The sequence below is a fragment of the Pseudopodoces humilis genome, chromosome 4 (genome assembly GCF_049639895.1).
Source record: "Pseudopodoces humilis isolate 2021_Gansu_Grassland_sample_001 chromosome 4, ASM4963989v1, whole genome shotgun sequence".
NCBI classification, from domain to species: domain Eukaryota; kingdom Metazoa; phylum Chordata; class Aves; order Passeriformes; family Paridae; genus Pseudopodoces; species Pseudopodoces humilis.
Genome location: NC_142203.1, coordinates 1,794,084 through 1,866,172, shown reverse-complemented (window position 1 = coordinate 1,866,172; position 72,089 = coordinate 1,794,084). Strand labels below are relative to the sequence as shown.

The window sequence follows — 72,089 nt, the reverse complement described above, 5'->3', positions numbered from 1 at the left end:
GGCACCAGAGACAAGGGCACACCCTCTGTTGTCTCAGACTCCAACACACTGCAAGCACAGACCTCCAGCTTCCAGCCAGAGATGGATATTTTCTCCCTGCCTCCCCTGGAGTTTTTTGGCAGTGTGCTGTTCTGTGAGAGTTCATTCTGCTGGAGTCCCTCAGAGGAGAGGAACAGAGCTGGAGTGGAGCAGGAAATTCAAGTGCCTGTCACCATTCTGAGGAAAAATCAGCTTCTGACTGCTCATCCAGTGAGAAAACAACACTCCTGGGTCGGTTTTCACCTGCAGCATCCAGACCACTTTCACCTTGCCTTTTTCAAATCAAGCTGCTCTTAATTTCTCACCTTAATTTCTCACCTATAGACCATAAATTTCTCACCTGTAGACCACGAATCTTTCACCTCTAGACCATAAATTTCTCACAGCACATACTCAAGACCAGCTGGTTCTGGTAGGGTATTTTCTCATACACAAAGGTATTGGATACCATATTTAACTAAGTTAGGATTTAAACTAAGGTGTGAATTTGTTAATTTATTATTTTTTTTTTTAAAGAGCATTTAAGGCCCTGCTTTGGATGCTTTATTCAGACTGAATTTGTTTTGTTCTGTGAAAGCACTACTTTAATTTTCTCATGAAATAAGTTCAATTGGCGTCAATACCCTTTAGAGAAAGTAAACCTACTCAGCCACCAAGAAGGGCAGGTCTCACAAAAAAAAAAAAAGATGTGAACACCAATCTAATCTTAGCCAGCCCATACCAATTGCTGGTTTTGCCTTGAAATTGTGGCACCAAGATTACAGCATTTTATTTTATTGCATACTTAGAGATGACAACAGCAATTTGCTCTTCACCTTGAAAAAAAAAACCACTATAGGAGCAAGGGATGTTTGATATAAGATTCTGTGATAAAGCAAGTTCCAAGTCAATACTGTAGGTCCAGAAATAAAAATAAAAAATAAAAAAATAAAATAAAATACAGGTGAAATGTAGGTAGCTAAATTCAAAATCGGATGCCAACTAGGTGGCAAATTCTACCCTCTCTAGCTGCTCAAGCCAGTGCCCTCATTCTGTTGACTTTTCAGTGACTTTCTGTTGCCTAATTTAGGCATTTGAGTTATCCCTCTCTGGGTCACATCACAGAACTTACCACTGAATCTATTCTGGGTGCATTTCACTGGTTGTGCACTCCCTGTTCTCCACCTGGCAGCAGAAACAGCTGCCTCTCACTTTGCTGTGAATCAGCATCAAATTGTGCACAGATAGATGTTCTTTCCTCTGTATTTGATGTTACAACCCTTTCAGGGCGCTGTACAAGGAGTTAAGTGGCTTCAGAAGTAAAAATCTGGGTTTTAGTGCAGAAATAATTAGGTAAATCTGCAGAAAACATGGAAATTTCAGATTATGTGTGCAGAAAACACTGAATTCTTTCACCTTCCTGGATCGGATCTACCTATAAAATTCAGTAATCCTGCTGCACCCAATACCTCATAAACACTTCTTTTTTAAACCACATAATTTTCTGGTTCCCTAAAATGGAAATTAATAAAGAACTTCCTTAGTAACCTAAGATTATTTTTTTTTTCATTTAATTAAGGCTCTTACTTTGTAGTCCCTAACACTGGAAAGCTTCAACCAAGATCAGCAAGCTATTCTGACTAAAAGGGGGCAGAAGAATTTTGGTTTATTGCTATATTAAAGGAATGTGGGGGATTCTTTTCACCAACAGCTTTGGTGGTGCTCTCTTGTCACAAAGGCCCCCTCAGAAAATGAAGACTGGAAAAGAAATTGTTCAACCCCTCTTGGTCCAATAATGTGCAAAAAAATTGGACAAAAAGGTAATATTAGATCTATCTGAAAATTGGTATATGATGCAGGAAAGAAGTAAAGAAAGAGTTTTTTATTGACTGTGACATTATTCCAACGAATACTTAATTGGTGGGGACAGAAATACTGTCAGGTTCAAAAAAAGACATGCACATACATATACATAGCAATTATTTTTAAGAGCACAAACGAAACAAAAATTTTAAAAATGGCTTTCTAGGTATTTTAGGAAGGCATTTAGGTGTTTATTTGTGAAAGCATGGCTGTGATTATTCACTGACACAAAATAGCATAAGAGCAACTTTGTTTGTTTGTTTCTTTGTTTGGCTTTGGTGGTTTTTTTTGTTTGTTTTTTTCCTTTAATCTGAGCAGGTTTTTTCACATTTCATCCCCACCTCAGCCAGTTATTTGCCTGCTCCTTGTGGTGAATGGTTTGTGGCGCAGCTTGAAAGGAGCAGGGACTCTGAAGATAGGAAACCCTTTTTAAACTACTCCAGTCCTCTTTATAGATCAGGGTGAGGGTCCCTGTGGCTGGAGCTCTGCAGGGTTGTATCCTGAACTGCTATTTTAATTTGCATCCTCTACAAATGACAGAAGCCCTCTGTTCATTCTGTGTTTTGGCCAGCGAGGCTTCACCACCTCTTTTTTTTTTTTTTTAATTTTATTTTACCATTTCTGATGTCTCTAACTCTGCTTCCTTTCTTCTGGATTCTCTGCAGAGCAGCAATGTGCCTTTTAAAACAGGTAAATTCTCACGTTGCTAGGGATATACCTTTTGCATTTATTAAAAGAGGATGAGCAAAGCTGGGCTAGGCTGAAAGACTTTTACTTTGTAGGACTTGATTTTCAGCAATGTGGCATGGCTCACAACTGTAAAACTTCAGCATTCCAAGAGCATTTGGTTCTCCTCATATGAATGGTTTCATAGATTATAACTCAGAATTTATGCAGGTGAAGTTAATTTCAGCACTGGTGAATAAGATTTTTTTCTCCCATTTAAATTGTTTTTCTTAAATAAGCATCCTCATTTAAAAAGGAAAAAAAAATTCTCTGAATCTGGTCTCTTCAAGACTCTTTTTCTAGCTGTGCACAGAAGACATATTTCCATATGAAAAGGTAAACCATCATTTTCTTATTATATTGATTTTCCACTTACTGTGACGGCAAAGATTTTCAGTCTTCCTAAAAGGAAAATAAAGAGGGATCAAAGTCAACACGTTTTTTTATAACCTGATGAATATTTTCCACACTGAATCACTCAAGAAATTGAAACCAAGAGTCTACAGTGTTTAAAATCATGGTGCAAAACACACCCTGGTGTACAAATTCTGGGCTCCTAAACATTTAAATTCATTAAGTTCTTGGCAGCCCTGTCTTATGTGTGCATATGTTTAATATATTTGTGCTGACAGAGACTCCACTTCAAAATACTCTACCAGATAGGGATCACGAGATGGTATCAAAAGTGATTCACTGGATCTTGTCACAAGTTAGACAAGGTTTTCATCCCTTTTGACATTTTTTTCCCCAAGAACAAGTAAACAGGAAATGAGAATAACTACATCCAGCTTTCCCAGAGCCACTCTGATGGAAACCCTGCCCAGAGGATGAGCAAAATTATTTGTATTGACCTATATATATATATATATATATACATATATATACATATATATATATATATGTACTCAAATAATGAGTATTAATTCTAGCAAATCCCAAAAAAACACACCTGCAAGTAGAAATACTGCTGTCAGAAGGAGAGCATTCTATTAGCACAGAAACCTCCCTGCAAGAAAACGTGTTAACAGGCTCAAAAGACAAAGTGACTGCTTCCTTTGCTGGGAACCACGTCATCCATCACTTCCAGGCAGCAGCACAATGAATTCCAGCAGCAAATACAGAATTGCCAGGGCGGTTCATGACAACCCGTCAAACTCCTTGGAGAAAATATTCCTGGACATCCAGGACACAAAAACCTTAGGAAAATTCAAGACAACAATCAGAAGTGCCTTTTAGGCTAGGCAACTGGCAAATCCTCTAAACTTTCACCAGGTGTCTCTCATGAAATATTTTTCAAGCTTTAACACCTCTCGTTTGAGGCACGTCCCATAAGGAACCACAGAGCAGTGCTCAAATAAGGAACTGATAGCAGAGCTTCTCATGGTTATTAAAAGATATCCTAGCTGTAATTGAAGCCAGAGAGCTACAATCAAGATGATCCTTATTAAAATAAACCAATGAGATTTGACAGAATGTGAATTTAAGCCTAAATACCAACAATGTCACGCTGTCAGCAAATGAAATGTATTAACTGAAAACTGTTGCATTTGATTTAAGGCCCTAATATGCAAAACGAGAAAAGAGGTCACCCTAGACCTTGGGGGAATCTGTTCCTACAGAAATTTTAATTTTTCTCACAACCCCTGGGAAGCAAAAATAATGAAGTGCCTTGCTCAGAGATGTAAGAGGTGTACTAGTCACACACTGACAGCATTACCATGTTACCTCATCTACCCACACCGAATATTCAGCTGAAAGAGCAGGTAATTGGGACTGGCTAGCCTGCTCCTTTGCTCACAATGGAAATCCTGCTCCAGTGGGCCTGAGCAAGTGTTCATAATTTCCCCAGGATGAGCGGGACACCCAGCCTGTCTCTTGTTTCAGCCAGATGCAGAAGGAATGGGGCTTGTGAGTTGCTAAGTGTAATACAAAAAGCTCCTTACGGAGCATGGAAGCTGTAAAATAAGGTGGGGGTGAGCCAGCACCTCTTTAAAGAAGTCTCTGGATCAGCTCCTGACAGCAACTTGTAATTGCTGAGCCTTCTGGATGCAGTGGGAATGCCAAAAATATTCACCCAGAGAAACCTATTCCTAGTGGCTATCTGGTAGTTCAGTCATAAAAATTGACTTTTTCTGTCAGGGTGGCTTGAAAGGTGGTAGCAGGGTCAGTTTAGCAGCATTTTGTCAAGGATGGTCCAACATGAGTGAGAACTGGCTTGGTTTTTTTTGCTCAATTGAGTAAAAACTTGTTCAGTTTTCCATGTGAAAACCCACTCCTTGGAATCACTTTCCAGTTTGGAGAGCGCTACAATTGCCTAACGTGGCGTGGTTTCTGGTGTTGAGTACCAAAAATCAGCCATGTTCACACAGATTGCAAAATGCCACCTTGACCTGTGTGGGATGCCACAGTCCCCACACACGGAGAAATCACTGATTTTCCAACACTGTCCTGAGACTCAGCAGTCTCATGTGTGCAACTTTAAAAAAAAAAAAGAGAGTGGTGAAAGCAAATCGAGTCATTTACAGGAGGTGGTGGTTTTCTTTCAACTCACCCGAAAAAAATCAGTGTTCAAGAAAAGAGAAGTTGGTAGTTTGATGCTTTAAAAGTACCTTGTCCACTGCTGAACCTGTTCAGTTCAAAGACTGCCTTCGGTATTTTCCTTTTATCACTTCCCAAACCAGATTCCTGCTATCTCATGGGAAAAAAACTCTCTCATTTCTGGGGTGTGCAGAGCACAAACACTCACGGACACCCGTAAGAGCTGCAGGGGGTGAAAATGCAAAGTAATTTGCTAACTTGAGAGCTGGTGGCAGAAACTTTCCTGCTTCTGCTCATGCACTGTTAAATATAAAGTCTTGCTCCTCACCTTCCTTTTTTTCTTCCTTCTTGGCTTCTTGGTCACTTCTGTCCCATCAACTCATCCCCAGGGCCTATCAGGAAAACAGGAATTTAATTAAGGGCAAAGCATCCCGAGGTTACAGGAGCTGAGGAAGCGCTCCCAGCCTGGCACGTGGCAGGGGCACAGCTCCTTGTGAGATCCAGCATTAACAGCAAAAGAATTCCCAGAAAAGCCTGGCTTTTCCAGCTTGCTAATAGGTCAAATCAGATTCCAAGGCAAGGCAGAGATAACACAGATCTGAAGGCAAAAATCAATGAATATTCTGGAGGGGGCTGTGTAAAGATGGCGTGATGAAGTGCTAAGTCAAAAGTGTGTTTATATGAAAATCATCCCCCTGATACAATCAGGCAGGATGGAGACCATGCAAATTCCCTTTACAGAGCCCATCCATCCATCTCCAGGGAAAGTGATGTTAGAAGAGAGATAATCTAAGTTTTTTTCTGTGATTTTATTTCTTTTTGGGAGGGGGCTTTCCTTTCCTTAAGCAGTACTGTGAAAAAGGAAAAGATGATGTAGACAGGAGTAATAAAGAGCTACAAATACCTCACTGAAACCTGACAACTAGTCTGAAGAAAACAGCCTCATAGTGTAAAAAACCCAACTTGTAAAAGAAAGAGAAAGCTCTGTAGACTGAGAATCTATTAATAATCTCAAATGGAAAGCTGACTGTTCAGCTGGCATAAAATAATTTCCTTTATTTTCAGTCAGTTTGGCAAACCAGTGTTTTAATATATTTTCTTTTGATTAAATATTTTTTTAATGGATGTTACTTCATTTGTCACCATATTTGTATTTCTCTTCTCTGTTTTTCATTCTTTTTCAGTAAAAAATTTGCATGAGCGTGTAGGCCTGTTTCCAAAAAAAAACAAGTGAGAAACCATAAATAGAAAGAGTTCTGCTGCCTTTTTTTTATTTTCCCCCTGCAGAATTCAGTAGCTTTATACCAGTGACTCACAGCGTCCACCCTGCTGAATTTTCCAAGCAGAGGAAGTGCATAACTCACATTTTTCATCATATTATTAGTTTTTACCTCACATCTTCCTCAGTGGGATCAAGTGTGCTTCATCTCTGCCTCCTGAATCCTTCCCTTTTCCTAGATTCAGAGTGAGCACCTCCCTGAAAATGAAATTCAGGGTGAGTGGCCACAGGCAGAGTGAAGGAGGAGATGTCTGGGGTGCCTTGGGGACCAGGCAGCAGATCCACTCCTGATTATTATTATTATTATTATTATTATTATTATTATTGTTATTGTTATTGTTGTTGTTGTTGTTGTTTTGTTGTTGTTGTTGTTGTTATTGTTATTGTTATTGTTATCGTTATTATTATTATAAATAATAATAGCGAAATATATATAATATATACTATATATTATATACAATATACAATATAATATATCATATATCATATATCATATATCATATATCATATATCATATATCATATATCATATATCATATATCATATATCATATATCATATATCATATATAATATATAATATATAATATATAATATATAATATATAATATATAATATTTAATATTTAATATTTAATATTTGATATATAATATGTAATATATAATATGTAATATATGTAATATATAACATATAATATATTGTGTATAATAGATTGTATATTATACATTATCTATTATCTATTGTCTATTATCTAGTATATATTATATATATAACATTTATCTATATATTTATATATAATTATTAGATATTATAGAACATATCTATAATAAGAAATAGATAATATTTTTATACATATAAATATATGAAATACATATTATAATAAGAATAATGGTGAAATTTTAAGCACCTGGCAGTAAAAGTGGTGCTGAGAAGTAGAGGAAGTGGACTGTGGGTTCGTCACAGGACAATGATCTTCCCACAGGAGGATGTGCCTGCTGACACCTGATTTTTCTGACAAATCCTAAGCACCTCACTGTGGCACTAAAGAACTCTGAGTTTTAGATCAGGTGTGTAAGTTTATGGTTTTAGCTCATTTTTTGTCCCCCTCCCAAAAAAAAAACAACCTGATGGGCACCAACAACCACGATTTGAAAATCTGTAAGTTTCAGGATGGCAGGACCTTCATGAGCTTTAGAAGCAAGTCCCTCAAGAAGTGAGAAATGCCAAATCAAACAAGTGATAAATCTGTTAAAAACAAACCCCTGAAACTCTTCCTCCCTTGCTCTTTATGTTTATTTGAAAGATTATGCTTTAGGTGCTGTTTTCTCAGTGTCCTTCTCTTCAAAGCCTGAAAAATAGCCAATTTTAAGTGGCACCACTGGGAGTTTCCAAAACGTTTTCTCATTGTAGTCCAACGCAACATGAATGACAATACTCGCTTTTTGCAGAGAACGCCATCTTTACATCCATATTAAAAAGGAAAATTCAAAAATCTTTCATAAAGTGATACTGAATGTTCGTGGGGTTGATTTTTTGGGTTTGTTTTTTTTTTTCTTTGAGTTGTTGCTGTGGTCTGAGGTGCCAGGAATAACAATCAGCAGGCCTGTGAAGTCGTGACAGTGCTCCTAGGTAAAAGCAAGGCCAATATCCGTTCATCTTATCTGAGCTGGGTTTGAGCAAACAGCTTCCACTCTGCACCCTTTCGTGGTCAGGGACTGGGAGTTGGAGGGGGGGGAAATATAAAAAATCTGTTCTGTGCTTGGAAGAAAGGCAATAAACATCCCTGATCACTGTTACAGATGCAGTTACTCGGTGTTCCTCGAAGGTGGTGGATGTGCACGGAGCGGTGCTCGGCATGTGGAGCATCCCTGCAGCTGGAGCTGCTCCACATCCCCAGGAAACCCTCCACAGGGCTGATACAGAAACATCACTATCAAGATAGGCAGATTAGGCCTCCAGAAGTGTCAGAACTTTATGAAATCAGGGTTGAGGGGGGTTTCTTTTAACCTCTGTTGAGTGCTAATCAGGCAAGTTCCTTTGAGACAGCGCGCTGACTCATGCCAAGCTGAGCAGAGCTTCTGGGTTTAACCCAAAACTCCTGCAGAAATGCGTTTCCCTCATCAAACAATGCTTGCAGTTAACATTCTGCCTATTTTGAACCTATGCCTTTGCTCAACAAAATGATAATGACATCTCTCTAGTACTTAATACATGAGAAACACCCATATTGCCCCAAAACAGCATTTCTGTACCCAGCATACGGCTCAGCAATGTTCAGTGGTGGGGGCCTGAAGGATGACTGTGGAAAACCTAGGAAAAAATGAACTTTCCACAGTTATATCCTCTTGGTGTCCAGCAGCTCCATTAGCTGGTCTTCAAACCACCATAAGAATTAATTTTAAGATTTACAAGAAGGCTTTATTTTAAGACTCTGTGATATTTCATCCTCTCAGTCCCCTGAAACCTGACTTTTAACTGGGAAAAAAAAATACAGTGAAAAACCACACAGGTTCACTTTGCTGTTTCTTTTGGTTTACTCTGTCTAATAAACCAAAAAGAGGGCTCCTAAACCAAAAACAGGTTCCCTAAAAGCCTTGCTGACCCAAACCCCACAGCACTGGGTGTAGATGAGCTGGAGTCTCTCAGCCCAAACCCGCTGCAAATAAATCAAGGAAACAACCCCAAGAAGAGTGCTGGGGAAATAAATAAGCATCATAAAGCATGATGGGGGTGAAAAAACCCGGCGAAATGCCCATTTCTGGTCACTTTCATAGCACTGGGGGGAGGGACAGGGCAGGGGCAGCGAGGTGAGAAGAGCTCCGAGGATGGGAATGGGAGGGGAACGCGGTCCCAGGCCCGCTGTCCCCGGAGCTCTGTGCCTAGCTGCGCGCATCCCACCCTCATCCCTCCCTGCATCCTGCCCCTCATCCTGCATCCTGCCTGCATCCCGCATCCTGCTCCTCATCCCGCATCCTGTCCCTCATCCTGCACCCTGCCCCTCATCCTTCATCCTGTCCCTCATCCCGCATCCTGCCCCTCATCCTGCAACCTGCCTGCGTCCCGCATCCTGCCCCACACACCTCCCTGCATCCTGTCCCACATCCAACGTCCTGCCTGCATCCCGCATCTTGCCCCTCATCCTGCATCCTGTCCCTCATCCTGCATCCTGCCTGCATCCTGCGTCTTGCACCTCATCCTGCATCCTGCCCCGCATCCTGTCTGCAACCCTTTCCACATCCTGTCCCGCACACCGCCCTGCATCATGCCCTTCATTCCACGTCCCACATCCCGCATCCCGCTGCCCATCCCGTGTCCTGCATCCCACATCCCATTCCCCATCCCACATCCCATATCCCACATCCCGCTGCCAATCCCGTGTCCCGCATCCCGCCCACCCGGGGTCCCCGCGGCTCTTCCCTCCTGCCGCCCCTCTGGCCCCTCTGCCGGAGGTGAATTTTTCTCTCCGTGCCCCATCAAAGCCCCCTCTGTTATTGAAACACGAGGCCGCTTCCTCCGCGGTGCCCCAAAGAAACCTCCCTTTGTTCGGTGCCGCCCCTGCCGGGGGTGCCAGCACCCCTCAAACCCCCGGGGGCCGTGGGCAGCCCAGACAGAGCCACCTCGGGATGGGGACTCAGCCCCCGGCCGTGTCCGAGCATCCTTGGTGCCTAAATACCTCCCCTGAGGCCACCTGCACCTCCTTGCTTTGCACCACAGAAGGGCATTGCACGCCTTTATTTCTAATTTTTTTTTTTTTTTTTTTTATTTTTTCCCCCCAAAATTCTATTCATAAGCTCACTCTGACACCCTGGCACTTCCTTCTCTCAGGCCCAGGGTGGGATCCTCGGGGTGCCCTGTGAAGCTGGGCTTGGGTGACCCTTGCTGGGCGCCTTGCATCTCAGGATCTGCCGTGATTTCCAGACAGAGCCGTGTTTATTTGCCCGGGGTTTCCTTTATTTTCCTTCTCTTTCCCCTTCCAGCGGGCTGTGCTGTGAAGTCAGCGGTGCTGACCCCGGCTCGGTGGCGCTGGCGAAAGCCATGTCCCCTCAGATGTGCCCCTGCACCAGGATGTGTCAGGCTGCGGCATTTCCTGGCGGGATTGATGGGCTGCAGCCTCTTTTGATGGCGAGGGCTCAGGGTTTGACACCCACCATGATAAAAGCTTAGCGGGGTCCCGGCTGGAAAGTGATGTCGGGGATTTTGCAGTGGGTGTGACACAGCCACATTCCTCCGCCCGGCATTGGAGAAGGAGCGGGTGGGAGGGAGGGGGAAGGGGAAAGGACAAAATTGATCCGCAGGACCAAGCTGGCTGGACCACCTGTGCTTCCTAATCTAGAAAATTTTACAGGTTAAGAGCTCCACGTTTATTTCCTACTGCTGCTGGGAGATTTGGACACCAAGAACCTCATATTTCTCAAGTGAGAAGAATGGAAAGTAACACCTGCTTTACAAAAGTTACATTATTTGAGCCCAAATTTGCCAGCAAGTCGTACATCAACAAGGCTTGGCCTTTTTGCCCCTCCTGTTCCTGTTGTCTGTTGTTTGATTTGGTGTTTTGGTTTTGCTTTTTTAAATTAGGCACATTCAGAGATGCAACACCTTTGCCTCCAGTTGTAAGGTGTGAGATTTGACGTGTGTGCCATGGCATTTAGGGGGTTAAAGCCACACCCTGCCTGGATTTTGGCACAACCCTTGGGGTCGTGTGTCTTATGATCCAAAGTGGACAGCAGCACAGAAATTTGTGGCGCTGGAGGAATACTTTGGCCTGGGGTGGTGGGTGACTTTTTGATCCCAAAGAAGTCTTGGGATCAGCAGCTGCTGGGATTTAGTGATGCCAGTGCCCTGAGCGAGGCGTGTTCTGGTTTTGGGGTGTAATAAGAGAAGGTGGGTTCATTTCCTGGGTTTATAATTCTGCTGGAAGTTGGGGGTAAAAGGAAAAAAACCCCAAAAAAACCAGAAGGGGAACCTGTTAGATCCAGCTGCTTCCACCCCACTGCAACCCCTGCATCACTTTTGGGATGTCCAAAACCCTCAGAGTTAATGGGAGTGTGGTGGGGGGGTAAAAAAAGGAGGGGGGCTGGGAGAGGGCAGAGGCAAGTGGTCAGAATTGTCACGTTTCTCAGGGTGTCACACACCCTAAATCCCTGAATTCAATGGTCTCTTCATGAGGAAACAGTGCCAACTTCTTCCTTTTCTCCTCCTTTCCTTTTTTATTTTTTTTTTTTATGTAGGTTTTTTTAGGGGGGGGGTTGGGTTTTTTGGGGTTTTTTTTGTATTTGGTTTTTTTTTTTTTTTTTTTAATCTCAGGACTTGTGTGGAGTTGTGAGAAGCTTTTTTAGGTGCGGGTCTGGGCGGGATGGACCCGAGGGGCTCGGAGGGGGACCCGGAGGGAGAGGGAGAGGGACGGGGTGGGTGTGTGTGGGTGTGAGAGCCACGGGGTGGGGGGAAACCGCGCGTGTGTGGGTTTATTTTTCCCTCTCATTCCTGGGGTCTGAATGGCAGCACGTTGGGCTGTAATTAAGACATCTTGGAGGCGTACTTAACTCATGACGTGTTGCTTTTCTTTTCCTCTCGGTGAGAAAGTGGCTCTCCCTTGCCTGCATCAGGTCCTCTGCCACCCAGAGCCGCAAAGAGACGCTCGGGACACAGACACACGCACGCTGACTTAAGGTGAGCACCAAAAACTTCTTCCCTGCTCCTCGCTGCCCTCCCTTTCGAGCTGCTGGAGAGTCCCGGGAGCATCTCAACCCGCAGGGAGCTCCGCACAAGGTAAAAGGAAAGGAAAAAAAAAAAAGAAAAATTGAATAGTCAAACTTTTGGGGAAGTTTTTATTTTTTGCCGCTTTGCTGCTGCGAGTGGGATGGGGACATCAGCCTCAGGGCTGCCGGAGCTGGAGGGATTTTTGAGAGTTCTAATTTGGCAGCTGAGGCGGGGGGCGAGGGTGAAAGACGGATTGAAAGTGGTTAACTTCAATGTCTTTGACTTTTAAGCGCTCTGTGTTACCAAAGGAGGGATCATGTTGCAACTGCAGAAAGACAAAAAAGTCGTGTACTCCTGCTCTTGTGGCTTCCTCCTATGGGATTATTCTTCTCACAAAGATTTGCCTTTCTTTCTTTCCTTTGTTTTTTAAAGTGTTTCCCCATCCATTCAGATGCTTTTAGAAGTTTTTAGGGAAAAGTTTTTTAGGGAAAAAGGGCTATTTCAACATTTCAAGGGCTGGGAGCAGAATCTGCACAAAGCACTGCCCATCCAGCTGGACGCAGGGAGATTTTGATAAGATGTGATATGTTACATACTGATGTCATATTTGGCTATTTATTGTCAGGGGGAAGCCTGGATAAGCTTTGGCACAGGTTCCTGTACCGAGGAACCTGGGATGCCTTTTACAAATGTGGCTGCACATGAGCTGGTCCAGGGCTCTGACAACTGCATGGCTTTATTGCCTGTTTTGTTTGGGGTCAAACCCATAGAAAGGTGCCATTAAAAACGTTTCTCCTTGTGTGGTAGGTCTAGATAAGCGAGGGCTGGAAAGCTTTTGTGCCTTTGAATTAAGGAGGTTTATTGCTGTTTGCGTACAATTAGTGAGGGTTTAATTGCTGCTGGGGTGTCTCAGGGCAGAAAGTGCTGCCATGGATGATGGTGCTCTGTGCCATGTAAGTGGTACCACACCTTCAGGGGGCTCTGGGGGCTTGGCAGAGTGCTCCAGAGAGCCCTGTAGGTGATTCACAGCCCCAAATTTGTATTTACACGGTCTGCCAGGGCTGTTTCCGTGCCTAAAAGTGGGAAGGAGGAACCTGGAAAGAGCCCTGTTGTTGTGTCGGGAGCACACGGCATGTGTGATACAAAATGTGATGTGGTGGCTGGAGGCACAGGTGGGGTAGCTATGGGTACAGACCCTCTCAATGAACACAGCTTTTAGGGACAGCTTGTTTCCAGCACTTGGGGGGATACAGATCACACCAAAATCACCTCCTGTGAGGGAGGGACCAGGGACCTGCAGTCCTGGGCCAAGGTGTGGCGTGCAGGAGGCAAAGTCCTGGTGCCAGGCACGGGCAGAGCGAGTTTTCCCGGGGTTTTGGGTCTGCTGAGGCCACAAAAGCACAGCCCTGTAAAGCAAAGTTGTTCTGAGTGCATCACCTGAGACCCCAAACCCTTACACACCTCCCTACCTGCGCTAGTGCCAGGGGGAAAGGGAAGGAGGAAGAATGCAGGGGGACCAAAAAAATAAAATAAAATTAAAAAAACACGCGGTTTGTGATGCTTTTCAACACTGCTGTTAGAGTGAAGTAGAGGGGGAAAGATGTGGAGAGCAGCTTTTTCAAGTTAAACCACACAAAAAAGTAAATGCAATAATGAAGACACTGCCAGCCCTCAGTGGAGTTTAGCCAAAAGGCCAGTCTCCCTTGTAAGATTCCTGAATGTGTGAGCAGATTCCAACGAGAAAGAGGAGGAAAGCCCATCAGGGAGAAAAGTGTTGTCCACAGCCCTGTCCCTGCCAGAGGCTCCCAGCACAATGCACAGCAGAGCATCCTCTCATCACAAACCCACAGGGCTCAGTTTCCTCCCAGTGCCACTCAGCCTGGCTAAAACAACCCAAGATACTAAAAATAAACCCCTGAAAAAACAACCTAACAAAACCCCAGAGAAGTACAAAGGCTTGGGGCAGGGGGAGAAAAGGTTTCAGGAAAGGATGGAGGGTTTCTCCTGCATTACAATTTGTAAAATTGGTGAGAAGAGTGTTTTCTACTGTGGGTCCTCAACATTTATGATTTTTTTATGCTGCTATTTGACTAAAAGGGATTTTTTTTTTTGCCCACTCCTGGTCACAGCCTGGAGCCAAAAGGACTCTTATCAATACTTAATGAAGTTGCTTAACCTCCTTGCACCTTGGTAAAAAATCTGGGAGCAATGTGGGCCACCCTTTAAAAGGTGTTTCGAGATCCCCAAGTGCAGAGAGACTTTGCAATTTCTTACATTTAAATACATTAAAAGTTTTCCAATTCGCTGCAAGGATTAAGGTGCGAAAACTGGAATTAATGTTTTCTGCTTTTCATTTGCTTTTTCACTGGAGCATTGCTTAAACTATTCCTGGAAGTCGAAATATTTTGCATTTCTGTTCCATTGTAAACCTGACAGTGTACTTCGTTGCTTAAACTCTGTGGAAATGAAAAAAAAATTGTGGAGGTGGGGGGAGAAAAAGTTATTTTTGTGTGACAGGCTGCTTCTGTTGCTTGTTAGGAAGTATTAGACATTCTGTCTCCGCTGGTAGGAACTGTAGCACACAGTGCTGCGCTTGAAAAGGCAGCTTGTAACTTGTAGGTAACAAAATGTTCTTTGGGGTAAAAAAAAAAATTAAAAAAAAAATAAATTAGAAAAAGCAAAACATATATATATATATATATATATATATAAAAAAAAAAAAGAAGCCCATAAAAATCTCCGAACATACTTAGGATTTCAATCAATGGTGTTTAAGGAGGATTAGAGGAAGCAGCTGGCTAAACAAATATTAGGTGTAGAGTGGATGCAGCGGTATAAATTAATAATGCGGCTCTTTATCTGCCGTATGAATGAGAGGTTTTGTGGAGATAAGGCGGCCCAAACACGGTCACTGGATGCCACCTAGTGGATATCCCTCCGAAATTTTGGCAGAATTTTCTTGCACTCGCAACATCTGTAACTAATTCCGGTGCAATTTTGCTGTAAGTGGTTAGTTTTTATTCAGGTTTGTCGTTAAAAAGCGAAATCAGTTGTTTGTTCGGGGTCTTTTTAAATTATGTTTTTTATCTCTGCGTTTTGAGTGCCCGTCAGAAATGAGAAAAAGCAAATTTATAATTTGCCACTCTTTGCAGGGAGTTTTTAAAGCAGTCAGTCACAGACAGCCACCACTGAACTCTCAGGCCGATGGGCTGAGCTGTTAGTGTACAAGCGAGGAAATTTGTCTACAAATATTATGTCAGGAGAAGCTGTGTCCAGCAGCAAGGACTTCAAAGCTCCTTCCAAAAGTCTTTTATCACACAGGATGTGCTTTTCTTAACCCCCTTCTTGTTTTGACCTGAATATTGTGTCTATGTCAAGCACAGATGAAGAAAATTTATAATTTCTAATAGCAGATAAAAGGTTGTAAACCTCTTTTTTCTTCTTTTTTTCACCTGCCATTTATCTCCATCTTCCTCAGATGTCAGACACACTCATAGCTTAAACTCCCTTTCTTACTGGGGAAAGGAAAATTGTTTATTTAACAATTATGAGGCTTGTTTATTCAGTGGTAGGTAATCAGGTGCTGTCAGTCCTCGTAGCTCTAAAAATGACCCCGTCCATGACAAAGTTCTGAGCAGGCAAACGTGCATCTGGACCTGCTTTGTGATGGGATTGATGGAAGGTGGCCAGCTTCTACTTCCTAAGCCTGTTTTAGAAATGTCACCATCAACACAGCTTCCCCTGCAGCCACCCCGAGGTGATGGGCACATGGTTCTGAGCCCGCATTTCTAAAATAGGTGCCACAGTGCCCATTGCAGCGAAGAATTGTTAAAGCACGCGGTGAAGTCGAGCTCCTTGTGCTTAACTTCCTCCTGGTTTCAATCCCTGAGCAGGAAATCAAGTGGCAACGCCACACTCAGCAGAGCAGACAGTTCCTGTGTGCTTCTCCTTCTGTCAGCTTTGAAAACACCTTTATTTTGTTGTTGTTGTTGTTGTTGTTTTTCTTTAGATTAGGACGCCAGGATGGGTGTCTCGAAGGTGATCAGTAGCTCAGGAAAAAAACAACATCTAAAGCAGGCGTGAGGAAGTCACACAGCAGTAGCCTGCACTACTCAGTTTGTAAACATAAATTCAGTTTATATTGAGTTTACTGCAACCTTTTCCCAAGACTGACACGAAATATTGCCACGGGAGGTTGTCAGCAGCACCACGAGTTCATGGCTAAAGCCTGCTTTTCCATTAATCAGGAAAAGATTAGGGATTAAGAACCATGGGGGGAGAAATATCAGAATAGCAGATGAGCTGAGAGACCCAGCCCTGGGCTTTCACAGGTGACTCACCTTCCCTTTCAGCTCTGCCCAGCCTGGTGCTGGGAATCACAAGGGGGAAAAAAAAAACAACCCCACAATAATAAAAATAAAAATAAATGAATTAATTAATAACTAAAATAATAAATAAATTAATTATTTTAATAGTTAATAAAATATCATTGTATAATAACATTGTATATTATAATATAGATAAATTATATGATATATAAATAAATAAAATTATATAATAACATTATATATTATAATATAGATAAATTACATAATATATAAATAAATAAAAATAAATTTAGAAATAAAAAATAAATAAAATAGAAATAAATAAATAAATAAAAATGTAACAAAATAAATATATAACTAAATAAACAAATAAAATAATAAGTAAATAAATAAATAAACAAATAAAATAAAATAATAAATAAGAAAGAAATAAAAATAAATAAACAAATAACCAAATAAACAGACAAATAAATAAAAAAATAAAATAAAATAAAATAAGACAATAAATAAGAAAGAAAGGAAAATAAATAAATAAACAATATAAAATAATATAAAATAAAATAAATAAATTATAAAATTATAAAATAATAAAAAATTTAATAATGAGAGTCTTTGCAAGGCCACTGAGCCTCTCCTGGGACCGAGTCACACAGAGCAGGGCCCACCAGGGCAAAATCTGCATCGTGAGTGGCTTGGCAGTGCAAGAAAAAAAAAAGCCACGAGACAGAAGAATGTCCCCTGATATTTGGGTCTTGCTCCAAAAAAATGCCATCTTGGCATTTGCAAGAGATCCACTATCTTGAGAAATTAATAATATTTCCACTATTATTGTTATTATTATTATCATTATCATTATTATTATTATTATTATTATTATTATTATTATTATTATTATTATTATTTCCATTAATAATATCTTCTAATTACCTTCAACACATGCAGCCTAGGAGGAGAATGTGGGCCATGGAGGCAGGTTAGGATGGAAATGGGTTTGACAGAAATCTCAAGTGGTAAGAAGCAAAAAGTTTCAAACTGCTCCAGTGTAAACAGAAGGAGAAGCTAGAAACACAGAATGATTTGGGCTGAAAAGGGAACTTAAAGGTGATCTATTTCCAGCTCCCCTGCCATGGAGTCACTTGGGGACAGCTGAAATTTGGGGTTGATCAGTTTTTCTCTGGGTATATTAAGGTTTTTTTTGTGTGCCATATCTTAATTTGTACCGCTTGTGTCGCCTTACCTGGTACCTAAATTGTGTCAACAAGGGTTAGTGAGCTGAGGAATACCTAAATCCACTGTGATTAACACTTTTTAATGTTCCAAATTCCTTCCCTGCAGCGCTGCCTGCACACGGGCAGAAGTGGCAGCCTGTGTGCATCCACTGCTCTGTGAGGTTCTGCTCCAGAAAAAACACAGATAATCAACATTACTCACCTGGTGAAATCAATAGAAACTCAAACAGGCCTCAGTGAATAAAACTGTTCACCTCTTTGCATGCGTGGCATCACACATGGCTGATCAGGAAGCAGCTCACAAAGCCCCCAGCTGCAAATCTGTTCAGTTTTATAGACATAAGTACCCATAAGGTGATGTCAATAAAGCACTGAGCAAAGCTCTGCACGTTTGCAAGGACTGGATGAATCAAGTCCCGCACCTGTGGAAGAAGTACATCACTAATGTAGGAAAAAAAGAACTTTTTCATTGCTGAAATAACTTCCCAAACCGTCCAGTTGAAGCTAACCACCTGTCTATCCATTAACTTGCTACGCTCCAATATATTTATGTGATTGCTGGTTGGGTTTTCTCCTTCTTTTCCATAAACATATTTTCGGGCAAAAAAAAAAAGAAAACCAACCCCGAGCCACATAAAAATAATGCTGCCTCGAAATAGGGAAATCACACTGAAAAATGTGAAAACACCAGAGTTCTGGGACAAATCAAGAGATTTATGGGAACCATATCAGAGAAAAATAAAATGACAGGATGTGTGGCAGCCAAAATTTCAGTGTTGCACACCTGGTCCAGCTACAGCAGACGGTGATGTTGCCACCACTTTGTGATCACACTGCTCATGGCCTGAGGTGACCTGTTCAGCTTTTCTGGCACCCAAGGTGCTGCACACGCAGCAGGGAAGGTCTGGGATTTTAATTTCACGCTTAACCTTAAGGATTTATGCCCACACTGTTACTCCCAGAAAAACTGTGTTTCTGGATTTTCAGATATCTGAAGCAGAATGTCAGGTTTTGATGAGTCTTTGAGATTTGTTTCTCTAGTAGCTTTGATTACATGTCTGCACAAAGCATGATTCAGCTTTTATCATCGAGTCAAGCAGGCAGAGAGGTCTTTTGGTTTGGGTTATGTTGGGTTTTTTTCCAGTTGATGCTGTATTTATTCTTTGACTGGTTCCATTAGAACCTATTTACACTGGTGCACTGCAAATAAATTTTGATGATCTTGAAGTTCTCCAAGCTCAATCATTCTAAGAGCTGTGTAAGAGCAGTGCCTTTGTGGCCGGTGGAGCCTGGGCTGGCGTGCCTGGTCACATTCGTCTTATTTTATAATTTTATTTAATTTTTTCAATTTTATTTTATATCCCATGCCATTTTGTTGTGCTGTGGGGACTTCATGGCCATCTCTGTGAGCCAAGAATCAGGGTAAAACAGCAAAGGTGTTGATCTCCAAAGCCTTTTCTAGATTTTTCCCAGCTGGAAAAGCAGGAGTAGTTCAGCTGTTGTTGTTGATGTAGAAATTGCAGTCAATGAATGGGCTGTTGCTCCCACTTTCCAGGCATTTCATGTGTTTTCCCCCATGAGCAGGCTAAGAGAAGCATGCAGATTTTTTTTTATTTTTAATTTTTAAATTTTTGTTGGTTTTTATTATTTTTTGAATATTTATTATTTTTATTTTTAATTGTTTAATTTTTATTACTCTTAATTTTTAATTCTTATTTTTATTAATATTTTTGTTCTTTATTTTTTATTATTTATTCTTTATTTTTTATTTTTATTCTCGATTTTTTATTTTTATTATCTATTTTTTATTCTTTATTCTTTATTTATTTTTATTTCAATTTTTATTTTTATTTTTATTTTTATTTTTTATTTTTTATTTTTTTATTTTTATTTTTTTATTTTTATTTTTATTTCTATTTTTATTTTTGTTTTTGTTTATTTTTTGTTTATTCTTTATTTTTTATTCTTTATTCTTTATTCTTTATTCTTTATTCTTTATTCTTTATTCTTTATTCTTTATTCTTTATTGGTTTTTTATTTTTTATTCTTTATTTTTATTGTTATTTTTATTTTTATTTATTTTTATTTTATTTTTATTTTTATTTTTATTTTTATTTTTATTTTTATTTTTATTTTTTATTATTTTTTATTATCTTAATTTTTTATTTTTTCTCCAAAGCAACCTTCATAGCTGGCTCCATCTGCACTTTACCCTAAGTTCTGCTCTGATCAGAGGAAGCTTTCCCTAGGAAAAACTTTTAAACCCAGCAGGATGGCAGAAGAGCAGTGGCAAGTTTAACATCCTCACGAGCAGGCTGGGGAGGTGTTCCCTGGACAAAACTGGTGTGACACGTTCTCAGAACTGGCTGGGAAATAAATATCTCATGGTGACAGCAGAAACACATTTCAAATGAGAATTTTTCCAGGGCTAGACAGCATTGGACAACCCTTCAAGGTTGTCATTAGTGGCTTGGGTAAGGGAACAGAAAATATGCAAGGCTTTTTTAGAAATTGTAAAGTAGGAAGAGACCTGAATTGTTTTTCCTTCGAAGTTCAAATGGTTTTGCCTTGCTGGAGAAATAAAATTAAAATTTGAAAAAAAAAAAAAAAAAAAAAAAAGGAAAATAATGTTTTCACCAAAGACTCTTGGGCATCTAAAAAAGCAGGAAAACATTTAACAAAATCTAAAGAGGCAAATGACAGTTCACACTTTGTGGCCCACATCATAACTCTGCTCTTGAACAAAGTTATTAAAATACAAGAAATTTAAAGGAACAGTTCACCCCAATATGACTTCAAAACTCATTTGAGCGCTCAAAAACTTGAAAATTACTTATTTTCAATCACATTCTGCAAACCTGAGACAGAAGAGGCATTCTCACTTGTGAACTGTGCTGAGTGATCCATTTTGAATACCAAGTTGATAGGAACTTCAGATTTACTGTTTTTCAAGACCTATCAAGCAGCAAATTATGCAGAGAATTATGATATAATGTCCCTTAAACAGGACTTTTCCAAGGAATAATGGTTGCCTATAAAAAATTGAACTGCCACACTTAGGGAAAACTCTTTAAGTGTCAAGAGAAAGCACAGACATTTATTTCCAGACCAGGAGACACAGATTCTGTCAAGCCATGTTTTAAGAGTGACTTAATTTTTTTGCTGCATCTGATGATTTGGTAGAGATTCTTTTCCTCTCTGAGGAATGCTGGTTGATTTCTGCATCATTACTGAATTATTGTAATTTGTTGGTTTGGACTTCAGCCTTTTCCTGACATTGTTCTGGGGTAATGTGGCTTTACTTCCAGCTGATTACAACTTTCAGCAAATCTCTGTTTATTCCTGTGACTTGCAGTGTGCAAAAAAAAAATCATGTCAGACAACAACCCCCCTATTCCACACACAATGATATTCATCAACTCCTCATTATCATAACTTCAGAAACCACCATGGAATGAAGAATGACAAGTTTTATGCTTATATATATATGTATTAGTAGCAACTTTCCAGTTTATATTGAGTTTACCACCTAAAATAAAACAAAATCTTGCGGCTGCAGGTGTAAAAATGGTGACCACATGGTGGAGGGCAAGAGCTCGCCCTGAAAAATATCTAAAGAGAGAGTTGGGGGTGTCTGAAATGGAACCACACCATCTTTGTGTTCCTTTGACATCAAACAGCAAATCTGATGGGTTTTTTTCCCTTTTTTTTTTTTTTTTTGTTTGTTTGTTTTGTTTTGTGGGGTTTTTTTGGGGTTTGGTTTTTTGTTTTGTTTGGTTGGTTGTTTTGGGTTGGGTTTTGTTTTTTTGTATCAGGCTTGAATATTCCCCAAACTGTGACCCAAAGTCACTAGAAATGCAGGATCTTGTTTCAATATATGTTGGCTTTCTGCTTGTGCCAGCTGTGAGGACTGGCTCTTTTGCCCATGGAGTCACAATTCCATTATCAGGGAAATTTATAGATGGAAATTTGTTATCTGGAGGAAAACCAGAAGAAAGATTTCCTCTTATTCCCTGTTATTTTGCAACTAGGTGTTTGCAATTTCAGTGAAAACATGCAAATTAAAATGAGCAAAAGGACAAATGAAACACTCTTCTAGCCAGCAGCCATAACTTTTTATTCTCAGGTTTTTAGGATACGTATTCTCATGGAAAAGGCAATTCTGATTCTCTGCTGGGTACTTCCCAGACTTTAGCAAGGACAACGAAACACACAGCAAATACAAGTGGTTTTACCTCAAGGAAAATTTGGTTCATGTTCCTCTGTCATGGAAGCTTAAATATGGCAGATGGCCTAGAAAGCATCGAAACAAAACAAAACAAAAATTCTCAGAACATTTTGTGGGTTTGTTTTATTAGGTCATCAGTTTTGAAGCCATGATATCAGATAAGAGCCTTGACTCCCAGTAGGAAAAGTCTCTTTGCGCTTACAATGGAAAGCTCAAATATATCAACTGCAGGAGTAAACTGGGGAGAATAAAGAATAGAAAAGGAGAAGATATTTGACAAAACATTGCCAAACCTCCAGTTTAGCAGCATTTTCTAGAGCCTCTCAAGGAAAAAGGAAGAAGGGTAAAAATAGTGGGGGAAAAGCGAAATATATCAAAATAATGGTGTTGCTTTTTCCTCCAACAAGGACAGAGGGGTGTGAGGAGGAAGCTCAGCTCTTCTGTGTGTGCTAGACACTGCTGTAAAACGTTTAAAAGTCTTGTTAGAACTGTGTTTAACTGAATGTGGAGAAGGAAGGATGGCAGGACACAGCACAGAAAGCACGAGGCTCATCTGCACTTTCCCGATCGACCCTTCCATTTCCCATCACCCAGCCCTTAATTGCTCCTGGCTTTGACCTTTAATGCAATCCTCCAGCACTGAGCTGATCCTCCAGACTGACTTGAGGAAGCTGTGGGTGCTTGATTCAGTGCTGGGAGAGCCTTTTGGAGAGCTGCATTTCATCCCAATATTCCACGTATTCCATCCCAATGTATTCCACGGAGCGCTCTGCTGGGACAGTGAGGGATGAGCCCACAGAGCTGCCTTTGCTTTCCCCCTCCTGAAATGAAATCTGTTTATTCATTCTCAATCTATTCATTTCTTCTGCAATGAAATCCCTGCAGAGGATAGGCACAGAACAGGCCATTTATGCAGCAGGTGCTTGCTGCATCCCTCCAATGCAGTTTATCACTCCCGCACTGCAGGAATTCCGGGGTGATTGCGACCTCATTGGAACTTCACTGAAAAGCTGGATCCCAGCACTTTGCTGCTTTGTAAGTCACACATATCTTGCTTTGTATTGTCACTCAGGGCAACAACATCTCAGTGCATGATGGAGAGCCCACTCAGGACTTCCAGGGAGTCATTACTGCCGTCCCAGCTCCTCGCTGTTCCGAGGACAGAACTTGCTGTGCCAGCAGAGAACCTAGCACAGCATCAATTTCAGATTCAGGCACCTGAAAACTAATATTAATTGTTGGCTTTTAATTATATGTTGCTTCTAATAGGAGAGAGGGAATTGCTGAGTCACTGTACGTTTTCCTGTAAGGATATTTTACTGTTGCTGGTGAAGCATTGTTTCAGCCCCGTGCCCAGACCTAAATCCCTCCCTGGCTTTAAATAAGTTGGAGGCTCTTAGTCCTTCATTCCTCCACCTACCAAAATGAGATGATAAAACTTCCTCTGTTCACAGAGGGAGGGTGTGAAGACGCAGATATTCATGTAGGCAGCCTCAGCAGTTTCTCTGCTGGTGGCACAGAGTCACCTATAAAATGTGTCTGTGCAGCCAGCTCGGTCAAGCAAAGGCCAATTATGATTCTCATCTTCAGGGCTGTATTTATTTCTCCTTGTGACATTGTCCCAGGAGGGTCTTCCTGCAAGCCAGTCTGATCCTGGCCATCTCCAGTGGCTTTGGGAGGGGTTAAAATGAAGGAATCCAGAGGAACTGCACGGAAAGTGCATCCCTATCCTCAATCTCTTCTCAGTTGGTACCATATCACTTTTCCTTTTATATATAGAAACTCAGTATTTTTGGTGCAAAATTGTGGTTACAGCAGGGTCTGTGAGCTTTGGTGAGATGTTGAATCACAGACACTGAGCCCAAAGCAAACAATTCCTTCAGAAGACAGAGAAGTTCCCAGCACTCGTATTGATTTGGGCTGCCACCTTCCGTCCCGCTTCAAATAGTCATTGTTTTAAATACAGGAGATGTCTGAGTGTTACAGATCACAGTGAAAGTGAATGGGGGTGAAATAAAAGGATCTAGACTGCCTGAGAGCACTGGGAATCATCTGGGAGGGAAAAAACAATTCTAGGAAAAAATACAACAAATTACTCAGGGAAGATGTGGAAACAATGGGAAAAACCTACGTAAGATTCACGCAGTTTGTCACCTATAAATGACAACAGTGATCAAAATTAAAACTTAAAAAAATACATATAAAAATAGAGATCGTATATGGAAATTAGTGTGTTTTTTTGAATGCAAGAAACGCCCCCTTATTCACTTTGCTGGAGATACTCTGTATGTGAATGCTGTGCACTTACTTTACCAAGACATAAATGTCTACATGAGTAAAAGTAAAATAAGAATCTGGTCAAAATTGCCTTGAGCAATGAGGTTTTTGCTCTTTCTGTAGAAGACAAAGAAAAGCAGTTCTGGCTCAAGCTTTGTTGAAATTAGTCATGCAGCTCTCCACTATTTACTTTTCTAAAGGTTAATACAGCAGCCTGAAAACTCTTGAGTAATTACAGTGAGGGTTGGGTATGCTAATGTCTTCTGACTCATTGACTCAGAGGCCAATAATATTTCTTTTGGTTTTCTGACTCCATTTTCCCCGTAAAATATGGATAGCCTCTGAAACTACTGATTTATAGGGGGAGGATTTTAGGTGCTTTTATTCAAAGCAGGCAAAATTATTTCATGTGCTGGCCCCTTGCTCTGCTGATTTTTCTGTGGGTATGTGCTTGATAAAAGATGTCACAAAGTAAAGATCACCTTTATTTATAGGGGATGCCACAGAATTTAGGTAATTTGGGGTTTTCCAGATTTTAGCAGGTGGTGGAGGACATTTCTGGCCTTGGGGTTTCAGGGAAGCTGATGTGAACTTGGATATAACAGCTCGGAAAAGATATTCCTCATGAAGGCATTAATTGTGTAGCATTTAAACAGCAATTGCTGCACTTCTGACATTATAATTTCAGATTTTGAAACAAATGGGAGCTGTGGGACTCTCAGAGAGATGGCAGAATACTGCAATTGCCTCCAGCAACCTCACCATAGCTCATCTTCAGAAGGATTTCTTCACAACCATGAACATAATGTGCAGCTCTTGCAAATTTGCTTTTCCATCCCCACATCTTAAATGCCAAAAGAGAGATTCATAATTCATAATATAATTAATAATATAAATAATAAAAATAATATATATAATAAATATTAAAATAAATATAAAATATTTCTATATAAATAAATAAAAATATATTTATATCTAAATATATAAATAGATAAATAGATAAATAGATACATATAAAATAAATATATAAATAAAATAATAGCTATTAAATATATTCTATATAATTATATAACTATAATATATGTATAATTTATAATATATATTTTTTTACTGAGATATAATATATAATATATAATATATAATATATAATATATAATATATAATATATAATATATATAGTATATAGTATATAGTATATAGTATATAGTATATAGTATATAGTATATAGTATAATATATAATATATAATATATTATCTATAATATGTAATATGTAATATGCAATATGTAATATGTAATATGTAATATGTGATATGTGATATATTATTATATATTTTATATATTATATATAATATATCTCATATATAGTCTATATATAACATAATATATCATATATTCTATTTTATATATTATATTTTATACATTATATATAATTATACATTATATATATAATTATATATATTTCCATAAATTTTTTAGATTTATTTTTTTATTAAAACTGGTGTTCTGGACCACCTTTTAGCAGCTTCAAATGGAAGAGAAATCTTGTGATTTTTTTTCCTGTACTTATCCACGGTGCAGAGAATCCTAAATATCCATACACAGACCCAATTTTCTGTGCCATGACTGCGCTGTGTACTGCTCTGAGGTGTTGCACAGAGCCACCACGAGACTCGAGGAGCAGACCAGCAAGGAACCCTTGGCCAGAAAACATTTTCAGGTCAGGATATTCATCCAGCTACCTTGCAACAGCTGAAAATGTTTCTTGGATTTGCAGCTGTCACAAGATGTCTCTTGTGAAATTAATATCTTTGCTTCGTTGACCAAGAACCATAGGCAGCGTTGCTTAACCTCTCCTTTTGCCTGCTGAAAACCAGACAATATTTATCTTTGAACGCACCCACTGGACTGTTTTGCCAGTTCTACAAAATTAAATCACTTTTCCATTTTGTTCTCATGGCCAGCAAAAGGAAAACTGGGCCTTCACAGCTTTAGCCTTGTAAAATATAAAAACCCAGAAGTCTCAAATACTTTTGCATGCTTCAGAAATATTTTCATTAGTTTGGGTTCCTTTGGTTGGTTGGTTTGTTTTGTTGGGTTTTGGTGGGTTTCTTTGTTTTTAGGGCTTTTTTGTTTGTGTTTTTTCGGCTGATTTTCTTTTTTTTTTTTCCATGGAGATTTTTTTGAGTATTTTTTCAGGTTTTCACGGTTTCTTCCAGGTTTTACCATTATCCCAGGTGTTTTAGGGCATCTAGAGGAACCATGTCTAGATGTCCTAGCGGGTGCTAGGTTGTTAAATTTTACTCTCTTATATCCTTAACATGCAAGCACAAGAAAGGAGAATTTTGGGAATCTTTTCCAGCTGAATGTTTTTTTGAAAGGAGGGCAACACACAGATGGGAGGACAGTGCAAAATACTTACAATTTCTCATGAAGGGAAGGAAACCTGAGGAAAGGTTAAGAAAAAAATAATAAATAATAATAAATATAATAATATATTTATAATATATATTATATATTATATATAATATATAATATATTATATATTATATATTATATATATAATATATAATATATTATATATAATATATAATATATGATATATGATATGTAATATATTATATATTATATATTATATATTATATATTATATATTATATATTATATATTATATATTATATATTATATATTATATATTATATATTATATATTATATATTATATATAATTTTTTATATTATAATATATACTATATTATATTATATATATATATTATAATATATACATTTATATACATAATTTTGGCAGAATTTAAAATTAACTGAGAAAGTATAGGTGCTTAACAGTTGCAGAAATTTGAAGAGGGCACAGAGAGGTTGGATCCTGGGCCTTAGTCATAGATGATTTTTTTCTTCCTGGGATTTGCTGATTCCTCTGCCACAGGACAGCACGGAACTGCTCTGTTCCCCTCCCTGAGCTGCAAACACATCCTTTATCCCCAGAAGAGCAAGGCAGAAAATATTTTCTTGTAAAAATCTTATTTTAAATAAATAAATAAGTAAATAAATAAAATAAAATAAATAAATAAATAAATAATAGGCTAATGCTAGTATTTATTTATAAAAAAATTATAAGGAAAGGAATCAGCTGAAGCCCAAGTGTTGTTTCTGAGTCCAGAGCGCGTAAGGAAAATCTGAGTTGTAGTGGAGGTGCTATTTATAGCTTTTATGTTCGGGGTTTATAGTAGAAATAAGTTTATAATGGAAAGTATGTCAGGTTATGTGTGTGCCAGTACCTTTTTTCCAACAAAATCTAATTTCAGACATTTAAACAGAGGTGTTTGGAGTGGAAGACTAGCATCAAAAGTTGGGCTACTTTTTATTTATTTTTTTTGTCTTTTCTTATGACCAACACGAAATCCTTCATAAAATACGTGTGGCAGTCCTTTTATAGCAATAATGAGGGGAATTTCTGAGCTTTTAAATAGCATCTGACTTTAGAGCCTTTGCAGCAGAGGTCACCCAGTGCGTCAGTAACAGTGAGGGAAGGAGCTCACCCACTGCACATCCTCGCTTCCTCACCTGGGCTGGGTTTCCCCCTTCACCTCTCACTCCATCATGAGACTGGGATCCCAATCAGCTGCTCAAAAATTGTTCTCCTCCACTCCCCCTGCCAACCCCTCGCCCACACTCTTGGAGGAAAAATTAAAAACAAACTCATTTTGTTGCCACAATTGCTGTCCCCGTCCCAAGGCAGAGAAGGTATCACGTTTCTTTAATTGATTTTCCCTGCAGCACATCTGAGACACTGTGACTCCCTGGGACTGGAATGCCTCTGGTGTCTGAAGTCAGGGATTGTTGCATCCTGACACCAGCAAAGATCAAAGACAAATGCCTCAAGTTAGTCTGGAAGCAGGAGGAAAATGGCCCTTGCTCTGCGTTTATCCAAAACAGACCCGTGGCTGCATCTCAAAAGATGCATGGGTGTAAATTTGGGATTAAAACAGCAGGGCTCAAAGGCATTAATTCTGTGTGGTGTAATCTTTTAGTGGCACGTTGGAGGTGAGAAATTTATCTTCACTGAATGCAGGGTTTATATGCATATTCCTACGTCCGTGTCAGGTCTAATTAGAGAAATTACCTGATTTTTTGGTGAAGAGATTTCTACTGTCTGCAGCCTTTCCAGTGAGACTAGGTTATTAAAAAGCTCCTCAATTACATTTGTACTTCTCAGATAATTTTGTTTTAATTATAGGAAGCTGCTTTGCAGGTAGTATCCATTCTTTAAACTGACCAAAAGACAAGAATATTTTCTGTGAGTGCCCTCATGTATCAGCTTATGGAATCATATTTTCTAATTTTCTGTTGTCAGTGGCATTTTCTTTACCACTTTTTGCCATATTAACCTAAAACGAGCAGATATTCTCCCCTTGGATGTGCAGCTCCTGTGAGAAGGACGAAACAGCTGTTGTACATGAGTGATTCATTTTAGGAACAGGTTAACCATCACACAGGTCTGAAGGAGAGGTGAGCATGGGGGTTGCATCTGGGGTCTGCTCAAGCCCATCCTGTGAGATTCCAGTCCCAGAGAACAGAAGGTTAATAATAAGTAAGCATTCAATTTCTGCCCTGCACCCAGAGTAGCTGCAGGAGCAGCCATTCTTCCTCCAGAGAAGATAACAGCATATATTGATGCTTCAAGAGTGAAAGACAGAGGCAAATTATTTCATTGCAGGCTTCATGTTCAGTAATTTCCCATCCCTGTAGGCATCAATGGAGAGAGAAAGAACAAATTCCTGGTTATTCTAACCAGCTTTTACTGGTGCAGCCACGTCAGCCAAAAACATATCTTGCTTTTTCAGGGTGTTATCAGCAGCCAAAGCTGGGATGGCCATCCATACATGTGTAATATTCAGAAAAGCACGTTCTTTCTACAATGAGCATTCATTTTGCTCACCAACTGCTACCAATTATGCTCTTGGAGGCTTTTCCCCCACCTCTTACAGCTCTGCCTTCACCAGGACTAACCTGTCAGCATCTCCCTACCTATCCAGCTAAATCAACAAACCCTCTCCAGTGCAGATTAAACTTAATTAGGGATTAGCAGAGCTCCCAGGCCTGTTGGCAGCCCTCAGGCTGGGAGGTGGAGCTGTGCTAGGGATGGTTTATGCACGGGGACAGGTTTGGGTGTTTGGGGCTCTTTCTTTTAACCCCCCGCCATCTGACTCTTTAAAAACCCTGGCAAAACAGCCTGGAGAACAGGATTTAGAGTGCAAAACCCGGCATTTGGGTGTCAGGGTGCCTGTGCCTTTGGCCTCTGAGGAGGGAATGAAGCTGAGCTTGACCCCACAAGATTTAAGCTGCTGGTAAGTGAGAGACCCAGGAGCGGGGTCCCACGCCCCACGTGCTCTGCACTTTTTGTAGCTGGGGAAATTTGTACATGCCACTGGGATGAAAGCTGGCCCAGGCAGGAGTCAGTACCTCAGCTGATCTGTCTGATAATTTATGCTCCTGGTAGAAAAATCGCAGCCCTAACTAAAAAAGGAGCAAGGGAATGATAAGCCTTGATGATGCACAGATCCCTGGTGGTCTGAGCAACACCTGGGGCAGGTGATGCTACCTGGGCTGTGGAGAAAAATGGCAAGTTTTCCATAGTGCTGACTGGGAAGAAATGGGCAGAAATACCAGGTTTTTTTGGGAAATCTTCAGCAGATCCTCCTCTTCTCCCCTCTTTATTTTGGGGGAGTGGGGGCTAGTGGCTACAACCCCTGCCATTAGCACACCAAAGGGGAAACCAATCCTTTTTACAAAAGCAGCACTTTTGGGCAGGGATTCTCCTTTCAGGCAGTTTTGGAGATGCATTTTTTCCCAGTGCTTTTCGGTTCTTCACCCCAGGCCACATTTTTAACAGCCCAGTTTGCAGCGAGTGGAGCTCACCAGGGAAATTTTCCCCTCGTGTCTGGGGCAGGTGTTTGGTGTAAGCTCTGTGAAGCTTTGGTAACTGAAAGTAGAAATAGAAATTGAATTAGAAGCAGAAATAGAAAGAAATAGAAATAACAATGAAAATAACAATATAGCAATAAAAATAGCAATGACAATAAAGATTGCGATAAAAATAAAAATAGCAATAGAATAAATTAAAATAAAAAATTAAAATTAAAATAGAGAATGGCTACAGTGTGTCAAGGCAAAATCATCCTTGCCCTGTGTCCAGTGACCACCTGTAACTGCTTAAGGAAAGAATATCTATTCCAAAAAAATAGGCAGGAGGAGTGCAGACCTTCTGTCTCGTCTATCTTTGTGAGAGACCCCTGACTGCTTTAGGGATGTCACAGCGTGACAATCCCTGCCCCAGGAGCACAGCTCCCCCTCAGGGGTGAGGACTTGGACTGGAGGGTGTTTAAAGCCCTGCCAGGTGCTTGTGGAGAACCAGGAATAATGCCTGTGAAGCAGAAAAACAGCCTGCATAGCCCTGAGGACATGAAAGGCCAGACCAAAGCCTGGGGTTTATTCTGGATGACTGTAGAACTGCTGATCCCTGTAATTAACTAAGTTTGGAGGAACTTGCAGAAAAAAGTAAGTGAATCCTATCCATTAGCCGTTAATTTAAGCCTTGAAACACAACTCATTTTCAGCCTACTGACATGGATATTCTTGTTGACTAAGCAAGCATATGGCCTTGTCTGGCTTAAACCAAATCAATACAATTCCCTTGATAACTGAGTTTCCCAGTCCAGAGATTGTCAAGAAAACCTGCTGTTGGGTTAATGTTTTGGTTTGGCTTGCTTTGTTTTGTTTTGTTTTTCTGAAATCTGCGCAGGTTCACTTTATCTTCAGGGCTGACCACAAGCCAGCAGATATTGCTGGCAGTCAAAAGTAAGTCCCAAGCCAGCTAATTTACCAATTACATCAATCTTGTAGTTTATTTTTTTTAAATGTCTTCTGTTTCACGTCACAACTCTACAAATTAAACCCTGTCCTTGGACTTTGGTTCTCTCAAGCCCTGTGTGTGCTAAACTCAATTCTCTCCTGCTTGTGGATTTCCACACATTGTTTTCTCAAATATTATGTCACTTTTCTCCTTCAGAAAGGGTTTCCTAGACATAGACTCTTCAGTCATGTCTTCCTACATCTGATTACGTCTGAACCTAAAATATGATGCACTTTTGTAATTGTACAAGGTGCACCAAACTGCCTGCTCTGCAAGCCTTTATACTTACAAATATGCTTAAACCTTAAGAGGTTTTTGTTTGCCATGATATTCTCTGCATCATGGTTTTATCAAGCAGTTGCAAGTCGCCCAGGCAATCCTCTGCTTTGTGTTTTCTCAGATTTGTTCACTCACCATTGTGGTTTTCCACAATGAGGACATCAAACCAGGGTGGTTTGTTCAGGGCAGCTCCTGCATATTTTATTCTTTTTTTCCGTCTTCCACCTTTGATTTACAGGCCTGTGCTGAAATTATTTTTACAACTTAATACCCTGAGTCAGTCTTAGAGGTCCTGAGTTGGAACAGAACTTCTTTACTTTCCCTCTGCCATGCCTCTGGGATGAGAGGTGCATGTTGGAGTCTGAGACACAGAGGGTGTGCCCTTGTCTCTGGTGCCTGAGATCCAGGAGAACACTGAATTTCATGTAAGATGAAATTTATGGGTGTGTTTTCATGGTGATACATGAAAGCAACTGCTGAAGTTAGAAAAGCTAAAAGTGTGAGTGTGTAGATTAGAGAGTTTTCTTAAGACACTGGGTGAAAAAGTTACTCTTTGCAGTTTAGTTTAGGGAGTAGAAGACAAGATGGAGGATTTAGGGTGTTGTCTTTTTTCCTTCTTTCTTCTTCATGTTCTTCTTCTAGAGATTTTTGGGTAATAGTAGGTGATTGTATAGAAAATGTCACAGTACAGCACACAGGTGTTGGGTCATTGAGTCATTAGGAAAAATAATACACGTGTCTATTGTTAATTGGATAAGAATAAGTATAAAGATAAAAAGGCTGTGCAGTTCAGGGCCATTTTGTGCCATCAGAGCCAAAATGAGCCAGGTTGCAGTGAATTGAACTTGTGCAGAAAGTCTGGAGAGACCTGCCAAGTCCTTTGATAACATCCTAATAAACACGAGAAACAAAATCCTAACGAGCTTTGGAGTTTTCTCCCTGACCAAGAGAACTGAGATAAACAGGACTCCCCACGAGGGAGGATCCCAAAGAAACTCAGCTCAGAGGAGACCGAGAAATCCAGGTGTGAAGTGAAGCAGAATCAGAAAAACAGATTTAAAAAGTTACAGGTATTTTTTTGTGTTCACATTTTGCACACAGCCACTCTGCAGCGGGCAGGCAGAAACCTCCCGCGTGGCCAGGCACTTCAGCAGCCCCTTCAGCCACAAGTGCCTCCACTTCATTTGCAGGTACCTAATGACCCTTATCAGGGGGGCTGCTGCTTAAAGCAAGGAGTCCACTTAGGAAATTGCTGGAGTCAGACCCGGTGAGAGGAGCCCAGAGGTGAGGAGAGTGCTGAGAGTTACTGGGAACAGGTTTGTGGCTCTGCATGGATCAATAGGAAGCTCTGTCTGAATGGGTTGGATTGTGTCATTAAAATCATCAGCCAGGAGAGCTTGGACCTGTCGTGAGGGGGAAGGAAAAAATTTATGCTTGAAGTAGGAATCGATTGACCCACTTAATATTGAGGTTTTTTGCCAAAAATCAGGTAAAGAAGAATTAACAAAAGGGATCCCCTGTGCCATAACCCAGTACTCTCCTATCCACAATCCCTTTCATCCGAGACAGTTTCTCATAGAGCAAGCAAGTTCTGATCTAAAACTAGCTGTGTTTCTTTCCTCCACCCTAAAATGTCTTCATGGAAGTTTTTCCAACAGCTTAAAATTATATACTTTCCAGCTTAAACTTACTTATGGCCCCACTAGTTCTGTTCCCAAGCCTTAGCTGAAGTATTCTTTAGCTTCTCTGGCATTCGCTCTCTGATATATTTACAGAGAGCAATTATAACCTTACTGAGGTGTGTTTTGCCAGACTAACCCAGACAAGTTCTTCTGGTCTCCTTTTATAAACGGGTTTCCCTTTCCTCTGATGGCAGCAATTGCCCACTGTCCTTGTCCAGCTCTGAGCCACCTCCTCCCCATCCCCAGGAGCTGCCTGTGGCTGGGAGAGGGGCAGAGATTGCCAAGGTGATGGTGAAACCCAGTGGCCACTCCAGCTCTTTGATGCTCCAGGCCAGCCCAGTTGCCAGAAGTTCAGTCTTGTGTTTCAGCACTTCTGGAGGCCAGGAAGCCAAAACCACCCAGCTCTGGGGCCACATTGCTGCTTCCCTTCCCTGGGCTCTTCTGCTGATGCTCTGAGGCAAAGTTCTCACTTTTAGCACAGCTGAAGCACCTTTTATTAAAAAAAAATTCTTTGCTTCCTTAAACCCAGTGTCTTCCTCCTCCATCCTAAGTGATAATTCCCAATGCTGAGTCACACCCAGTTCTGATGCTTTCCTTTTCAAGTCCTTATCGAGACACTCTCCTAGACACTTTTTCACCTTATCAGAACTTTTCTGATGTGATCTATCTCTGCTAAAGCTTTTCTCCACTGCTGGCACATTTACTGTTCAGGTGTCCCCACCAACCATTCCCTCACAGAGGTATTTCTGCGGCACATCAGTTTTCAAATTATTGCCCTTTCCTCTTGAGCCCAGTAAATCCTTTTCCTATTTCTCTCTAGCGTTGCTGTTCACTTATTTAGCTCAAAGTGCAGAACTGCAGTCTTTCCCTGTCAGTATCTGCAACTGCAGATATAGACAGTCTGGACCTTTGAAGAAATACTAATTTCTGTCATCTTTCTCACATCTGGCTGACCAAGGATGACTGTGTAACTCTCTGTTATCATTGCTGTAAACCAGCAAATAATTCTCTTTTTTTCTCTTTTTTTCTTTCCCCTTTTAAATAAATGAGTCATGCATTTTTGGACCAGAAACAAAAAAGTGGTTTTCAGACCGTAGTTTGAATTTGTTGTATTCTTGCTATTGTTGATTCTTTTGTAAATCAAGCCAAAACAAAACACCGAAAAACAACGACAAGAAAAAAAAAGTGTATGCATAATACTGAGGTGACACTGTTTAGTTCAAAAGTTTGAACGGGTTGTCTTTATCTGGAAATATTTTCTTGCAAACATTCACAGTCTTAAGTGTGTTTATTATTTGTTTTCAATTGAATTCAGCTAACAATATTCCAACTAAACAACCATATGACTCATGTGTTTTTCCAGCGTTCTGGGGCCTAAGATACAATGCTGAAAAGATAGCTAAGAAAAGTAGGGAAGGGGGGGAAGTGGCACAAGTGGACATCTGAGTGCTCTCCTGTGTGAAGACAGCTGTCACACGGGGCCTCAGCATGTGGAGATGTTTCTGGCTTCCAGTGGTGGGCTCATGAAGAATTCCAAATCTCTCCTGGTAAAGTCTAGCTGCACCGACACCACAGCTCCTTCTAACTCTAAAAATACTCCTTTCCACAATAAGAAACATCACCATGGTGTCACCAGAAGGGAGCTCAGGAACACACAACCAATCCTCCCCACCCCTTCCAGCTTCCAGGTGAAGGGCTGAACTCATGTCCCCTCAAAGCCTGAACCCACGGCCTGACCCCGAGACCTCCACCCTCTGCAGAACCACTGATCTCAGTAGAAAGTGTGTTTTGCCATTGACTGCAGATTAATTCAATTTTAAAAAAGATTGCTGAAAGAGCTGGGCTTTCACAAATGATCCCCATATGGCTTTGATCTGGCTGCACCCGCAGCCAATTCCTCACCACCAGATAGCCAAAGAAAACTCACGTATGTTTGCAGTAAGGAGCAGATGTTTGATGAAAGCTGTGCTGTTGTAAAACTAAAGTGTTTACCTTCTCAGAAGCAGTGACTCAAGGTGGAACTTCAGGTTGAAAGTGTGCAGGGCATTGTATCATTGTATCATTGGTACTACTTCATTGGTATTATTTCTTTTTGAAAGTGAGTGGCTTCTTAAAGTCATTCTCAATGACACTGGGAGTGCAGACAGTGCAATTCTCAGACCACAAGAACAAAAAAAAAAAAAAAGAAAGAAAAGAAGAGAGGGAGGACAGGACTGAGTTCTCATGGCTGGCTGGACAAGGAGTCCTGTTTTATGCTCTGCACCAGGACCCATGACAAAAATGTTACACCGCTAGTAATTCCTTACAGCAGGCTGGCACCAGCTCCCGCTCAGGAAGTCTGGCAGCGCATCTGTTCTCTCACAGAGTGGTATCCTTGAAGGATGTGACAGCACTCTTAATGTCTTCAATTTTAATCTTTATATTGCTGGAACAGTCAGCATGGCTGGGGGGAAGGAATGGGGACTCCCCCACATTAAATGTGGGACAGTCAGAAAGGAGATGCTGCACCTCCCCTGGAGGAAACAGAGAGTACCTGGCCCATTCCCAAACCTCAGAGCACTACCCATTACATGGACAGTTCCCTAACGTTCCCATGACTTTTACAAAATTTCCTAAGCAAAAAGTCTGAGACTAAATATGAAGTGATGATCAGACCACTTGGTTTGAGTGGCCAAAAAGTTCAAACGGGTTTGGAAGCCAGCTGCCCGCAGCGGCACGGAATTCATGCAAGGTGTATCAGTAGGTGGTTTACCTGTCTGCTTCTGAATTCATTAAATTTTTGCCATATTTCCAGAAAAGAAACTTTTCCCTGTCCTTTCAGCGGGGGTTGGTGTTTGAGGCTCATTTTCTTTTCCACGTGCAGTAACAGTTTTTTTCCCCCACCAAGGATATGCACGGACTTGGTGGGAGCTGGAGAAGGTTTAGATTGTGTAGATTCATCTTCCAGGTGTGCTTCAAAGCCCCAACTTCAGTGGCTGGGAGGGCATGGGAGGTCTCTGAGGGGAAAGGTGGCATGGACTGTGGGAGGGAGGAGCAACCACTCACCACAGGAAGCTGTGAAATGGGACTACAAGTTGGAAAAAAACCCATTTTTCGTCATCCTGGGTGCTGGCAGAATTTAGAGAGTGGTGCTGCTTTGGTGTTAAGTTGCCTGAAAACTGACAGTGGGAACAATCAATCCTAGAGCCTCCCTACTCAAATATCCCTAGTTTCATCCTAATTAATTAAATTTCAAAATGTCCACCAGCCTGAATGGGCTTTCAGTAAATTATTTGCCTTTTCACTGCACAGAAAAACCTCAAAAATTCTGTCTGCCCAATTAGAAAAGGTGGGTGGTCTGGACTAACCATTAAGTTTAAAGCATGAAATCTGGCACAACTAGTGTGGGTACAGAAAGGCAGCTCAAGCTCCCAAAGACAGCAATTAATAATAATAATAATAGTTAATAATAAATAATAATAGATAATATATAGAAAATAGATAATAAAATAATAGATAATAATAAAATCATATTGTAAAGAAGTTAAAAGAAGAGTTTGTAAGAAACTGCCTAATGTTATTTGATAGATTAGATTTATTCCTTTTTAACTATCTAAAGAGGACAGCCACCCAGCTTTTATCCAGCCTTGGCAGGGGGATAGAGCACTGGAAATTTAAGACATTTATGACCCTGTAGAAACCCAAGCATGCAGGAGAGAACAGGCAGAACCAGAAACCCTGGCAGAAATTCCCAAGGAGAGTTTGCAGAAGTTTTCCAGGGCAGTGGGAAATATTCCTGCCACCAAGAAATCACCTTGAAGAAAAGATGAGGGTAATTGTAGAGGACCTGGGGAGCAGAAAGGCCCTGATGAAAAGCCAGTTTTGTAAATACAGCTAAAAGACAAAGAAAGTGAGGGGGAGATCAAGTTTTCTACTGATTCCCAGCGACCTCCATGCTTGCATGCTCAAGAAGAGCTTTTTGCTGAAGAAAATATCAGAATACAAGCACAATCTGTCTGGAAAGACAGCTCTCATTTTTTTGAAGGCTACTGCTGAGTGGAGATTGAGTTAAAAACTTTGTTTAGAGGAAGAGACTGCCAAAAAATAGATCTAGTTCATAACACAGAAAGCAAATTTGCCTTTCTTTGTTATCAAAGGGCATCCCACTGCCATACTTCAAGGAAAAGCATCCAAATTCCTGGGCTAAAAACATGTTTACTCAGAGCATTATTAAAATAAAATTTAAAAAAAAAAAACAACAGAACAAAACCAAACCAAACAAACAAACAGAAAAACAAACAAACAAAAAACCCATAAAAACTCCAAGAAAACTCAAGAAATAAAACTAATGGAGGCACTGGGTGAACAGCATTCCTTCCAGGGTAAAATTTGCTTTATCCCTGATCGTATTTAAAACTGGGAATACCAAATTTTCTAGGACACATGACCTTGACTCTACCCTACAAATCATGACAGGAGCACTGTTACCCTGAGTTTCTGGAATAAATTCTGGTATAAATTCCATATCTGGTGCAAGCCAGGCACATCAAAGGCCCTAAAGACATTTTCTTTCTCTCTGCAAGCAATTTATCAGCATTCCTCCTGGGAAATTACTGGTCTCCAGAGGATTGCAGATGTGTTTGGGGTGTCATGCTGCTTTTGCACTGAGCTGTTCTGCCCATGGCTGGAGAGCCACGATGACAACCTGTTCTCCAGACAGACTGTCTGCCACCTGAGATGGCCCCAAATCTCACACAGCCTCACAAATTGCTTTAAATACTGAAGTACCAAGGAATAGGAAGGCCTTGGAATGCGACCTTTAAGTCATCCTAATCGAGAATGTAATCATTATCATTCCTATGCCAGCAATTGCTCTTTGTTTTTCACCACAGCACCAGCAAATTTTATTTTTCAAGAGCAACTTAGCTTGGGGACCAGTCTGCCAACTCTGTCCTGCCTTGATTCCATCATCCTGGGGGACTTTGTCAAGGAGAAAAAGTTGTCTTAGCAAAACAAGTGAAAAGGCAGAATCCAGAGGAGGCATTGTAAGGGTAGTCATGGCAATGGATTTTCATCAGATTTGGTGAGCTGAGGTCTCAAGTCCTCAGCTGGAAAAGAATTTTTGGTTGTGTTTGGAGAATGAAAGGTTTCTGGAGGAGGTGGAGATTATTAAAAAATGAAAATGAATGGGGAAAAGGCATCCTCGGTTGGTGAAACACACACCTCCCTTCCACTGACCACCTTGACCAGGTACAAAGTGACTGTGACAATAGTCTGGGCTTCTGAGTGGGATGTGAACATTTTGCACACAGACAAAATAGCTCAGGTGCTCCACAGTCTGGACCTGAATTCCATTCTCATGGCTTGGCTCAGCTGCCAAAACCCAGGGGTCCACATGTACAGATAAGATTTGATCTTTAGGAGCCTTGGGACCGAGCAGAAATCTGTTTAATCAGCTGGATCGAAGTGTTCTGCTCCAAGCTGCCAGATTTAAGAAAAGCTGCTGAAGGCAGTGTGTGAGTACTGCCTGGACTGGTCTTCTTCTTATTCTATTACCCACCAGACAGGTCTGAAGATGAGACACCCTTCATTACTGCTGCTGGCACCATCTCCCTGAAAATACACATATTTTGTTCTGCTAATGGATATTTCTCTCTGCTTAACACCAGCTCCCAGACAGATCTGAGCTCCACAGAGAGGGGCATGTAAAGGCTTGTGTTATACAGTAGGCTGGTGCATGAGTGTGAATAATTCATGGATTTGGGGGTTATTTCAACCCCAAATTATCAAGACTGATTTTATTAATTCTGCTGCCTGCTTTATGTGCCACTGATTCCTTTACTTGCTGAGCCTCAGTGTACTGGGTTTATAATGCTCCACAGAAAAGTACAAAGTTTTATTAGGAGGCTCCCTGTTTCTGCCCAAGGAGTTTGGGTTTCTCCTGTGCCATTTTCAGTTCAGGCTTCCACAGGTCTTCCATCTCAGGGAAACAAACATATGATATGAGACATCATCACCTCTTCACATAAGACGAAAAGTAACTCCTGTGAACACAAAGCTTTCCACTTTAGAGGCTTTTAACTCCTGCCAGAGAGAGAATATTGAGGTAGGTGGCCCTTGTCCTTACACAGTGGATGTTTGCGTGTTCTGCAGCTAGACAGCAGCTGCAAAAGTAAACAAGAGATATGTTATTCTATTCAAAACAGACATTGGTAGGTGACACTGTTTTTCAGTGCTCTGCCTTTCAGAGAGATGCTTGTCACTTATGCAGCAGAATTGCTTGAAAGCATGCTGTAAACTCTCATAATATGATGTTAAAATACAAAAATTGGTGATTTACAGCCTTTTAGATATGCCAGTAGTAGATGAATTAAGGCTATGTAAGTATTAAAAAATGGTGATTAATGTCAGAGCCTCAAAATGTATCTGGGAATGAGCAGTTCCTGAGAATTGAAACTCTGAATGTACAGTGGCCTTGAACACCTCTCTGAGCCTTGGGGTTTTCCCTTTAAAACTGCTTCCCAGCTTCTCTGCGTGCCTGTCCATGGAGATAGCAGAATCATAAAGTGCAGTAATTGAAACCACTGTGAGTTTCCTGAGTATGACTAATCTTTACCACATCCTAAAAAATATATAAAAAATAAAATAAAATAAAAAAATCATCTGGCCCCAGCCAAGATTTTATTAATTTTAATATGAAAACATCCACACCTATCACGTCTCCCCTGAGGTCGTCCCAGGCTGCTGCAGAAATGGAGTCTGACTTCTATTGCTTTGGCTAGAGGCTGAGGGTGTCAATTCCTCTGGCTAATTGCTTTTTGGATAACCTACAAAGCACCAGGGGTCAGATTCTTGGGCTGGTAATGTATCCTTGGCTCGGTGCCCCCGTTCCCGTCATGGGGAATCCCAGGAGGAGAGTGGCACCAGCTCGTTCCTCACTTCAGGCACACACATTTCCCCAGCTGCTGCTACACGTGGCACAGTCTCTGCCTTTTTACAGATCCAAAATGCCACCAGCTTGGCTAAATCCCCACCCCAGAATCCAAACCAAAACCCCGTGATGATCTGTAGCCACAAGGCTGCCATGTCTGTGACACGTGGGGATGGTCCAGCTGGATGCTGAGGAAAAGGAAAAACAGAATTCCAGGTCAGAACCGGCCTGCCTCTCACCCTGCTTGTGTGATGCTATCACACAAACTCTCTGGAGTAAAACCATGTTTACCTGCCTGGAGGTACAGGGAAATATCCCTAAAAGGTGTATCCTCCATCCCAAAATTGTTTATTCTGGAAATCACCATGGCATGGTGCTGCACAGAGGAGTTTCCCCCATCAGTTTAGGGAGACAGGCAAGGGAGGTGAGGCACGTATGGAGCTTTCCATTCCTGCTACCAGCAGGTGAATCTTCCTCACTGCCTGTGCTTGGTCTGGATGCCCCCAAGAAAGGTCCCTGAGACTGTTTCCTGCCACCAGTGCCACAGAAAAGGGCAGATTCGTGGCAAGAAGTAAAGTCAAAGTGTCAGTGAGCTGTCAAGGCTGATCTGCAGAGCCCCTGTGGGCTTTTCCCCCACTCACAGAGCCCAGAGGTTTTGCCTCCAAGCTGCAGGCAGAGGTGGGAATACTCTCACAGACCTTGCCTTCCAAACACAGCTCCTTTGTTAAACAGGCTACATCTAAATCAATAAAAATCATTCATAAAAAAGACATGTCAGATGTTAGCCAACAGCCAAAACAGTAAAATAAAAAGCCCACCCCCTAACCCAAAGCTGCAGCATTTTGCACTCTGAGAGGAAACACAGGGCGTGGGGCTGGTGAGGGGCAGTGTCACAGGGGTGTGTCCCAGGCCAGCAGTGCCACCCTGCAGGAGCCTTGGAGCGGCCACCTGGAGCAGCAGCTGGGCAAGATGGGCAGAATAAAAGTGGATATTTATTAAAGGCTTCAACAGATGCACCTTGGGCTGGCAGGAGCCTCCCAGGGCCTACACCCAAAATGGATGAGAGTGTTTCAGACAGTTCTAACTTGGGTCCATTCACATATCAGGGTTAACCCTGCAATTACAGCTTCAGCTAATGAAGTCATTTAGCCCCAGTTTGCTCCCTCCAAGTCACTTTTGTTTGTGCTTTTGGGGCCTGAGGCTGTGGGGTGTCCTTGAGCTCCGGGCCCAGAGGGATTGTTGTGTGTGACCAAAGTGTGAGGACAGTGGCTGACACTCTGCATGCAGCTCAGAGCTGTGCACCAGTGCACTGCAGGAGCTGAAACATAAAAAAGCTAAAATCCTGAGGCATCAGAAGGAGCACCCAGCTGGCCCTCCCTGAGCCCAGGCTCGGGCTGATGTGCTCTAGAGGGAGCCACATCTGTCCTTGCTCTCCCAGATGGAGGTCACCAGCCTCCCAAGCTTTCCAGGAAAGAGGGAGTGGCCGCAGAGGCTTGAGTTACTGAGCCTGGACCACCTGGGAAAGAGAGTGCAGCCAGCACTTGTCCTACCTCTAGGCACTCCACAGGAAGGATTCAGGGATGCTGAGCTGGTTTTGAGCTCCCACCCAAGCTGGCTGTGAAGAAATGGAAGGGCAGGCAAGTAAAAGTGCATGTTCTGATATGGAAAACTGGCAATAGCATTTTTTTTTTGCATTTCAGTCTGCAGCAGAGGTTGGTTCAGGTCACAGCATTTAGATGTGGACTTGAAGCACTTCAGGTTTTGTGTCTGCTTGGGGGTAGGGGACTGCTTTCAAAACTTACACCTAGATCCTGGTTTTGACTGAGTACTCTGCAAATTTTATGTGTTTCTTGCTCTGATAGAGAAAAAAAAAAGGAGGAAAGAATTATCTCTCTGCATTTGAGAAAAAGATCATATTAATAATGCCACCACTATTTGATGATGGGGGGGTGGGGGAAATCCTACTCTCTTGAAAGGCAAAGTTGGGAAACAACTCCCTTTTATTTCAAGGAATCAGATTCATAAAAACTACAGCCATAAAACACAACAGCAGCCCAAAGCCTCCACACAAAACCTCTTGTATTTTATGCCTCCTTTTCTATTTCAGGTCCTCATTTGCCTAATTACTTCTCAGAGGCTGGCAGAGATTTTCCCTGCAGCGCTGAGCTCTGCTGACTGCAGAGACCCTACCTGGCACACTCAGTTAGTGCGTCAGCATTCTAGGTGGAAATGAATGAAAAATCAATCAGGGCAACTGCAGTGGTAGCAAATTCAACTCTAACCCACTTTGTGCATGGTTTCAAACATTTCGTTGTGTGTGTTTAGGCATCTTTTAAAGTGGTAAGTGGATCTGAAGTAAAGCTGATCTTCCTAGTCAGCCTAATAAATGTTTTGTCATCTTTGCTGCTCAGCTCGAGCAAATTTGCCACCCTGACTGCTAAGTTAAGCTGCAGACTTGATGGAAAAGCCAAAACCTACAAGAAGATTGTTTTAATCTTGAAAACCTGTCACCAGCAGATTGCCTCATGCAGTGGGTAGAGACACAGTGACAGAGCTTTGATTGTTTTAATTGTATTTGCAGACCAGATCTAGAGTAGGTCTGGAAAATCAAAAGTACACCAGAGCCTCTTTTGAAACACAGGTACTGCTTACGTGTGGTCTTGGAAGGAGTTGGGCTCAGGAATATTTGTCTGTGCACTTGTTTATTTTTTTTCTTGTTGATTTTCTGCACAGGCAGAGTTAAATTTGGATTGCCAGCTTCGCTTAGTAGAACTCCACAATAAAATGGTCCAATATTCATGCCCAAAAAATTAACTTCTGTAACTTCTGTCAGCTGAGTGGGTTCAATACATTAAAAAAAATCCCTCATAAGATCACTGCTCGAACAAGTTGTGCAGTGCAACACTGTAAAAGGTTTCCAAAAATTCACAATCCTCTCCCTATGTGATGCCCTTACAGTGAAGAAGATTCTTTTGGCTGTAAAGATGAAGAGTCTACTTTTTCTGGTGCTGATCTCTGTCTGTTGGGCTGAACCTCACCCTGGCAACTCAAGTCTGGAGCATGAAAGAATTGTTCACATTCAAGGTAAGGAAATAAGTGAGAAAATACCAATATCTTCATAAATTGCTGAGGGAAACAGAATAATGTGCTTAATGACCCTTAATTTACTTTTTCTTTTTAATGCTGTCACACTGTTTTTTGAATGCTTTTATTACTGGTGACCAAATGTTTCCTAATCTGGTTCTGTTGAATTATTACTTCTCCTATGCAAAGTAAAAAAAAAAAAAGTTGCACTGTTTAATAGCACTTAGTAACAACCTTGTAAAGGTTAGTGAGTAAAGTACAGGATGATTTAAGACAGAGAGAAAAAGCATGCATCTTAAAGTAATAAACAACTGCAGTGGGTTGAGATACTTCAGTTTATTGTAGAATAGATTTGATTTTAAGAGGTCTGCTCTCCACATAGCTCTCCACAGCACAGAAATTTATTGCTGTGGTTTATTTAAAAAGGCTCAGCACATCAGAGATCTTAATTGAGCAACGTAAACCAGGGGGGGAAAAAACCAAAAAAAGTAACTTACCCTGAAAGAAAAGCGCCTTTCCTCATACCTTTAATTCACACTAAATATTATCCTGGCCTTCTGCATAATCCTGTTTGGTTCACGTTTGAGTCCCAGAGATTATAGCTGTGAAGGATTTGAGCCTGCAGCACAATGCAGCTGTTTTTTCAGTCCCAGCTTCAGTCGTTGAGGGTTATCCTGCATAGGAAGAATCAGGGGGTTTATGCAGTAAGGACAAGCAGAATGAGCAGGGATTTTCCTGCTCTCACTCCTGCTTTCCTTGAAACTGGCTGAAATCAATTTTGCAAAATTAAGAAATGCAGAATTACCGTCCCTTCTCTCCCTATCTCTCTCTCTTTTTAAAGTTTGATTTCCCCCTATCAACAGCCAGAAAATCGTGCTGTTTGAGTTTTTGTGTAAATATGAATTACCCAGATAGAGCAGGGCACCAGGAAAGGGCTGAATGCTCAGGAAATCACAGGAAAGTCACAGAAGTTAAAGGCACCCTGCACCTATGAAAAGAGGGATTGTCAAGGTCAGAGAGCTGCTCTCCCTCTGAGCAGAATCACAGGATGAAGGTCAAATGAAAGTGTGATGTCAAAATGAAGACCTATCGCTGCTCTGATAATCTTTCTTTCCCAGGGCTCACCAATTTCCAGGAAATTTCAAACACTGATGTCTAACAAACATATATTTTGCCTTTCCTTGTATAATGCAGCTTTATATCTCTGAGCTTTATCTTTCTGGAGAGTTAAATTAGTGCAGTAAATGCCATTCACCTGTCATACATGTCCCCTGTTACTAAACCAAGCAGTTCAGAGCTCACAGATCTTTCAAGGTGAACCCTTCTCCCTCCCCATGAGAACTCACCTGTGCCTCAAGGGTTTCTTTTTTGAAGAAGAGCTGGATAAAGATTTAAATTTGAGCTCTCCCACCAGCTGGTTCAGGCACTGAAATACACAGGCAGACCACAAATCAAAGAGACTGAAACTGCTTGGGATGTGGCATTTTTGCTTCTGGTTTTTGCTATTCCTCTCTGCATTGTGGAATCCCTCCAGGGCTGGGATCCCTCTCCTCCCCAGTGCTGCAAAAGAAATAAAAAAGAGATTAAAAAATCTACACCTGGAGATGGGATGGAGATCAGGGAACGCTGTAGAAGGTGTTCAGGTGTGTTTTTTTTTTAATCACATTAACAAATCCAGCATCCCTCTCCACAGCTGAAATGCAGGAGATGTGTAGCTAAACTCTGCCAGGGTGGCGTGCCTGGGAATGCCTTGGAATTACAAAAGGTGTGTGAACATTGTGTATTTAAGTACTTACAGAGAGGTGAAAGGGATTTCCTGAGGCAGAGAAGGAAACTCTGTTATATTCCCCATTCTTTACATCATGCAATCTCCTGTAGGCTGAGTTTAATTTGTTAAAAAGCTGGGTTTCAGGTCTTCTTACTGTGAAAGAGTTTTCTGATATGGAAAACATCCTCCTAATTCTGCACATTTATTTTATGGTCTTGTTCTTCTCCTTCTGTTGTTTTTTGGCTTACAAATAACATTTTTTTTCTTCCTTGAAATTCACTTTGAAACACCAATAAGATAGCACCATATACCCACAGCTATCATTTGAGTGTACTTTTTAAATTCTTCTCTAAGTGTATCACCTCCTGATCACTGTACTAGTTGGATGCTGTCACCTGATAATATCGGGAATTCATCTTTACACTGGTTCTCATCTGAATTCTTGCTCCTTGAGTACACCCAGCCAGGACTTTATTCCAGAATCTTTATTCCAGGATCCATAAAATCCTCATTTTCCCTTAATATTTCTGTTTTCCACGTAACGATGCTTTGTTCTTCAGACCTGGGATCAAATTTGCTCTTCCCAGCTGTGCTGCAATGCTGATCAACAGCCTGTGGTGATAGAAAGTATTTAGCTGTCAGTCTCCCTCACTGCCTCTTGAAATTAACAAGTACAAGCTTTATATCAATAACTCTTCATACTGGACCTCAAAGAGCTGTGTTTTGCACTCAGCATTAAATGTTATCCTACCTTTTTCACCCCTCTTTCTTCTAATATTTTAAATACCCTCTCTCCTCCTTTCAGTACTGCTTAACAAGCCATATGAAAACTTTATTTATCCAAAAGTCACAATTACTTTATAAGCTAAAATTAGTGGAAATACTAGAGAAATTCTACTGAAGGCAGTTCACTGGCCATTTTCATATATTTTTACCATATCACTCAATTCCCTAAGCTCCAAGCAAATAATACATCACATTCCTCAGCCTTACACATTTGTTTTTATTATATACCTGATATCAGATTACTCTGACTTTCTTTGGCAAATATCTGCTTCATCTTATCCCTCTTTCTAGTCCTGACTCTATTCCTGCTGCTCAACAACTTTACTTCAAAATCTGATCTGAAGCCATGTTTGCTGCTGAGGTCAGACTAATTAGCTGGTTAATGGTTGAATTACTTTCTTTACATGTATTTGTTATTTTGCTGCTGCCCAGAAATGCCTGGTACTGTCCTAAAGTGACAGGTGAGGTCACACCTTCACCATCAGGTTTGCCACACCCAGTGCCAGTAGGTCTGGGTACCCCAATTTTCTGCCCCTACATCAGTGTAAAATCTCCTGATAAGTCTCTCAAATTCAATATTTTTCAATCAGAGCAGCGTTTCATAAATTGTTATTGTTCTACAATTGTGCTTTGCTCTCATGGACACAGAGCTCTGCCTTTCAAATATCCACCCTCTGGGAAAAAAAGAGGTTTTTTTATTTTTACTAAACACTTCCCTAGTCGCTCACACTGCAATAGACACAGCTTTATGTCTTTGTTCTCTTTTAAATATTTCAGTTTTTCTCTAGAAATGATTTGCTGATTTCATCAACAGCTCTGTTCCTGCTGACAATGTCAGTTCTAGCTCCTGGTTCTCTCTTTGTTGGTTAATACAGTTAAATTTGGACTTGAGCAAAATTTCTCATCTGCAAGACAGTTTTACCTCCCTTCTTCTCACAGTGTTTTCAGCTTATTTCCTCTGTCCCAATTTCTTTTTTATATATTTTTTCCCTCCTTTGGCTTTATTCCTGTATTGATGAACAAAATTTATAAAATATGTAAAGCTGCATTTTATGCCTTCTGTGGCTTTATTTCCTTTGCTGGAGCCTGTGGTGGATTTGGTGGTTTTGGTCAGAAAGAAAACAGCACTGCTCCCAGAATACCAATGTAATTAGAGACTCAGATTTATTTTTGTTTTTCCCCCTGAAGATCTGCAAAGTCTCTGTGACCCATGAGAGAGGATGGATCCTTTCAGTGCTCACTTTGTCCCTCTCTCTGAACTGCTCCTGGTGCTGCTCACTGACCAATTACCCAAAAAAAGACAGAGCACCCCTGAGAGATAAGGGCACTCCCCTGGGTGTAGCTGCTCTGAAAAATAAGGAGAGTTGACCAAGCCAATTAATTCCTGAGTTAATTACCTAAGGTGAGCCACAGCCTTTAACACAATTCCAGTTTCTTCAGGCTGTAGAAACACAAGAAGAGGCAGCACCAAGTTTGGTTCATGGAGGATCAAATTTAACATTTCAGCATTCCTCTGAATGTAAGAAATTCATGTTATGCAGCATTTTGCTATGTTTGAGATGCACCCCTTTGCCTGCCAAGATCTCTGCACAGATTTATTTATGCATACCAAAAAAATATTTCAGCATGGAATTAAGAGAATACTTTTTAATGCTGCCCAATTGAAACAAAAAAAAAAAATTAAAAATAAAACAAGAGAAAGCAAAAAAAAAAAATCCTAAGCACACAGAAATAAGTCTATTAACCAATAACAAAAGCAGAGGAAAAGTTTGACCAACTTTTTCTCCAGTATAATGAGTTTTATTTACAGTCCACCTCTTTTTCTTGAAATCAAGTCAGCACCAACAAAGAGCAAGAATCTGAGCAGTTTCTGGACCAGACAAAAACATAATAAAAGATTAAATGCACTAATTCTTATCTGCTCAAGACAATCTTGATTATCTTCACTCTTTTCCGCGTTTGACTTCTTTCCTTCTTCCCACCTTCCATGTATATTTCCACTTGCTACAACACCGACATTTTTTCCACTTTCTTGCCTTTGTGCTTCCTGCTTTAGGTCTGGTTTGTTTTCTCCTCCTTGCTTTTTTGTTTTGCTGTTCAGGACAATTTTGAGGATGCCACCAGTGTGCTGTCATTGAGGGCACCCCAGACTTCGTGCTCTGGAGCACACCTTAAGTGAAAGGCTTATATCTGGGTTCTAAAAAACACATATTGCTGCAGAAACACAAGGATTCACATGGGACACAGGTTTAAATCATTAATTTTCCTTTTTCTGGTTACGTCAGTGGAATTCCACGTTTATAAATAGCATTTAGGGGTGAGCAAGGGACTGGAAGGGTTTCTTGAAGTTTCTGCGTAGTGTTTTGGTTTTGTCAAACAGTCCTCATGCCACCCATGAAGATTTACTTGTGTGGGGAAGGAGTGCAGAGACATTTGCCTTGATTCCTGTTCCATCCTGTTCTACTCTGTGACACCTGATCTCCATGAAATTTATCTACACCCAAGCAAAGCACACTTAGAAGTTATTTAAGGCAGTAATTCAGAAGAGATGATGTTTGTTATTTCCCTGATGGTTTTATGTGCTCTTAGGTCTCCTAGAAACCTAAACCTGAGTTAATATGTCCTCTTTAACAATCCCCCCTCAACGAGTTACTCAAGTTGAGGAGATGGAATCAGCTGAAAAATGTTTTATCCCAGCCTTGTAATGTCTTTTTTACAAAGACAGATTTCTTCTCCGCCATATATAAACCAGGTATTTTTAGCTGTACTATTATTTGGAAACTGAAGCTTCTCACAAAGATTTATCTAGCATTTCTCTTACCAATTTTATATCAAAACTGAAGAGGAACGTGTTGGGGGTGTTCTATCCTGTCTGTTCAGAGGCAGGAACATGGGAGTTGGATCCTTGCCTTTTCTTTCTCATGACACAGCAAAACTGCATCAGTGCTTGAGCCAAAAAAGAACATCTTTCACCAGTCTTGCAGCTGATATATATCTATATGAAAGATTTTTAATTTTTTTTCCCCAAAAGCAGAAGTAAAAAGATAACTAGTTAAAATACATATAGAAAAAATGTGCACTGTGTGCTAAAAAGTGTGTGTATTTCTCCCTCATGTTTTTCCTCAGTACTCTTTGAATGGTACTCCCATACATCAGCAATGCATTTCTCTACTTTTATTTAAATAAAATTTTAATTTTTAATTTAAAGTAAACACTTTAACAAATAACAAATACAAAAACAATAACAAAAAAAAAACAACCTCTGGGGTTTTTTAAAGCAGAATGGCATAGGATATTATTAAGCTAGGGGCCTGCTAACAGTGTGGAACATTTAGGGGAGACAAGAATTCTTCTGAAAAAACACTTCTGTGATGTCATCCCTGGCTCATGATTTTGTTTTTCCTGAATGTAAAAATGCACATTTTTTTTCTTCTGCTGTTGCTTTGTAAGGCACTCCATGAAAATGCTGGAGTAAATAATTTTTGTGGCCAGCATAGGACTGTGGATACTCCTGGTGGATAAAGCAGATAAAGCTGTTTGCCAGGGGTTGTGGTGTGGCTCATCCTCTCCGCCCCACACAGTGTTCTTGGCCCTCCAAGCCAGGCTTGCCATCATGCTGGTGTGCAAAACCCAGTAAAGGGAGAAAAGTAAATAAAAAAGGAGACCAGAAGAAACCCCCACAGCAAAAGTATAATTAAAACACACACACAAAAAAAACCCAAACAAAAAACCAACAAAACAAACAACAAAACAAAAAACCCAAACAAACAAAACAGAAAAAAAACCAAAAAAAAGCCCACAAAAAAACCCAAAAACAAAACAAAAACACCACAACACAACCCAAAAAACAGCCCACAATTAAAAGGTAAACAAGCCTTAATATATACTAATATTTTGAGCTAAACCAAGAAGGCAGCAGGTGGGACTGAAGTGAGAGCTCCAAAAGAGCAAGGCCACCTTGCTGTCCTTGAAATGGGCGTCACACTGACCAACACCAAGGTTAGGAATGGACAGAGCAATGACCACCAGAGCAGGAGTGCTCATTGTGCCACTTTCCCACTGCTGGGGAGGCAGAGATGAGGAGGAGGAGGAGAGAACAGGTGCCCAGCCTGTGCCTCATCATTTAAGGTAGCAAAATATCCTTTCCCTTGCAATTCAAACCAGATACTGAGATACAGCAAAGCCAGCCAAAAAAAATCAGTGTTTTAAGTGAGTTTTCATCTTTTGTCAGGCAGCCTTTCCCTACAGCCTGGGACATGTGTGTTGTCCTGCAGAGCTGGACTCCTTCTGCATCCTGGACTAACCCTGTTCCAGCCAGCTTGGCTGCTCCTGCACTGTGCTTTTTGCCTTTGTCATCCACCTACCTGCACCAAGAGGATTAACAAAAGGCCACAGTCTGTCAGAATCGATAGCAGGGAGGCAGGAGTGGAAAGAAACACTGAAAATTAGTCAGCAGTGGGGCCTGGCTAACAGTCTGCCTGTCTGACCATGCAAAATGTGCCTGGAAGGGTGGAAAGCCCCACCTGGGAAATCTTTCTAATCCAAATTCTGCCCTTGGAGCTGAGACCAGAGCCAGTCAGCAGGGTGCTGCCACTTCTGTCCCATCAGAAGGAGCAGCTGGAAGCTGCCCAGCACTGCTCATCCACCATCTGAGGCTCAGCAGTGACACCTGAGACCTGCCCTGTCCCCAGCAAAGATCCAAACTGTCCTGCTTATAAAGACAGCTCCTCAATGAGGGTTAGACCCTCCTTATTCCAGTGGTTCCAGAGTCCTACAGTTATTTGGCTGTTCACCTCATGAATTCTCTGCTATTTCTGGTAATTCTGGTATTTCTGACAGGAACAGCTCTGGGAAAGAAGTGTTATCCTCCTCAGGTGACACCCTGGGCTCTGTGACCACACCTGGGTGTCCCACCCTTTTCCTTCTTGAAGCCACCTTTCAGATATCCCTGCCATTTAGAGACAAAAGCAATTTTATTTAGAAGTATTAGCCTTGTCAGAATGCCCATGAGAGGAGAAGCCAGGGAGCTACTGCCCTTCAAATCAGTGTTTCCTCTCCCATCACTGTTCACAACATCATCCCCTCACTGATCTCCCATCATTGCTTCACAGCAGATCAGTCCTTGTTTCACTTAGATAACCCAGGAATCAGAAAGCATTTTGCTCATTTGAGCTGAGTTTCACAACAGTTAAAGCAGAGACAACCACATATTTTAAATTAAGGGATTCTGATTTGCTCTGTGTTTGGTTTCTTGGGGGTTTGGATTTTTTGTTGGTTTTATATTTTTTAAATTTGTCAGCTCCAGGAAGAACAAGACTATTCATTTTACCACACTCCAAAAATGTGCAGTTTAGCTAGATTTATCCTTGGCTTTCACTGGCTACTGGATAATAAAGACCTCTAAGCCTCTTGCCAAACCCCTGTCATCTCATTTTTAATCCTGAGTCCCTGCTGCCTTCATGTCTTCTAGCCCAAACTGTCCCTCATTCCCCAGTCTGACATCTGCTTTTCCTCGAAAGCCAGAGATCCTTCCTCCTCTCCCAGATCCAAGATAAGCAGCAGCAGCAAAGTAATTTTCTGCCTCACCGTCTTTCCAGAGAGAAGGGCACATCATCCCATTTTCTGTAAAAAATAATAAAGGACCAGCCTTTTACAAAACCTGTGGGTGGAAGCACATTCCAACTATCACATCTCCCTTGGAACTTCCAGGGGCAAAGGAGATATTCCAGGATGAGAAAAGCCATGTTTTCCTTTCCTTTTCTGGGTTACCATCCCCTCTGTTCTTTACAGCCACTGAGACTCAGGTGATGGCTGCTGCAGAGGGCCAGAGGAGGCGGGAGGCAGCCAGCAGCTTCGGGAGGAGCATCCCCAAATTAGGATGCTGATGCTGGAGTCAGAGGTGACAGTGCTCTGGGCAAGCCTCCAGCCCTTGCTGGCACAGGCACAGTTGTTAGAAAGAGTGAGCATTGACAGCCTGAGTCAGAGCCTCCCTGCTGCCCCAGTCCTTTCCACTAGTATTTATTAACTTGACAATTTCAGTATTAAAGACCCAACATAGCTGAGCTCTGAATCAGATTTCTTGGTAATAACCACCCTAAAGCATAACATTTCTCCTCCCAAGGTGGACAGAGGACTGTGGAACGTCTTTGTCCCCAAAGGAAACAGGAAAATTTGCAGACAAGCTGTGCTGGCTGTCTTCCTTTTCCTCCTCCTCCTCCTCCTCCTGTGGAAACTGCTGGTAACGCTTTCTGTGGTGCCTTGCCTCAGATCACCTCTCTCCTTGGATGCTCTCCCCAGAAAGGGGAAAGATGGATAATTAGAGCATTCCTGAGCCTCTGGAAAGGCGGGCAGTGGAAAAGAACATCATTTAAAAGGGGCTGTAGGTGACCTGCTCTGCAGCTTTGGCTTTTCACCAGGCAGGAAGGTCCCTCACCCTGGCAAAACACCTCACAGCACTCAAACCTGCTCATTCTTGGAGCCCTGGCCTGTGCAGGGAACAGCAGTGCTCTGGACACAGCACCTCCTGACAAAGGGCTGCACCTTTGTGATACCTGTTTTCCTCAAGCAGATGCACATTTGCACTCAGCAAGCTTGTCTTGGCAATTACCACCCTCAGACGTGTTTGCACAAACACAAAATGCTGCGTTCCCTGGGGTGCAGCTCAGTGCAGGAGTGGACAGAGTGGGAAATCCAGCTGAGGCTGCAGTTCAGGCCGATATTTCATTTAACCACAGACCTGTCAACAAGACTCAGAAGCCTGGGACTGTCTGGGGACATTTATGACCCAAAAGTCTCCCTGCAGACCCCTCGTGCTGTGGACACACCGCAGATTCCTGCAGTGCTGAGGACAGAGGCCTGGAGGGGTGGGATAGACACTCCATGGAGAGCTCACCACCCGAATCCTGTCATCCCAGCCCTTCCCTCCATTTGGGAATTTTTCCCAACTGTTTCTCCTGAACCAACCCAGATTCATCCCCAGCAAAAAACTGCTTCTAGCCCCTCAGCAGCCTGTGTTTTTTGGGAGCTTACCCACAGCTTTTGCTGGATTTAGGGAGGGCCAGGCCGAGCCTTGGCCTGGGGAATCACGTTTCTAGGCAGCCACATCGACCTGCAGAACGTGCCCAGGGGTTTGCAAAGTCTCTGTTGACAGCCTGTGAATGCAGAATAAGGTTGGTGGTGCTTTCCCAGTGAGCTGGTGATTTTCTGGGGGTTTTGCTTGCTGTCTCAGTGGTCAAGGACAGCAAACCCAAGGGGAGCGCTGAGCTTGCTCAGCCAGTTTTGCAAACTTCGCATGAGGAGCAAGGCAAGAGGCAATGGAAGGGGGGGAAATTCTTACTTTTGGGTACATCTGCTGACTAGCACATGAAATCTGCATTTCCCAGGGTTTTCCCAAGGCAGCACAGCCTTTGAAAGCCCCAGAGACTCGGGGCTGGAAGTGAGCACTTGTCCCAGCTGACTGTCCTAAGCAAAATTATTTCACAGGGCAACATCTGCTGTGGTGACCTACCAGAGGGAAGGAAAGCAGGAATCCTGGAGTGAGGAGGAGAGGAGACAGGTCTCTTACAGGTTTGCATGAAAAGTGAGGTCAAAATATAAAAGATAAAATAGTGACAAGTTTTAAGGAGAGTCAGAAAAAAAAGATGAGGAAAAAGACCATTGGGATGATGGAGAGAGTGGGCAGCAGAGGACCAGATTTTACATTTGGACTGCCTTACTACAATCAGAAGAGGAACTTACACTCAAAAGTTAGAATAAAATACAAATACAAATGCCTAAAATTTTAGAATTTTTCTGACACCTTTCATGTCAGTGTAAATAATGCTGTTTGATACATTAACTCTTTTCCTGCTCTTGTGAGTGGGATCCTCTGGATCCCAGGCTGCAAGGAGCTTTCTGTGCTGCTGCCTGAACAAAGCTGAATCCCTCACAGAAAAATTGGATTGTGGAAATAAAAAACAAAGCATTGCTAGACAACTCTTGAGCAAGGAAAATATGGGGTTTGCTTTGCAGCCTTTTATGGGTGATGGTGTTCATTCATCAGCAGTACAGCTCTGTTAATCTATTTACACAGTGCCCTCCTCATGATTATAGGATGGTCTCTGCCTGTGTGAGGGGCACTGAGGTACTTTCAGGTGAGCAAATAATTATTTATAACAGGTTTATAAACCTTATTATAAACACAGGTCCAGAATGATTGCAGAGCACTGATCCTGCAGCCGCAGCTGGTTGTTACGGCATCGACCGCATCCGTTTTGTAAAAGGAAGAGTGCAAACAAATTCTTGGGGGTGGGTGGTTTTTTTTGACATTTTTCTCCTCAAATCCTACAGAAAACGGGCCCCGTCTCCTCGTGGTAGCAGAGCAAGCCAAAATCTTCTCTCACCGCGGCGGCAACGTGACACTGCCATGCAAATTCTACCACGAGCACACGTCCACCGCCGGCTCAGGAACCCACAAAATCCGCGTCAAGTGGACCAAACTCACCTACGATTACCTCAAGGAGGTGGATGTGTTCGTAGCCATGGGGCACCACAGGAAGAGCTACGGGAGCTACCAGGGCAGGGTGTCCCTGCGGGAGAGCAGCGAGAATGACGCCTCTCTCATCATCACCAACATCAGGCTGGAGGACTACGGCAGGTACAAGTGTGAGGTGATCGAAGGGCTGGAGGATGACACGGCAGTGGTGACTCTCAATCTGGAAGGTAAGTGACACCTGAGTCACACCTCGAGAAGGATTGATGTGGTGTTAGGGAATTCCTGCTTTTTTTTTAGTTTTTTTTCCCCCTCCTGGTACTGGTAATGTTGTTCTATCTGTTATTGGTTTATCACTGATGTTATCAGTGATATTTGTGTTATCACTGATTTTGTGTTATCAACAATAACAGCAAGCTGAGGAAGCAGAATTCATTGTGCCCCAGGGAATCTCGGCCTGGCACCCCGTGACAACAATCATGTCAAAAATGTCATGACAAAATATTGGAAGAACATTAGGGCTACTATAGGTCATGCTAGCCTATGTCTTGTCCCGACTCCAGACAGACCTGGTGTGAGAGGAGCCAAGAAAGGGTGAGCAAACACAGTATGGAGAGTTACATCTGTTTTTAATTTTCTCCTGTCATTTTGCAGAGGCCTCTGCATCTTTTTACCTAGGTGAAATTATTTCAAATTCCCCCCCCAGTAGTAACTTACAAAACTTCAGGATATTTTAGATTATCAAGAAAATGCAAATTGTCTCTTAAAGATGAAAAATGTTGGAGTAGTTATCCAGAGACAGTGGGTTTGCATTTTTGCAGCCTTATAATTAGATAAGATCTTTATATTACCTGTCAGGATAACTCCTACATGTAATGTCGGTTTTTTTCAGCATTATTCTTGAAAACAGTAAAGTGAAAAAGTACTGAAACTGGTTTAAAGAGGACAAAATTTCAGCTTTCCTTACTTCTTATGCAATTCAGATACATTTTATGAGTCTCAATGCACGTAAAAGAGTGTTTAGCCCTTTCTCTTTTTTTTTCCCAAAGCACTGCACTGAACACAGAGGTAAACTAAAGGTTTCATGAAGACATTTCACATCTCTGACACTTAGCAGCAAGTGTGTGCCAGAGGGATCCTGAGAGAGGGAGAGGAGAAAGAAAGAAAAAGGGGAAAAGGGGAAAAATATGAAGGAGAAGGAGAAGGAGAAGGAGAAGGAGAAGGAGAAGGAGAAGGAGAAGGAGAAGGAGAAGGAGAAGGAGAAGGAGAAGGAGAAGGAGAAGGAGAAGGAGAAGGAGAAGGAGAAGGAGAAGGAGAAGGAAGAAAGGAGAAAAGGAAAAGGGGAAAAGGGGAAAAGGGGAAAAGAGGAAAAGGAAAAGGAAAAGGAAAAAAGGAAAAGGAAAAGGGAAGAATATAGCTAGCCTGCACAATTAGAATGTCTGAGTGGTTCTTGGAACTAAATTAACATAATGGGCTTAGTTTACTTCTTTACATCTATTCTTTCATTCCTGGCTGGAGGCCACAGAAACTTCCCACTTTGGACTGCAGAAAATCCCTGCCCAGTTTCCATGCCAGCGGGGTACTGCATTTAGGTTGTTCCACCCCACATAATTCATCTTTAACAAGAACCTGCCCTGTTCTCTTCAAACTTTTGAGTTAAAGAAAACTGGGCATTTACATATTTAGCCTAAGTTCTCTAAAGCAGCTATGAGTGAAGACAGAAATGAGCTGGAGGAGAAAACACTTTATTCTTCTCTGGTGCCCAAAAGCTCTTGTGTGTTCGGCCTCCCCTCTGCTGGGGCAGTCTCTGTAGGGGCTGCTCAGCCACTGAAGGGAGAGCAATTCCTCTTGGCAGACTCAGATTTACCTGAGTGAAACAAGGCTCTCCTCACCTGCCCCAGTTCTTGCTTCCTCTGCAGCAAAAGTTCATAATTTTTCTGCTGTTAAAAGCCAGGGAACTGTGCTGTGAGTGCTTCCTGCTGTGCCTGGGAAGGGGAGATGCTGATGGACGGGGAAGCAGAGCAAGTTTGCCTGAAGCTTTGTACAAATTCTTGTGCACATGCAGAAATCCATATCTGAAGTTCATTATTGGATGGCAACTGCAGTGGCAGAGCAAAGAGAAATAATTTCTTTACTGCATGCAATAACACAAGGGAGATTTGTTTTGAAAAAGGGAAATTTTTTACCTTTTTTACTGTTACTGTTTTGTAATATAGCACCAGCCTTGGATACAAGGTCAAGGTCCCCCCTCCAAAACAAGGAAATTCATAAGTAGAGAAGGAATCATATTTCTTCAGCCAAGTATGTTCCAATCTGCACTCAAATGAAAGTTTATATATTTTAACCTGTGTCTGGCTAACATAAGGAGCAATGTTTTCTCAGTGGTTTTTGTCAAACACCAGACAGGTGTAAAGGCTGTTCGTTTCTGACATTGTGGAGTGGTGTCTCTTAAACTGGCAGGAACATTTTCTCTGCAAAATGAAATTTTTTTTTTTGAAATTTGCAAAACTTCATGGTAAAATGTAAGCTTTCAAGTAAGATGAGAGTGGTGGGAGTCAACACAACCTTGCTTGTGTTGACTAAATCCAGTAATTCTGGGTCTGTGGTGCACAGAAATTTCCTAATAAAAAGATAATTATTAAAATATAGTAATAATACAGTGGAGATTTATAGCTGATAGAATATGTTCCTCTGTTTGCATGGCCCCGTGTTTATTTTCCTAATAGCCCTGCAGCTTTATGTAGTTCTGGCGTTAATTGCCATTTCATGCATTTGAGCAAAGCAGAACAGATCTGGGGGGGAACTAAACAAAAATAAACCCACACTATTTGGACAAAAAATTAAAATATATGGGCCCATTCTAACACTCTACAGTCTGGTGTAGATAATCAGGTTGATCTCACAGTGGGAATGATTTGCATCAGTAGCCTGGTGTCCTGAGGTGGTGGCCTTAAGGATGTTGATTGGCAGCAGGACAAAGCCATTTTCACCCAGGAATGCCCAAGAGCAGTACAAAGCAGCTGGTGGCTCCTATGTGAGCTCCCTGCATAAACCCATGGCCGTGTATCAATATCAAAATTGTTGACCTCCACCTCAATGGACCTTTTTTCTTCTCCTACTCCAATAGCATTTTATTCTTACTGGCCTTAAAGGCCTCCTGGGATTATCATGAAATAAACCATCCATCATAACTGGGCACTTTTAGCTTTGTGAAAAACACTGAAGTTAGATTCAGTCTGAATTTGTTACATACCTTGCATTTTTGTGTTTTCCTCATTTTATTTAATTCGGGACCACAACATTTTTTCCCCAGACCTGAGAGATTATGCTGAGCTCCAGCTAAAGCTCAGAACCGGACCTCACTGCAGCTTTCCACAACCACCAGCTTTAGGATCTCTTCAGTCATGTCATTATTTTCACCCTGTTTGTAGCCTGAGGAAGCAGGAATGGCCTTGGGGCTCATGAGTGTTGGTCTGGGCGCAGCAGCTGCAAGAAGCTGAGGAAAGCAGGACATTCTTTATGGAGAATCAACCTCTTCACCAAAGACATTTTCTGTCTGAGCTGGCCTTGCTCTCCTCCTGCACATAAAATATGGATCATGAGTTTTACACTCTTTGTGTCCTGAAAGTCAAAAGCCTGACATATTAAAAGGCCTCAGACAGCAGGCAGATACTGTTGCCCGAGTAGTAAGCAAAAAAAAGAATCCTCATCTTACATTAAATTTTGTTTACGGCAGCTTTTTACAGTCCCACACTAAATTTTCTTTATGTTTGTGCTTTGCTAGTTTATTTCCCCTTGAATACCTGGTGCTGTAATGAATCTCACTGCACCAGGTTTGTGAGTTTGGCCTCTTGGGCATGGAAAGCTCCAGCCCTGAGGTGCTGCTCAGGCACAGGTTTTGTGTGTTTTGTATGTTTTTTGTTTTGCCCTTCCTTCAGGAGAGCCTTGGGAGGGGTGACAGAGAAAGCAGGACAACAGCCAAAGGCAGGTTTTTACTCTATTAGAATTATTTATTAATAGTTTCTCTCTTCAAAGGGAGGTGAGAGTTGAACACAGGCTATAAAATAATTACCTTTTACATCCAACTCTTCTGGGAATTTGAAGATCTGGATAAAATCATTAAAAGCCTCTGTAGAAAGCAGCCTTTAGATAGAAGCTAACCCTTTGTGTAGCTCCCCAAGAACCAAAAATCACCAGCATCTGAGTTCTTGTTTTGAGCTATGTGGGTCTTTAGGTCCAAGAAAGGAGAAAAAAACCCAAAAACCAGGCGTCCCTTTCAAAACCAGACTCTATAGTTCAAAATAGCTCAAACAGATCCATAAGCTTCATATAAACAAATTTTTTCAAATTGTCAAAACAATCATTTTTCTATTCTGTTCATTTGGTCTTCAGCTGGATTTAAACAATGGGTAATTCAGAGTTGAAACCAACAGGAAATCAACTCCATGCTCTCAAGAGCAGGAGAAATCAGATTTAGCCTAATAATGCCATATTTGTTTCCTCTGTGTGTTGCTGTTACATCCATACAGACACCAAAAGAACCAAAACCATTTCTGATATCCTCTGTGTGATAATCCATTCTACTCTTTGATGAAAAACTGATTTTATAGGACACAGCTTTTGCGGGTCCCTAGAACAAAAACAAAAAGAGGGGGGCTGTCAAGAGCAGACCAATGTAATTCCTTCTGTGGCAGGGCTTTGCAGACAGAGCTGTGTTTGCACATGCTCTGAAAAAATGGTCCTTGAAAGATGCAGGTGAAACAAAAAGCTTAAAAAAACTCACCTGAAATTGAATTGAAACTGAAAATGATGACACAGAAGGAAAGTGTTAAAAAATTTAAGAGTACTTAGGAGAGCAGAGAGAGGCAACAGTCTCCCAATTTTTGATAAAGGGTGCAGAAATACAAGGGAATAATCTTCCCTGGGCCAGATCAGTGCAGTTTGTGTATTTTTATTGGGTAGAGGTAAGCAACCCCACTGACAGTAATGGGATGCTGGGGGGACACTGTCTAAAGGTTCAGTTTCATTTTTAGGGAGATTGATACCTGCTGACAGCCAGTGGCTGGATGATCACACATCTGACAGTTCTGACAGGCAGGAAAATGATGGAGACTCTGTGAAAATGTGGGGGTCACCAGTTTTTTATGGAATTTCAGGAATCCAGCGTGGAAAATTTAGCCATCGAGTGTATGAACCTGCCAAGATAAAACTGTACCCTACAGTACAGTAAATAGCAAACCCTACTGCTGCCCCATGTTTACACTGGCTGCGGGAAAACTTACTTTCCAGTTTTGGCTAAAACTCAAGTAAGCCTTTCTTTACTCCAGCTGTGAAAAGATTTTTTTATTATTTTTTTTTCCCCCCGTATGGATCAACAGAAATTTGTGTTATTCTGTTTCCACGTGTCAATAGTCCTAGTGCTAATTGTGTGTGGTGCTGGCTTAATTAACACTCATAAACCAATAGAGGAGTTGAGTTTTCTGAGGTTTTTTCCTCACACTGTTGTTTTGAGTAAATGCTGGCTTTCCTTGTGCTGACAGTGTGTTTGAAGTGACTGCTTACACTGAATTTTAGGGGTTACCTACGTATAAGACTCTGAAATATAAATAAGATAAATACATTCCCAAAAAAAACCCACAGCAAATGGAGAAGAGCTGTACATTTCCTCACTTGGATGAGAAATCCATAGAAGTGCTGGTGTTCCTGTGGGGAGGATATATAGTACAGTTCTCATGTCCTGATTTGGTAGAAACCCCAATTTCCATTACAGGATTCATTTCCTCAACTGCAGTTGCTTGGTCGCAGGTGCATACATCCCCTCCTCTCTCGGCATCAGATCCATTCTCTGCTGAGCTGGTGTGTCTCAGGTTCTTCCTGTCTCTTTTGGGGGCAAGGAGGTCCTTCCCTGGGGGCAGAACCTATTCCAGAGAATCCTGGGTTTGGGAGAGCAGCCACACCATGATTCCTTATAATGGAAATTAATATCCCCACTTGGGCTCCAGACAGGGCTTCCCTGGGGTAGGGAATGGGATCACCAGGGTCAAGCCAAGGCTCCTCAGCTCTGCCTTCCCACAAAGTCACCAGATTTTAACCTTCTGAGGCTGGAGGTTTTTGTCTCCCTGCATTTTTTTAGCTGAATTTGTTAATGTTTGGGAGCGGGTGTTTTGTCTAGCGGCAGAGCACAGGGCTGGAGTCAGAAATTGAGGCTCAGTGCTTTGGGAACAGCAAGGAGCCTCAGGACAGCTTTTGTCCATTCAGGAACAGATGGGATGGATTACCCTTTGACGGGTTTGTAAGGTCCAGGGCTGAGGAAGACGCCCTGCCATTAACTAAAGCTCAGCACTGCTAAAGTGTAAAAGAAAGGGAAGATGAAAATCGAGCTCTCACTATGAATTTTATCAAGGTTTGGTGAGGAAATTAAGGAGGAAGGAAAAAAAAAAATTAACAAAACTGCAAGGTAATGCAAAGCTGCACAAAGCACATACCCAGTCCATTTTCCTCAGCAAAATCTCCCCTGACCACCCCCAGCTGCAGGGTGAAATTAATGCTAATCAGTTGCAGGCTTGTACTGCAGATGAACTCCAACAAAAAATCAGCTTCTATGCAGTCTGCTCAAATATAGCCCAAAGCTAATATTACAGTTTAGTGCACATTTATGTTATAAAAACATTATGTCCCAAGCTGTCAAACTCAGATTTGTAACACATTTACATACACAGCTAGCCCCTTTTGAAAAGTGATTTTGGAAACCTTAAGGAATCAAGTCTGTTTAAATAGCTGTCAATTAGTTGTTGCTCAGTTTTTAGAAGTATGTAAGTTTATATCTTGATCTTTCCTAATTGTAGGGCGTTTTTTTAATGTATATGCAAATCAAACACATGTACTGGAAAAGGAGTCTGTTGTCTGGGGAAATGTAGTCCCGAAAAAATAATAAGTATTAGATTTCGAATAAAGTAAAAAGGCTTGGATTCCTATTACATTTGCTAAATTTTTATTATACCCAGTGATATTTCTATCCATTAGCACTGACGAAGAATGGCTCTGTTCTTAACAAACATATGATGAAGGAAAAAAAGAGATCCAGAAAAATAGGAAACATCTTCAGTGTCTTGTTTATGAAGTTAAATGTAACACAGGTTGTGTTTCATTACATTCATACGCTGCAGTTCAGAACACCACAAAACAGAAAAGCCCTTTAACAAAGGATTTACAAAAGGGAAGAACTGAAGCAGACTCTAGCTAATTGAGGAAGGAGAGCAAAATATTGTTTATTATTACCCTGCCAAGTTTACATTTGCATGCTTTATTTTCTTGGACCAAGTCACTGAGATTTAGTAATAGCAAAGACTTTGTTTAACAAAAATAACACTTGGATGACAGAAGGGTGAGGGAGAGCAGAGGAAGCAAGGGGACTTTAGGAAACTGGTGGAATAGATACAGAAATGGGTTAGAATGTTCTGAAAGAAGAGTGGCTTCATCACATGGTGACTGCCTTGTTTGACCACTGGGTAATTTCTCTATCCTGTGCTGTGCTGCCCTGAGGACAATGAAATTGTTATAGTCAAAAGGATCCAACAGCAGGAAAAAAGTAAAAAGAAAGGTGGACATTTATGCCAGTGCTAAATTTTTGGCTGATGTGTTATCTTGTCTTCAGTCCCTCTGAGTCCTACAGAGATGTCTGAGGATAAACATTCTGAGCTGGATCTTCTCTAATACCATTTTATTTCAGCTTATTATGAGGCTGGGATAAAGCCAGCTGTAAAATTTAGGTCTGGGTTAAGTTTCTAAGCCCTGCCAAAGATTAGGGTGGTCTGATCCAAATTTTGTTTCAAGTCTCTCTTTTCCCTTTTATCAAACCCACATGGGGAGGTGGTCCTTCAGTGCTTTCTGAGACATCTTTCATGCTCCAAGGAACAATGCTCTTTTTCATAAAACAAGCAGAAGAAGGAAAAAAAAACCCAAAAGCTGTGGGGTAAAGGCAGTGACTGTGATTAGATGTCACTTTTTAAACCTCTCTGGAGCTGTCCCCAAGTTTCCCAGCCCCTCTTGGATGTCCTCTGTCTGCTGTAGCTGTCTGCAAGGGCTGGGCAGCCAGGAGCACCAGACAGGGCTTGGGTTCAGGCTGTGTCCTTGTCCCCTGGGGTGGAAGACAGCATTTGGCAGGGCCATGCTCCTTGCACAGCCACCCTCCCTCAGGCTGAGCCATCAGTGCTGTAGGGGCAGAGAGGGACACTGGTGTCACACATGGCTTGCGACCAGGGCTGTGCCACCATCTGCCCTCTGTGAGGGGCTCACCTGCCCTGAGAGGTGGCAAATGGCCCAAAACCAGGTGGAAAGCAGCAGGAAAGTCTCCCACACAGCTCCGCTGATTTAATTTCCCCATAGCTGTTCCTGCTTTAAAACCTGAAGCTGTGCTTCCTACCAGATTGAAATGCTGTTGTTAAGGCAGACATTCCCATTCCTGGAATAATATAAAATTAATTAAAAAAAATAATTAAAAAAAAAACCAAACAAAAAACAAAACCAAAAAACAAGAGAACAAAAAAAACCAAAACACAAAGACCCCCAAAAAGCAAACAAAAAGCAACTGTCTTGAACCTCTCAGGAAATCTTGGTAAGGTCTCATGCAAAGAACACAATGCTCTTTTATGTTGATCTAAACATTTTGTCTTAATGTCTATCTGTAAAAAGAAGAAATCCATAGAAATGTAGTGATTAACTCAACAATTTATTCTTTCTAAATAACTGCCAGGAGCTCACCTGCTCCCTTTCCATGCATCAAAAACCCCACCAAACCAACCAACAAACAAAAACACACACATAAAAAAAAAAGTCACCCAAACAAACAAAATTAAAATAAGTAAAAAAATAAACAAAAACAAACAAATTCAAAATTGGAGCTATGCTAGGGTTTAATCGAGCCTTTTTAAAATGAGAAATTGACATTACAATGGATAAATGGAAATTTTCTACGAAAATATGTAGTTGCAAAATTCCATCTAGCTCTGCTCCTCTTTGAGGCCCGTGGGAGCAGGGGAGTGAGACCACCGTGGTGACAGCGAGGTGTAGGTGGGACCTGCAGAATTGGCAGGATTCCCATTGGGAAGGGGATGAGGCCACGGGGAGATGAGCCAGCTAGCTAAGGCAGCACAGAATCACAGGCTGACAGAATGAGGTTTCCAGGTTGGAAAAGACCTTTAAGATCATCAAGTCCAAACTACAACCCAAAATCCCCTCATTAACCAGACCATGGTGCTCAGTGCCACGTCCAGCCTTTTTCTAAACCCTTCCAGGGATGGTGATTCCACCACCTCCCTGGGCAGCCCATCCCAGTGCCCAGTCCCTCTTTCAGTGATGAATTTCTCTGTAACATCTAACCTAAATTTTTTTTTGCTTTTGGGAAGAGGCTAGCAGCCCTAACCCAAAACCAAGAAGACCCAAAACCAGTTCTGCCGTGGGCGTTCTTCCCCAGAAGTAAGCCACACGCCATGGAGCCAACCTTCCCCTTTATTCCTCCTCCTGGTGGCTGCCAAAGCTGTTTCCCTTCTCTCTGCTCCTTCAGCACCTGGTAACCCTCCTCTTCCCCCGCTCCAGGTGTGGTGTTCCCCTACTCCCCACGGCTGGGGCGGTACAACCTGAACTTCCACGAGGCGCAGCGGGCGTGCGCGGAGCAGGACTCGGTGATGGCCTCGTTTGACCAGCTCTACGACGCCTGGAGGTCGGGGCTGGACTGGTGCAACGCCGGCTGGCTCAGCGACGGCTCCGTGCAGTACCCCATCACCAAGCCCAGGGAGCCCTGCGGGGGCAGGAACACCGTGCCTGGAGTCAGGAATTACGGGTTCTGGGACAAGGAGAAGAGCCGCTACGACGTCTTCTGCTTCACGTCCAACTTCAACGGTGAGAGCGTCTCCTTCGCCCTTCCCTGGCAAAATGGCCAGGCTTAGGCAGCCAGGGTAGGAAGGGGTGTGTGGTTTGTCAAAGCTCATGTAAAACCCGGGGAATGCTAGGGATGAAATAACCAAAAGGTTAAAAACGTCGTGGAATTTGCAAGGGTGCACGCAGAGAGTAAAGTCGTCTTTGTCACGTGGTCACACAGGTAGTTTTTACAACTCAGGACGTGTAATGGCAGGATTTTCTAATATTTCCCCTTTCACCCCACTGAAATTTATACATACCCTTTTAATGCTGGTGTGTAACCAGTTTAATTCGGTCGAAGGAACCTGCAGTTCATTGACTGAGGTTTCCTGTTGAAGGCAAAAATAATTCTGTCCATATTGCTTAAATATGCCACCAAAACAAAACTCTGATCATCACCTACTCTGCAGTGTCAAGCAGCTCCTGCTCATGTAGCAGGTCTAATATAACTAATAGTTCTTTATCAACAGACCTATTTCTAGCTTTATTTCTTAATAATTCAGATTTCTAATCTTAGTACACTGCCAAGCCTCCGACCACTTTTGCTCTGAGGTTGGACTGCTGTAAACCTGTTTTTTGCTATTACTTGATTGTGTTTTTAGGTATGAAACAAAATTAAATGACCCAATCTCAGCTTGCTGCCATTTCAGGGTTTGCCTAGTGTCAGGAAAAAACATTTAAAATAAATTTAAGAGAGCATTGCTGTGAATGTCCCATCCTCTCTACAGCATCCTACTTGTGGATAATTCCTGCACAACTTTGCACATGTTTGGCTTGCAGCCCACTCAGACCATGGAGCATGGCCTTTTTTTATTGATGCACAGATTGCTTACCCACAGTGAAGCAGCTCCATCCTACAGAGCAGCAAAAAATAAACATAAGCCTTGATTTCAGAAGATGTGCTCCAGCCCTAAGTCTGCAACATCCTCCTCAGAAAAAGACCCATCCAAGCAGAAAAAAAGGAACCAAACCAAGCAAAAAAAAACTCCCAAAAAAACACCAAAAAGCCCAGAAAAATCCCACCACAAAACAAAAAAATACACACAAGAATAAAACGCCTACAAAAAAAAACCTCAGCAGAAAAACCCAAACAAATCCTGAAGCCAACAGTTTTGCATTAGGTTCAAAGTGATCTGAAACAAAAGTTTGGCTGATTTTTTTGTCATACTGCTTCATCCCATTAAGTGCTGGCTCAGTTTTTCTTGCTTCATTTATCCAAGGTGGAATCCTGCAAGGACTCATCTCTTCTATACAGATTTAACCCTGTGCTATAGAAATATCACCAAGGTATTAAATAATCAAACAAAAATAATTAAAATGGGATAGCTGCACTTTTTCATTTATTTTCTAATGCTTTCAGAGTAAAACCTTGTGTCTACCACCTTTTTAACACAAGGAGCTGAGCAGCATCCCTTAAGGAAGGAGAAGCAAAATTTCTGGGGAAAAGAAAGAATAATAGGTACTGACTAAGATAAATATTGTCTGCATTGATACAAGGAGAAAGAAAGAGGGGGAAGGAGAAAGGTAAGGTGAGGATAAGGTAGGAGAGCAATCAAAGACAAGACACAGGCACAAATCTCAGCCTTGAGGAGTCTTGAAACTGACCTGGAGACAGAACATTACACAGCAATGTGGGGAGAGAGAGAGATGGAGAGAGAGAAAGAGAGAGAGAGAGAAAAAGAGAGAGAGAGAGAGAAAGAGATGGAGGGAGAAGTGTATCTATATATAGATTTATAGATATAGATATTTAGATAGATATATAGATATATAGATTATATACATATATAGAGATAGATGACATAGATAGATAGATAGATAGATAGATAGATAGATAGATAGATAGATAGATAGATAGATAGATAGATAGATAGATAGATAGATGATAGATAGATGATAGATAGGTATCCCCACAACTCAATGTCAAATCTTTCTCGTGGCATCATCTGAAAATCCAGATTTCTTCTTCTCTCAGCTTGCATTCCCTTAACTCACCAAATCACCTTTCCCTCACACATCCCTGCTGTCTTTCCCACTATTCCTTGTCCCAAGCTCACCTTCACACCCACAATTAACCCAGACACTCTGCCAGCTCCCTGTTTTTAGCACAGCATTTTGGATAAGTGTATTTAATGGCATATGTATAGGAAAAGAAAAAAAGAAACAACACAAAAAAAGCACTATTTCTGCAAGACCCAATATTGATTCTCTCAGCTCAGGAACAGCCAAGGAAAATGAGAGGTGGTTAGGACACAGTGCATTCCCAGTGGATTCTGAAAGTAGAGAACAGAGGAAGCTTCAACTTTACATAATGGAGATGGGAAAATGACAAGGGCCACAGGAGCAGGGAAAGATAAGGAGAGTTTAAAAAAAAAATAGTGTCTCTTGGGAGTTTCTATAAAAAAAGAGGTTAAGTCTAGATACTTTCTAAATGGTTTCTCTATAGGGAAAAAATTTCCCAAATACATTATGATCTCAGAGATCATTAAAAAGAAAGGTTCTATTTCAAATAATTCAGCTGTAAAAGCAAGAAATCTTGGTCTGAAATACATGCAAAGCTTGTTTTTTACCTGGAGAAGAAAGGTAAAAGCCATGGTATTTAGCTATTAGGGTAAAAAAAAATGAAACTGTAATCATCAATGCAGTGAATCCAGGTTCAATGTTTTCCCTGTGGAATTGTTGGATCTCAACTGTGATTACCTGGATACACAAAAAATAATGGTTAAAAATGAAGGGATTATACCATCAGTAAAAAAATTCTACATGCTTTTCTGTTACCTGCACAGGGAAGTGGTTCGAGCAAAACTGCAATATCAAATAATCTTGTTACTTTGTGAAATTACCCTCTATGATACCTTTTCATAGACTAAGGCAAATACAATACTTAAACATTGTATTCTGCCTGTGTAGCTGATTTATACTCAAACCATTCTGTTGGTTCATACAAGACTTGTTCATGTTTTGTACCCAGGAACATGAAATCATTTCACACCTTTTATATCTAATAGCTACCAGTTTATTAGAATTTATAGTGGTGTGTTTCATAAAACAAAGCAAAGAGTAACGCCAGCCTGATTCTATCTGTGAAATCCATCAAAATATTGTGAAGTAACAGAATATTTTCTGCCTGCACTGGATGGCAATATGTTTCCCAATCTGATTTTACATTCCTTGTGCTGATAAGGACTATTGAAAATTAATTCACAGGAGTGGGGAGTGTCTGACTTAAATTTGGGAATTCCACACTGGAACTTTCTGGTGTCTGAGGGCTCAGCTTTGCTCTCTCACAGCCAATTTCTCCTTCACTTGCCCTGCCCAGAGGAAGCCTCTTTAGTCCATGTCATCTTTAGAAAAGCTGAAGGCTCCTGCCCTGTGTGGTGGCACAACCTGACGTGATCCAAAGCATTTTCCAGGGCTGAAAATCACCCCAATTTCTCTCCTTGCCTTGAACCAAGGAATGGGGATGCTCCTCTCCCATGCAATCACTCCAGATGATCAATTTGAGGAAATAAATTCAGATTAATCATTTTGTTACAATCTTCCCCACTGAGCCTAATAGCCATAAACCAAGGAATGTATAATGGGAGAGCTGAGTGGTTATTCTTTGTTTATTTTCAAAGGTCTTCTGAAGGACAACTGTACTTTTTTTCTTTTTTTGAAGGAAAACCCTTGAGAAACTTTCGCACTGAAAAGTGCGAAAAGAGCTAAATGTAAATATGTTTATCAGGTCCTCTATAATTAAGCAATTTCAGAGAAAATGAAACAAGGTACAAGTACAGCTTTCATCACACTTTCTCCTCATTAACATGCATTTTGTTATATACCCTGTCCACAGAACCATAGTGCATAATTGGTCTTTCATCACCTGTAGGAGAATCAAATGAAAATCTCATTTTAACAAAGTTAAGAACACAAAGAATAAATTTCAGAGAGCATGTTAAAAGCACAGCTCTGAGCCACCTGTTTTTTACAGCACTGCATGTGACAAGCCAATCATCTCTGCCATTTGAATGGGAGAAAGCTGTGGAAAGTCCTGTCTGAATAATGCTGACTGTTCATTTGACCATTTCAGAATATTTTATCACTGGGAACATGTAGCAACTGTTCCAAAAAGAGAAATGAAACCCAAACTAAAATTACACACCCTTTATTAGGAGTGGCTGCTTCTGAATCACCAGAGCCATTACTGATATTGGTGTGTTTAAAAGTGGTTTTTTTTCTCACATTTTTAATTCAAAATCACCTATTTGAGAGGATCACTGGATGTCAAAATATTTACCAGGTCTTAAATATCTCTCTCCTTTTTTTTTTTTTCCTTTTTCTTTCTGTAAGGGAAACTCACTAATAAACCTCCCAATTTAGCACTGAGAAGAAATGAAGAAATTTCCAAGCGTGATTCATCCCTCAAACACCCACAGTCACAAGGGTGTGGGGTATTTGGGTCAGTGGCTGGAGTTTGCCTCTTTAAGCTGTTCTGTTGCACACAAAATCTTAAAATAGCTGTTATAGATGGGGTGTGAGCAGGTTTGCACAAACCCTCTGCCCCATGGTTTGGGTGTGAGGAGCCAAATCAGGCAGGATCCTCTGTAGAAGTGACCCAACCACCAGACATGAGGGAGAGAGAATCAATTCCTCCCTCTCCTTCCACATCAATTAATAAATTCTGAAGCTGAATAGTTAGGAACCCTTCCCAACTATTATCAGGGGAAAAAAAAAAAAAAACCCTGCAAATCTGTATAGAGCTTATTAATGGAATTTTGTGTAATCAGACAATCTGGATACACACTGCATCCCTGTGGGCTTTACTATTCAATTGCTCTTGTTTGAGGAGGCAGCAGAGTATAGGAGTTTTTATTATTGATGTCATATGTCAAAAGCCTGACCTTACTGCAAATCCCTAGGAAATTACATTCCACTGACATATGGTTTGAAGAGGAACTCATAAACTAGGTGAAGTTTACACACTATCAGTCTAAACCCCTGTTCCCTTAAATCAGAAATCCTGTTTGCTTTGGGGAAACCTCTTAATAGTGTATCAGTAACAGGATTCCACTTAGTAAACCTTCTCTTTAGCAGCACGTTGTAAATGCTCTCAACTTGCCGAAATGGAATTTTAAAGTGTTTTACAGAGGGATGATTACCTGTTCTCAGTAGTTTTCTGTGGAAATTCTGTAGATGCTGTCACTGACAGCAATGAAATTTTAGAAAAGTTTCTTCTCCACCACAGCTGCAATGTCAATGCAGTTTTTTAAACTGTTTTTGTCTTGATATACAATTTCTGACCTTTAGACAGGGTTAATTCAATTACCTTTATATTGTCATCTGACCTGGCTTTCCTTCATTTGGAAAAAAAAATCCTGTTTGATTTTCACAGGAATCTGAAGCTGACGTAACTCTTAACTTGCTCACCCCTTTTTTTTTCACCAAGAAAGTCATCTCATACTAAACAGAGTTCTGTGTACTCACCTGATTTTTGCAAGGCAGAAAATAGATATTGTCTTGGAGTACATTAAGCAGTAAAGAGTGAGCTCTGGAATTAGAAGGTGCCCACAAGAATAAATTCCTTTCTTATTTTCAGCTAACTCTCCTCTTCAGGAATAGACAGATTGAAAAGTTGTGAATTTATTTGGAAATTATTGAATGCCTTCAAAGAAACACAATTCCTCTGCAGTCCACTTGGCTGTCAAATCAGTGATGATAAATAGCCCCAAGAATAATGAACGAAATGCTTACAGCAAATGTTTATTGCCTTGATAAATGGAATCAATATTAATATTATTGCTGTGTATGGATTAGTAGGGGAGACTTCACTTTTTGGGCTTTGTTTTCTGGCATATATTTTCATTATCTTGAGACAGGGAACATTTTTCTTAGCAGCACTATCAGTTCGGTCTCGTGTTGTGGTGAGGGTATACCGTTTGATGCCTAAAAAGAAACAGAGCTTCAGAACTGCTGGTAAAGACTTAAGACAGACATAATTTTGCTCTACCACAGGCTCAAACTCTCCTCCTGAAAAGCTGTTTGATACCTTGGCTTTCTCACTGTATAAAAAAGGGAAAAAAAAAATTATTTCTGCTTGTATTTAATCAGAAACAAGGTCACCACCCTGTCAGAGAGCTAAAGAGCATGTTTTAGGCTATTTGGTATTAGGAGAAATAAATATAGCATTGCTTTTGGGGTTTTTTTTTGTTGTTGTTTTGTTTGGTTTTGGTTTGTTTTTTTGTGGAGTTGGTTTGGGGTTTTTTTAGTTCAAACCATCTGTTTTCTGTACCTGGGTTGTTTTTTGGGTAAGTTCTTTTTTCCTCCTGATACTTATCAACTCACAATAAAAAAAAATAAAAAAAAAATCACAATTTTTTTAACAACACAACCCCCAACTGGCACAGACTTAAATTAACCACTGTTTGACATGATCCTTAAGGAACATCACCATTTCTCCTAGAATGTCAGTGTTACAGTACTGTTGCCTGAAATGAAAATAGAGAAAAACCCTTCCCACAGTATTAAAATGGAAAGGTAAAAAAGCAGTTCCCTATTGGAATCTTCCTGGTGTATCCATAGTCATGGGCTGTGGGCACTCTGTTATTGAATTTCTACAGTTTTTATAGGGTTAATTAATTCGGATATCTTAGAGGTACATCCAGTAGGAGATTCAGTTGCCCCTTGGGTTGGTGCAAGGTCTCCCATGCCCCAATTCATGTTACATCTTCTTATAGGTCCTCTACTTGAAAATAAGACCAAACAGTATTTCAGGAAAGTGTTAGGTCGTCAGCTAATTACTCCAGAATCTGAGAGAAAGAGTAGGAAAATTACCATGAATACCATATACAGCTGGTATTCAGAGCCATGGATTTATGAAAAGCACATAAAAAGTAAAAATCTTTAGGCAACACCATTGAGGTTCACAGAATCCCCTGAAAGGTGGTTGTAGCCAGCTGGGGGTCGGTCTCTTTCTCCAGGCAGAATGAGAGGACACAGCCCCATGCTGCACTGAGGGGAATTTAGGTTGGATGTTAAGAAGTTTTTTATGGGAAGGGTGATAAAGTACTGGAATGGTCTGCCCAGAGAGGCAGTGGAGTCGCCATCCCTGGATGTGTTTAAAAAACGAGGACGTGGCACTCGGTGCCGTGGTCTGGTTGAGGTGTTAGGGCGGGGTTAGATGGATGATCCTGAAGGCCTCTCCCAACCCAGTGAATCTGTGATTCCATAATCACCGGATTTAAGGTTGGGAAGGACCTCCAGGACCGCAGACCTCCAACCTCCGCGCCGCTAACGACTCCACCTTCCCTCCTTTCCTCCCAGGTCGCTTCTACTACCTGATCCACCCCACCAAGCTGACCTACGAGGAGGCCGTGCAGGCCTGCCTGAAGGACGGCTCCCAGATCGCCAAGGTGGGGCAGATCTTCGCGGCCTGGAAGCTGCTGGGCTACGACCGCTGCGACGCGGGCTGGCTGGCGGACGGCAGCGTGCGCTACCCCATCTCCCGGCCGCGGAAGCGCTGCAGCCCCAGCGAGGCCGCCGTGCGCTTCGTGGGCTTCCCCGACAAGAAGCACAAGCTGTACGGTGTCTACTGCTTCAGGGCCTACAACTGAGAGAGCCTACCTAGAGCATGACAGTTGTTTTGGTTTTTTGTTTGGTTTTGTTTTTTTTTGATAAAATGTGTGAAAGGTTTCTTTTTTTTTTTTCCTTTTCGGTATGAACTCATGCAAGTTATCTATCAAAACTGTGATAAACCTCTTTTACTTACTGTAAAGAGTCATTTTCATAGGCACTCCCTCCCCTAAACCCATTGGTTTATTTTTGGTTTTGTTTCATTTTAGTGTTTTTGTTTTGTTTTGTTTTGTTTTGTTTTTTTTGTGAAAATATCATTCCATAGATATTTTAAATTAATATAATTTAATGGGAGCTCTAGGTAAGGAACTTTTAGATTCAAATTCTTTAAGCTATGTCATCCCAAAACTATAATTTTCATGAATGGGGCATGCAATAGAGCTTGACAATTGCTAGGGCACAATTATGGAGTGTAAGGCTACTCAAAGCAGAAGCTTTTAAAAGCACAGATTTTACATATTTGTACCAGTTTGAGAAACAC

The 72,089-nt window shown here is 41.3% G+C and overlaps 1 protein-coding gene across 3 annotated transcripts; it reads left to right on the top strand.

The window, feature by feature from the left end:
• Window positions 1-42,961: 42,961 nt before the first annotated feature.
• On the top strand, window positions 42,962-71,589 carry HAPLN1 (hyaluronan and proteoglycan link protein 1). Of its 3 annotated transcripts, none has more exons than XM_088054402.1 (5): window positions 42,962-43,061; window positions 44,694-44,696; window positions 53,944-54,315; window positions 63,680-63,982; window positions 71,300-71,589. In XM_088054402.1, exons 1-5 carry the CDS (start codon window positions 42,962-42,964, stop codon window positions 71,587-71,589), a joined length of 1,068 nt encoding a protein of 355 aa, XP_087910528.1. The 3 variants fall into 3 exon arrangements, with proteins under 3 accessions (XP_087910528.1, XP_005529503.1, XP_087910526.1); XM_005529446.2 differs by lacking the exon at window positions 44,694-44,696 and adding an exon at window positions 44,476-44,478; XM_088054400.1 differs by lacking the exon at window positions 44,694-44,696.
• The last annotated feature ends 500 nt before the right edge of the window (window positions 71,590-72,089 follow it).

Bases quoted from the DNA above. Each gene is read 5' to 3' on its own strand.
- HAPLN1 (XM_088054402.1), top strand. From the start codon at position 42,962: ATGAAGAGTCTACTTTTTCTGGTGCTGATCTCTGTCTGTTGGGCTGAA. The intron at 54,316-63,679 runs GTAAGTGACACC...CCCCCGCTCCAG, and splicing joins GGTGACTCTCAATCTGGAAG to GTGTGGTGTTCCCCTACTCC. The intron at 63,983-71,299 runs GTGAGAGCGTCT...CTTTCCTCCCAG, and splicing joins CTTCACGTCCAACTTCAACG to GTCGCTTCTACTACCTGATC.